Source organism: Arachis stenosperma, chromosome 6 (assembly GCF_014773155.1).
Source record: "Arachis stenosperma cultivar V10309 chromosome 6, arast.V10309.gnm1.PFL2, whole genome shotgun sequence".
Lineage (NCBI taxonomy): Eukaryota > Viridiplantae > Streptophyta > Magnoliopsida > Fabales > Fabaceae > Arachis > Arachis stenosperma.
Genome location: NC_080382.1, coordinates 206252 through 278340, shown reverse-complemented (window position 1 = coordinate 278340; position 72089 = coordinate 206252). Strand labels below are relative to the sequence as shown.

Here is a 72089-nt window from a genome sequence, read left to right as displayed (position 1 = left end):
TTATTGATATGATCCATGAATTGCGGAAATGGAAATTTTCACTCTCAACCGCGCTTCTAGGCATAGTACGTGGACTTACCAACGACACCTGTAACGCTATAACACTAACATTACTGTCAGCTTTATGAGAAGGTGAGTCGTCCTCATTGGCCATTGTCCACTTGATATGGATAGGACATCCAAAATTAAATACGATGTCTACCACTTATCAAAATGGTTGATGGTTTTTGAGAATCGGACTGAATTGGTCAGCTCGATCTAATTAATTAAAAATTGTTCACTAAATCGATTTGATTTAAGATAAAAATTGTTTAATAAATTAGTAAAAAATTTTAAAAGTTACTCAAACTAATTAATCGGTCAAATTGATGCGATTTTTTACTGACTAACTGAATTAAAATAAAAAATAATAAAAAAATTTAATTTTTTTAAAAAATATAAGTAAATAATTTTTAACTAATAAATAATTTTAAATAAATATAATTAATAATCATTAATTTTATATTTTAAAAAATAATTTATTTAAAATTAAAAATAAAACTTATAATTAATTTTTTTAAAATTAAAAATAAAACTTAAATTTATAATTTTTAAATAAATATAAAAAGATGATATTATTTGAATTATAATTCATTCACACAATTCGATAGTCAAAACCGAAAAAGAGTAATCATCTAATGGATGATTGCAAATTTTTCCTGTTTTTGAACCCATACGAGATTTTCGTTGATTATGGAATGGAATATAGTTTTAGTTTGATCAAAAGTGCTTATTGTGCGTATTGCACACTCTTCTGGTAGGAATGGAATATTACAGTTTCAGTTTTATCAAAAGTGCTTATTGTGCGTAGTGCATACTCTTTTGAAATTAGAAGTTTAAAAAATGCCCGTCCAATTAAATTCAAGTACTGTGATATTGCCATGAACAAGTGCTTAAAAGTAATTTGACTGTGATTTTTGTGTATAATAAATTTGGGTAATGCTGTGACAACACTATCAACAGCTGCTTCCACTAATGATTTCGGGCTTTTGGCTCATTCATGCATATGCTATATAAGTATATATAGACAAGCAAATAGCCTAACACATATTTGTTAGGAATAAGGAGTATGACCACAATTCAATTAATTATATGTTAAATAATTTATTATTGTTATTATATTAAAATATTAATATAATAAAGTCTTTGATTAAATTTAGAAATTTATCATTGTGATAGTAATCATAATAGTGAGAAATAAATTTTTTATAATTTAATTTAAATTATTCTTTATTATAGAATTATTAAAAAGGACATTAATAATTCGAAAAGATCGATATATATATATATATATATATATATATATATATATATATATATATATATATTGATATTCATTGGATAAAAATTAATAGATCTCATTTATTAAATTATATATATAGATGGTATATATAGAGATATGACCATTGAACTAACTCACTTTGAGAATTCCTAATGGTTATAATTACCGCATATTTGTCAATAGAATATTCTCAAGATGAATATAGTAATAGAGTTTTCTTTGACCTGCGACTGTCATAATAATTAACAATGTATTTATTATACTTTGATTCCGGACATATAATACACTATGGTGCTAGTTGAATGGATATTGGACATAATTTAAATACTTGTAGAATTAATGATTAGTCAATAAGAAATCCGTTAATTCTCGGTAAAGAGTTTGAACTTTATGATTATAATGACTGAGATGAATAAAATATTGGCCAAGGAGATTGAATGAATGAAGAAATGACTTTCTTAAGTCATTGACAGTTCATTATAATGATGGTAACAAGTTAGAGTTTGACAATTAAACCATACTCTAAGGGTTAACCAAGAGTTGGAAAGATGGAAGGAATTATACTTTGTTCTTCTAAAGTTTTTAGTGAAAATATATTACTTCATATTATCGGGTTGTTGAGGAGTGTTGCTAGACGCCAACCTTAATTAATAAATTTAGTATGATTAATTTACTACTTGCTTAGTATTGAACTTATGGAATCACACACTAACGAGTGTTTTAATCTTTGCTATAGAATTATTTAATTATTATTTTGATTTGATTAAATAAATAATTATATTAATTTAAAATAGAATATTATTATATTCTTTGCTAGCACCAAGAATATAATAATAGTATGATAATTGAGAATAATTAGTTATTCTATTTCTAAATTTGAATGAGATCCTAATTGATTCTGTTTCAAATTAAGTTATGATATGATTCATAAATTTAAAGGATTCATATTTAGAATTTCAAGATATAATTTAAATTTGAATTGAGATTCAAATTTAAAATCAGTAACAAATCTCATATTATATATATGTATGCTAAGAGTACAGAAAATAGATGAGAATAAAACAGTTTTATTTATTTATCTTTACACACATGAACGTATGTGAGCTTAATTCTTGAAAAAAAAATTTATGGCGTACAAAGAGTTGCAAGAGGTTTCTCAATTTAGATCCGATATCCATTAGTCAAGGAGTTGACAGCAAAGATTAGTCTCGGTGTGGATACGCATAGAACCTTCGTACCATCGAAGGAGAAAGTGATTTTTACTAGCGTACACAGGTATTTAGATCTGATCTATATATTATTATTGGAATAAAGTTTAAGTACAAAATAAATTTTTAGGATTATTTTTTTTCTTCCACTACCTAATATAAACACATGTAATCCTTCAATATTAAGCGTTTGATTTGGTGAGGTATAAAAATTTCGAAGACACAAAAATACACAAATGAATACAAACCCATCAAATTTATATATCATTTAAATTTTTTTTATTTTTTATTTTCTTTTTAGAATTATGAAACAAAATCAGAAAATAATTAAGAGGTAAAAAAAAATTTATTATTCTATTTTTTTTTATAAAATTTCAAAAATAAAAATATTAAAAATAAAAACACAAACTAAATACATCTTAAAATACAGACAAAAGATATACACACTTTTTTTCTACCTTTAACTCTTACTATTTTTTAAAATTTTAAATTTATTCAATCTTTTTTTTTCACTTTCTTCTATTTTATCAAACACAATATATATTAAAATATTTATGTCCATATTTCTACTATTTATATCTTAAAATTTACACCAACCAAACACAACCTTAATTAATTTCCTCAAGCACACATTTGGAGCTAAGGGCACACTCTCCATTCTACGTCAAGAAAGGCTTTAAGACTTTTATATATATATATATATATATATATACAAAAAGTTTAAGCGGATAGTGATGATTATCCCCAAAAAATTCATCGTCTTCAGATTTAATTATAGTAGTGCTTATGGCGTAAATTATTTATCAAATGAGGGCTGATCAAAGTACTGGTGCCCAACGACAGGGACAAATTTTATCTGGAGAAAACAAGGTTGACTAAGTTAACAATTAATAATTTAATCATAATGATAAAATAATAGGAACACTTTAGAAATATGACCAAAAATGAGTATTTTAAATTTTGAAGACAAAAAAATTTTAGACAAATGTTGGACACATTTATTATGTTTTTTCTTATTTAAAAACTATCATTGTGCCATCCTCAAACGACATAAATAATCGCAATTGAAGTTAATATTTTTAGGCACAATAGTAATCACTAACTTATAATTTAGTTGTTAAAATTCCTGTATCTCATTTAAGGTCATATGCTTTTAAAAAATAAAAATAAAATAAAAGCAAAATCAATGTAGGCATTTTTCTGTGTTTTATTTATTTATTTTTTTTTTAGTAATCGAAACTAAAGTGATCTTGGTGGATGATCATGAACAAATTCTATTAAAAAAAAAACAGAAATAAGAACCAAATGCTACGACCTGACATTTATTGCAGGGAGTTCCATAACTTGTATCTGACATGTATGCCAGTGGTGCTAAACACCGAGTTGGACGTAAAACATCAGGAAGACCGCAACACACGCAAGACTCCTTGACTCAGTGGCGCTAAACGTTGAACCTGACGTTTAGCGCCGGTAGCGTGAACATGAATCCGCAAGAAAGGTTTCGTTGGATGAAGATTTTGATGATAATTAGTTTTATTTTCTCTTCTTTTGTTTTATTTTGATTACAAAACACAATCTTTTGGGCTTTGCTAGTTATTATTTTATTTTATTTTCAAATCAATTAGGTTATATATAAAAGGGGGAAGAGATTTAGCTCTTTGAGCTCCTTCTCTTTCCTCTTCCTAATTCTAGACTCTATACACCTTTGGAATCTTAGTTTTTCTCTGAGCCATGAGCAACTAAACCTCCATTGTTAAGGTTAGAAACTCTGTTTATTCTATAGATTAATACTATTGCCAGTCTACTTTTAATTAATGTATTGATTTCAATTTAAGGATAACTTTCGTTTTTCATATTATGAATTTGAGTATATTGGAAGATAGCTCTTTTTCTACATGAATTCTTGTTAATTCTTGAAAAAGTTAACTCATTTGAATAAAATCTTGAAAGTGAATCCTCATAACTCTCTAATTGCTTGAAATTAACGTGATACGTGACATATAATCACCTTATCTTTGAGTAATTAGGATTTGTGTGGCTAATAAGCTAAAATTGGGCTTAAACATTTAATCTAAATTAAATGACCGAGAAATTGGCAGTTGATCTACAAATCAAAGTTTCATTCCTGATTTGCGTTAATAGATTCATAATCTTAATGAAGAACTTTTTCAGCGTGTTACTCAACAGGCAAATGAGCATATTAGTAAGTTGTTAGATACACGCTTGACTCCTTTAGAAAAGACTCAAAAGAAGTTAGAACGGGCAATTAGAAAGACAAAGAAGAAAAAGCTGAAACAAAAGAAGGTTAGAGCGTCAAGTAGTTTCAGTGTTGTTCCACTACCACTGCCTCTGTCGCCACCCTCAATCTCTTCGGAAGAGGATTATGATGATGATGCGAATGAAGATGACACTGAGGAATATAGTTGATAGTTTTAGTATGAATAAACAATACAATGAGAATTACAGTTGATGTATCAATACACTTCGTTTATGTTTTGAATTGACTTGTTTGTTTATGGTACTTTTCTTTTAGTTTGATAATACAATGAACTTATTTATTTTTTGAAATATTATAAATGTTCGAATACAAGTTAGATGAATATTTGTCTTCATTAAATTTATATTTATTTTGTATGAAATCAGATTTATTTTGTAATGAAAAAATCTAAAACAAAAATTATGTTTTACTTTACTGACAGATTTACAAACGGAAAATTCGTATGTATTAAGAGTTGTGAATGCTTTTCTAGGCTCCAATTATCGATAGAAAATCTGTCGAAAAATTTGACTCTAACTATCAACAGAAATCTGTCGGAAAGTTTGACGCTAGTTACCAACAAAAAATTTGTCAACAAATCTGACATTTTTAGCCGAACAGAGGGATGATTACTGAAGAAAAATTTGTCAATAATAGAGAAAAATCTGTCGATAAATTACTGACGGAAAAAAATCTGTTGCTAAATAATTTTTAAAGAGACTTTTACTGATAAATAAAATTTATCGGTAACAAAAAATCGGTCTATAATAAAGACCAAATCTGTCTATAAATCTATGTGAGCTAAACTTATATTGCAGATGAATCTATAGACAGATTTAATAGTAAATCGTTGCCCCAAAAAGAGGTGTATTTATTTTAAGAGAATACTCCGAATCCAGTTGAAATATTGGACTGCAACAACTTCTTGTTCTAATAGTGTATGAAAATTAAATTTAGTTTAACCTCCACAAAACTTCAAATTCATTAAATATGTCTAATTTTCACCATGGTAAAAATTAGTGACAGACCACCCTATTACAATTTCAAACCAAACATTAATCGACTAAAAGAAAGCCTTTAGGTCACCATGTGTCAAATTTTAACGGAACGGCCTATCATAGGTTGTTGCATGGTGTAGCAGCCACACACATATTGAAGAAAATAAGAACTATTATTACTCATACAATAAAAATTAGTGTTATTATAATCGGACCAGACTAAACCAATAAGTATGATTGAAAATTCGATGACTTAATAGTCCAGACGGTTCGATTCAAAATTAGAATCTAAAATACTAATAATTCGATCACTGACGATCAAACTCGCTGAAAACATGTGTGTTTGTGCATTGATATGAGCGAGCAATTGTTGCAACGATAATGTGCTGGTCTACGATGCACATGCAGGAGCCTTTTGAAAAAAAATTTAAAAAGCGCTGCAGATGGTGAAACTCGAACTAAGCATAATTCTTTTCCTTGCTTCACTTTTCTACTGAGTTAAACCTGTATTTCTATAAATTAAGAGATGTCTAAACATGGCAAGGGGCACCAAAATGCACGTAACAAAATAAAATTTGTGAAATATCATAGCTGTTCTGGCCCAGCCCACTAAAAAGCCAGGTCCAGTTAGGACCCACCGACCCGAGCCAAGAGATGAGCCACACATCACTTCCCATTCCACAAAGAACCTAGACAGCTATCGGAATCTTCCAAAAGGATGGGCCTAACTACAAAGGGCCCACTCGGGTACAGAGTATAAAAAGGAGGGACTTACCCTTCTCCAGAGGTATGTCATTATTCCTACCCTAGTTAGCCGCCTTTGTACAGATACTGACTTAAGCTTCGGAGTACCCTACTCGCTGTCCAGCTGACGTCACAACCAGGCTCCACCATCCAAGTTCGCGCTTAGGTCCCGAGTCCCTTTCGCACCTGTTCCGTTACCATCTTAACCCGACCCATCAAGAACCCGAGCAGATGAACATTGGCGCCGTCTGTGGGAACCTAACACGAGGATGAAGCTTTTTCCCCATGGAGAAGAGGTACGAGAGAAGGGGGATGATAAACCCCATTTTTAGGGTTTATCTTGTGTTGAATTTAGAGGGATTTTATCATCTTTTCCTACATTTATTCAATGAAATAGCATGGTTTCCTAATTCTCCTTTAATTGTGTTTAAGAGTGAAAACATTCTTTTTAGGTATTAAAATAGCTAAATTTAATTCACCTTGATTCCATTCAATGCCTTGATATATTTTTTAAGTGATTTTAGGTTTAGAAGGCAAAGATTGGATTGAGGGAACGAAGAAAAAGCATGTAAAAATGGAGAACTCATGAAGAAATGAAGGAATCGCAAAGCTGTCAATCCTAACCTCTTTGCACTTAATCGATCATAACTTGAGCTATACAGGTCCAAATGAGACGGTTCTAGTTGCGTTGGAAAGCTAACATCCGGGGTTTCAAAATAATATAAAATTTGCCATAGTTACCTAGCTTTTAGGAATGCATACGCTTCGTTCCACGTGTGAGCCATTTTGAGCAACTCGTGGCCAGCGATTTCTAGCTCATTTTGGGACCAATCCAACTCATTTTTTATGCTATTGAACTCAAGGATTGAAGGGGGATGAACCAAGTAGTGATAGTTAGAGTTTTCGTCATGTTTTAGGATAGAATTCTAGAGAGAGAAGCTCTCTCTTCTCTCTAGAATTAGGATTAGTTTAGATTCAAATCTCTTCTTAGATCTAAGTTTTAATTCTTGTTTTCATCTACTTTTCCTTTCAATTTCTTGTTACTACACCCTTTCTCTTTTAGTTTTATTTGTTATTCTCATGTTCATGCACTTTTGTTTCCTTTAATTTCCATTTAATGCAATTTATATTTTATGTTTCCTCTTGTTTAATTGATTTGTTATTGTCATTTCCTTGCTTGAATAGTTAGTAGATTTATTATTCTTGCACTTTTATGATGCTTTTCTTTTATGCCTTTCAAGTGTTTGATAAAATGCTTGGTAGGATGTTAGAGTAGATTTTTGTGTTCTTGGCTTGGGATGGTAATTTAGGTGAACTTGAGTTGCTAATATCCAAGTGATTGATAATTGATGTCCGTTGACACTAGCTTTCACTAATTGAATTAGTGAGGGTTAGGACTTATGGACTAGGATTAATGTAGCTCATTTGACTTTCCTTCAATTGTTAGAGGATGACTTAATGAGATTGATCCTTGCAATTATCATGTTGTGGTTAGTGACAAGGATAAAGATCCTTAACCATCAACTCTTGCCAATACCTTTTTATCATTTGAGTTTCATTTACTTTCTTGCAATTTATTTCTCTTGTCCCTTATTCCAAAACCCCAAAAATACTTTGCCATAGCCAATAATTAAGCACACTTCCCTGCAATTTCTTGAGAAATGACCCGTGGTTTAAATACTTCGGTTTATTTTTATTGGGCTTTGTACTTGTGACAAACAAATTTTTTATTGAGGAATTGTTTGTTGGTTTAGAACTATACTTGCAACGAGATTTCCATTGAGAAATTCTATACCGACCGATAATTTTCGTTCATCAGGGGACCCCGCTTGAGAAGTTGGGTAGGCTCTGTAGCCTCTACCCAAGAACCCTCAGGACCACGATCCCGTCAGAGCGACCCTCCCTCCAGGTCTCCCGAAAGATGCCTGTTCGGCAGTACGGGCGACTATAGCTCAAAGATCATGCAGGAGCTCTGTCACCAAGTGCAAAACCTAGAAAAGGAGTTGGTGGCGAGGGACCGTTACCGCCCCGAACGTAGCAAGGACACTCGCCCCAGCCAGTCCCGCACCCGATCTCCAACGAGGAGGTCAGAAGACCGAGGAAGAAGCCCTCGAAGGAACAACTGACGAGAACGAATTGACACCTGATTTCTTTCCACCTGTGACAGGCTCTCCTTGGACTGAGAATTAAGCCACTGTTTTGCTCTGTCCCTCACAGCAAATGAAAAGAGCACGAGCTTGTAAACTTCAGGATTCACTCTATTCGTCTTTACAGTATCACAGATCTGCAGGAAATTAGAGATGAATAAATTGGGGTCCTCCTGCGGGAGTCCATGAAGCTAGCAATTTTGTTGCATAAGAGTACAGTGATCAACTGCGGCTTCAGCTCAAAATTATTAGCACCAATGGCAAGTACTGAAATATTGCACCCATAAAAATCAGGAGTGGGGGCAGTGTAAGAGATCAGAGTCCTCCTTGTATGCTCATTGGCATTCGTATTTCCTCTATTATTGTCCATAGTGAGCTCTTCAGCTTCCTTCTCAAAGGTTTCCTTGAGATCCTCTTCGGCATTGTAAGTGCTAGTTTGTTGCAAACACTGCCTCAAGGTCCTCTCAGGTTTAGAAGCAAACTCAAGAAGGGGTTCTTTGTCCCTGTTCCTGCTCATAAACAAACAAGAGATATAGAAAAAGTGAGAGTCTCTATGTCAAAGTATAGAGAGCTCCCGGTGAGATATCTTTAAAAAAAAGAAATAAAATAAATTAAAGTAAATAATTAAACTAAAAATTTTGAAAATAGGAATGGAAAAACAATTTAAAATTTTCGAAAACTACAAAGAGAAAAAGAAACCTTAAAAGTTTTTGAAAATAATGAAAAAAGGAAAATACTCTAAAAATTTCGAAATTAAAAAGAAAAGAAGAACACTAATGGGACACCAAACTTAAAATAAAAAATTAAGAGAAAATAAACAAGACAAAAAAATAAAAAATTAAGAGAAAATAAATAAAGTTAAAAGTTGAAAATTAAAAGAAAAAGAAAATAAAGAAAAACTAATAAAAATACCTAATATAAGCAACAAGACAACTGGTAGTTGTCAATCACAAACAATCCCCGGCAACGGCGCCAAAAATATGGTGCGCGAATTGAGAACTCGCATAGCTTAACCGGCAAGTGCACCGGGTCATCCAAGTAATATCTCATGTGAGTGAGGGTCGATCCCACGAGGATTGTCAGACTGAGCAAACAATGGTTGTCAGGTTGATGTAGTTAGGCGAATCAAAAAGGTGTTTGGTGAGTTACAATTCGCATAAACAATAAACAGGGAAATAAAGAAAGCAAATAATGGTTTGGTGTAAAAACAATATGAGAAAACAATTAAAGTATCAGAAATGGTTACTTTTTCGAATTAAAAGTTCTTATCAACTATTTTAACAATGCATAATTCATTCCATGGGAAAATGTAAATGTCTAAACCCTAATTTCTTAGTGATTTAGCTTCCTCTAACCTTCATTAACCGTCACTCTCGTTGTCACTTAATTCCAATTAGAGGGTTAAGTTCAAAAACTAGTTTATGGCCACAAAAACCCTAATTACCCAAAGCTAACAGGATTATGTGTCACATATCCCAATCAGTTCATGTAATTAGCAATTATTTAGGAGGAATTTGTTTTCAAGCTATAGTTCAAGCAAGATAGTTCTCTCGAGAATCATAAGAACTCATGTAGAAAAGGGTCATACTCTCGTTCCACCAAGTTCATAAGATTAAGAACGAAAATATTCCTTACAATTGAATCAAAATATTAATTAAAATAGAAGAATAATAGTTCTAATCCATAGAAATAAACAGAACTCCTAACCTTAACCAAGAGGTTTAGTTGCTCATAACTTACAGAAAAAACAGGATTCTGAAAAACGTGCGGAAGGAAGAAGATCAAAGATGCTAATCCTAAGTGATCTTTCCCCTTTTGTACTGACCTTTTTTGAAACGAAAATAAAATAAAATAATGAATCCTAAGACTAAAAGATATTGTTTGTAAATAAAAATTACAAAAAAATAAATAAAATAAAACTAATTAATGCTAAATTTACTTGGAAGCCCAATGAGAAGCTGATTCGGACTGTTGCCGGTGTTTAACGCCGGATTGTGCGTTAAACGCCCAAGGGGGAGTTGCAACATTGCTATCCATGAGTCCCTTGTTGGTGCTAAATGCTAGTTTGGGTGTTTAGCGCCCAGGGAGGGTGCTGACAGCTTTCTTCCTTTTTGCTCCAAACTCCGCTAAATTGCTCCAAATTTTACCTAAAATCATAAAAACATCAACACAACTCAAAGTAGTATCCAAAGGAGATTTTTGCACCAAAATCAAGTAAAACTAAATAAAATTTAAATAAAAACAACTAGAAAATGATAAGAAAAAGGGTATAAGATGCTCACGTATCACCATACAGTAACCCGGCGTTGCGAAACTCCTGAAGCTCCTCCTAGATTATCTTGGAGGCCGTGTCCTTGGCGTCAGATGTAACCCAGATATAACGGTCTACAAGAGCTCTCGCAACAGGACGTTGCGCCATACCTACTTTGGGGGCACCACTTAAGTTAAACTCGAGAGGTCAAAAAATCGGAGGAAACTGAAACTAAGGCTACGTTCTTCTATAACCTTGTTCTACACTAATCCAAGGATAATTGGGGGCCTAAACTCAAGTTTCAGACACCTAATGGTAACCCCTGTGAACTACTTAACAATGACGCACCCAACCCAAGCAAGAACAGCCAGAAGTAACGTATGGCGTGCAATAATGGCAGTAACAACAAAAACAAAATAACAAACCATCTATAATAATGAAGAGATGAAAGTAGTTGAGACTCGCCAGTAGTAAATTGAAGAAGGAAGTAGGATGAATCCTGGACAAACGCAGTAAAACACACAGCAGATGAATAATGGAATCAGAAATGAGGAGAGTGAAGTGGAGAAGATATGACAGAATAAGGAACGAAAGGTTTGGTTGGCAAGGTAAAAAGGGAATGCAAAATAGTAGCCGCGGAAGAAAGCGTGAAAAGTCAGGGGTAAAGTGGACTTTTTTCTTGGCTTTTAAATCAATCATAATCAGCATTAAATGCTCCACACAAAAACCAAAGCAACGCCCCAAACAACAGACAGGGCCAACTCGCCCGTTGGGAGCACGGACTCCATCGACGGACTCCCGAACCCAGGAGGATACGATCGAGGCAGATGCAAGTGAATCGAACGCGCCAACCAAAAGTTTCCATCCTCACGGTTGGCACGTTGAGGGGACTTTTCCGACCTTGTCCACTAAAAGGCTGGGTCCAGTTACGACTCACCAACTCGACGGGCCTGCCAACCCAAGCCAAGAGGTGATCCGCACGTCACTTCCCATTCCACAAAGAACCTGGACAGATTTCGGAAGCTTCTAGAAGGATGGGCCTGATTATAAAGGACCCACCCGAGTATAAAGTATAAAAAGGAGGGACCTATCCCTCTCCAGAGATACGTCACTATTCCTATTCTAATTAGTAGTTTTTGTACGAACACTGACTTAAATTTTAAAGTGTCTTGCAAATGGCTCCACCCGCCATCTAACTAACGTTACAACCAGACTCCATCATCCAAGCTCGCGCTCAAGTCTCAATTCTCTTTCGCACTTGCTCCATTGCCATCTTAACTCCCGACCTATCAAGAATCCGAGCAGGCAAACAACAGCATAACGAAAATATATGAACAAAATTATATATGTGAATAGTAGCCGTATAAAAGAATAATTACATATAGATCAATAGTATTGTATATGTAAACAATATAATACCAACAACAGTATGTAGTTATAATCCGCTAATAATTAGATATATTATATGAATGCATTGTTTAAATTATAATTTATATATAATTTAATTATTATTTAATAATACTATTGTATTATAATTTTATTATATTATATTATAAAAGTATTATTTATTTTATTATTTAAATAAATTTTTACTATAATTTATATATTTATTTAATTATTATCCGCTTAAATGATTCGATTGGTAATTCATCAGTTAAACTTTTAACCAAAGACAAAGCATAATATAAATTCTGGGTGCAATCCCTCCCCCTTCTAAATAATAATTTTATTTATATAGATTAGACAGTTTTTAATTCTAAGCATTATTCATATAATATATACCCACTCAATACATTTATACACACTACATGAATTCATTTAAAAATTTATTTTTTCTTTCATAAGATTTAAATTCGAGTACAACTTTTTGTGAAGCAGCAGATACTCTCACTAGCTCCAAACCTCACCTGCAAACACTTAAGTTCATATTGTGAACTTTTTTATAATATTGGGCTTTTAGTAGTGTATATCATCAAAATGAGCCAATTGACGTGTTTAACACCGTTATGAAAAGTGGCTACTACGGCACTAAAAACGCCGACGCCGATAGCTAAAAAATGTCGATAATATTTTGTTCTGTATGGACGGTACGTGACAACTCTCTCTCTTTTCCCACACGTGAACCTGGAGGCAGCAGCATTCTCTTCCTCATTCCTTCTTCCTTGGTCCCCGTTCTGTTGAAGAACATCACTTTCAAGTTTCCTCCTCACTCCACAACTTGGAACAAAATGGCAGGGAGCAGTCATATACAGGTAAGTATTTTATGTGTTGTATATTATTATTAGTAGTAGTTAATTAGTTATTACTATTATTTTGTTTAAGCTGAAAATAATATAAAAAAAATAATTTGTAATTTTTAAATATTATTTTGTTGTTGAGTAGCACTAAATAAATTAGTTGTTAGTTGATTAGGAATAGTTAAAGAATATGATTTTGTTGTTGTAGCTGTAATAATAATATTAGTATTAGTGTTAGTTAATTGTTGTTAGTGTATATTATAATTAGTTATTAGTATATATTTTTAGTAATTTTAGTTTTATTTTAAATATTTTTTTCAAAAATAAAAATATTTATTTGAAAGTTGTTAGTATATATTTTTTAGAGATTTACGTTTTTGCGTTAAAATTTTACTAAAATATATTATCCTTGATTATTATTTGACGATTAGGGTTTATTTTTAAAATTTTTTATTTTTACATAAAATATTAGATGACTATTGTTTTGAGATTTTACTCGTGAATATTTTTTTGATATTGTGCATGTTAGTGACACTAACGTATTGACTTAAAAAAAAAGATTTTGTGTCTGTACTTTCTATTTATAATCTCTAAATTGAAATTATTCGAAATTATGGGTATAATGGTGTTAGTAATATGTGAGATAAATGGAATAGTTTACAAGTTTTATTTTTCAATGATTGTCGACAAACATATTATATTTATTATTTTGCTCATAAATTGTTAGCACTAGTGGTTATTTTAAGAAAAGTACTTCAAGTTCATGAATATTTTATACAATTGACTACTTTTATCAATATTGTTGATGTATTTTACAAACAACATGATCAACTATAAAAAGTTCAAGAAATTGAAAATATAAAGTTGATTGTTAATAATGAGCTCCAAAATAGTCAAGTTAAGGTTCAAACCAATTGTGCATTTTGTAAAGAACTAGAGATACAAGATGCAGTTTTCACTTTCACACTATTTTTAATAACATTGATGAAGATGCAACATTTGCTCAAAGAGGTAAGACTTATGGTATTATCAAAGTTCTATTTTCGTTTGAATTTATTTTTCCAACATTTGATAAAAAAAATTATGAGGATTATAAATATTTTGTGTCAAGTAATACAATAAAAATTCTAAGATAATTTAAATGCAATATATATTGTTTTCACATCAAAACTATTTCTTCAAAAGTTGAAGGATAATAATTAATGGTACAATTTTTTTTGAAACTGATAAAAATTTTGTGAGAAGCATAAAATTGACATCCCTCACATAAGTACACAATAAATGGTTTGAAGATGTCGATCCTGCCAACCAAAGACACAAGTTGAACACCATTATAGAATAGATGTGTTTTTGGTAACAATTGACTCTCAAATACAAGAGTTAAATAATAGATTTAATGAGAAAAATATGAAATTTTTAACTTTTAAGTATATTATTTTTTATCCTAAAGAAAATTTTAAATTATTTAATATTCAGAATATATGGAAGCTAGTTGAAAAATTTTATTCCTGTGATTTTTTTAATCATAAAAAGAGTCTTTTGAATATTCAATTGTAACATTATGAATTTAATATACCAAATCATTTAAAAGATGTTAGGATACTTTTTGAATTATGTCAAAGATAGAAAAAAATAGAAAAGTCAAAAATTTATCATTTGATTGATAGATTGATTCGCAATATTTTGACTCTTTTAGTATCTACAAACAAAAAAAAACTTTTTCAGTAATAAAAATTATTAAAATAAGACTTCAAAATAAAATGACAAATAAATTTTTCACAGGTAATTAAATAATTTACATTAAAAAAAATTATAACTACTTTTAATACATATTTAATAATAATAAATGACTTTAAATAAAAAATATCAAGTACACTTATTTATATAAGTTATAAATTTTAATTCATTTCAATTATAGTAATATTATTATTATTATTTCGTTCATAAGTTATACTTGTATTTCAAATTATTTGCATGAATCATGAATACATTTTAACATTTTCTTACTAATTTTGCAAGAAACATTTAAAAAAGAACTGACACGTATTTGTAAATTTTAAATGCAGTTACCTATCTCTATAATATATAATATTTGAGATTAGTTTTAATATATTTATGTTTGAGTATTATAATATATAATAGGTTTAATTATCTTGTAAATGAGTAAATTTTAAGTCTTAATTGTAATTTTTTTAATTAAGTTTTTTTTATATATAATATTTTTTAATTAAAGCCCTTTTTAAGTAAAAGACCTAAAAAGTTTTATTATTAATTAACCCCAGTAAATGTAGTTTAACTTCTTCCTGTCTGACCCTAATAATTTAGTTGGAATAATTACGGATTCAATTCTAATAATTAAGATAAAAAATAATGAAAAGACTATTTATGAATCCTAGAGAGAGACATACAAATGAGGTCGTATATAAATAGGTCTCTAATATTTTAATTTGGAGATAAATAAATTTTAGACTAATTAAAAATATAAAATCGTCTTTCACTCTTTAAAATGTGAAATATTTAAATATTTTTTAAAAATCTATTTATTCTTATATATTTTAAATAAAAAATATAAATATTTTGTATTTTAAAAATAATGGATATTTTTTATTAATTGAAAATATAAAAACATCTTTCACTTTTTAAAGCACGAGACATTTAAGTTATGAAGCACGGATACTTCGTTGAGTTGTTGTGTCCGGGTATCAGACACATTTGAGACATGATACTCACTGATACTCGTTCAACACGTGTGTCTGCCGTGTCCAACTGTGTTTTAATAAAAAATAAAAAATTCTTTTCCGAACACACCTGAATACACCTAAATACCATCACATATCAGCATGTCCAGTCTTATTCTTAACATATATTATTAAAATAAATTTAGATATAGTATATATTATTAATTATTAAAACAAAAAATATTTTAAATACTTCATATAATTAAAATAAAATATTAAAAATAATTAAAAAATTAAATTTATATTTTAATATCAATAAAATATCAATTCTCATTACGATTTATAAAAATTTTTTTATATTTTATATGTATGTATGCGTATTCTGTGTTATGTAAGATTTTAAAATTCACGTATCAATATATCTCGTGTCAGTGTACATACATCATAGCATTTAAGTATCTTTGAAATATATATTTTTTATATATCCTCATATATTTTTAATATGTAATATTTTAAAAATGATGGACATTTTTATATTTTTAATTATTTAAAAATTTATTTATTTTTGAGTTTATAAAGTTGAGGAACTATTCGTTTTTTTATCTATTAAATATATGTATTGGTACATATAAATTTCTTGGAGTGTCGTCAGCCTCCGAAGCCCCTCCACTATAAAAAGCCGTTCCCATCCCATAGACTTGAACAAATGAAACTTAAGATGGCTAACATCACTACCATCAAAACCTCTTCCGATGGAGCGTGGCAGGGTGATAACCCTCTCAACTACGCTATTCCGTTGTTGATCATTCAAACCATCTTAGTCCTTTCCGTTAGCCGTAGCTTGACCTTCCTTCTCAAACCTCTTCGTCAACCCAAAGTTGTTGCAGAGATTCTCGTAAGTTTACTTATTTATTTGATGACTTACACTTACATATGTACGCATACAGTTCAAGTGCATGCCACTTAAAGACTTCAATAGGGTAAATGAAAATACTGTCGAGCTTTACATTTTTTTTAATAAATCTTAAGTATAACATCTTTCTTTTTACAATCATGCTGCAGGATATAAAATTATACATTAAAAATAAACTAAGCAACACATGTATTTATACATAAATATATATTTATTAATTTAGTAATTGATTTAATTTTTGTGTGCAGATATTTTAGATTTGTATATAGAAACATCCAATTATATATGTACAACGAGGTTAGAATAATTATAGAAAAGAAAAAAAATATTATATATGTATATCAAAATTAATTACTATATATTTATATAAAATATGTTAGATGTATACTTAATATGGCTAAAAAAATAATAATTTTGATTAAATGATTTAAATTGCAGAAAATACTAATGAATGAAGACGTAAATTAAATGTCAGGGTGGAATTTTGCTTGGACCATCTGGAATTGGACGTAACAAACAATTTACGAAGTTGGTGTTCCCTTCATGGAGCACTCCCATACTGGAATCAGTGGCCAGCATTGGCCTCCTTTTCTTCCTCTTTCTTGTAGGCATTGAGCTTGATATTCGAACCATTCGCCGCAGCGGCAAGAGAGCTTTTAGCATTGCCGTTGCCGGAATATCCCTGCCGTTCCTCTTCGCCATGGGATTAACCTTCCTCCTCCAGAAAGCCATCCACTTCGGAACCGGCCATAACTACCTCCAGCTCCTCATGTTCATGGGAGTATCCCTCTCCATCACCGCCTTTCCTGTGCTCGCCCGCATCTTAGCAGAGCTCAAGCTCCTCACCACACAAGTAGGAGAAACTGCCATGGCCGCCGCCGCCTTCAATGATGTTGCGGCCTGGGTTCTCTTGGCCTTGGCAATCGCCTTGGCCGATGGACAACACAAAAGCTCACCCCTCACATCTATTTGGGTTCTCATTTCAGGTGATCCAACTTATATTTTTATTATATAAATTATTATTACTTTCATTATTAAAATTTTCTAATCACTCATTTCTTTTTTGATAATGCTTCGGACTCAAATTAAGTTGTGGAATTCCTAAGTATATATTTTAGAATTTAATTTTCATGCATAATAAATTTAAAAGAATTTTACACAAATAAATCATATATTACTAGTTAGTATAAAAAAATTATTTTTAAATTCATTATTTTACAAGGGCATACATTAATTTAAGGACTGTATAATTTTTTTAAACTATGTTACATGTATACTAAAATCTACTAAAATTAGTTATCAGCATAAAATATATGTTAAAATATAAATACATATTAAAAATAAATTAAATCACATATGTATTTATACACAGATATATTGATGGCTAATTTTAATAGTTGATTTTAGTGTACAAATAATATTTTTTAATTTTTTTCTACAGATGAGTATTAAGACGTCAACAAATTTTATAATTTATAACTATCAGTTAATAATCATTAATATTTTTAATAGTTTAAAATTACTCATGTTTTTTTATTAGTTAAATGTGACAAGATTTTAATAAAAATGCTTAACTCTTAAATTTTCTTTTTTTATATTATTAGTGTTTACTTTATATTATGTAAATTTATGTGAGATATTTTATTACATACTATTTTTATTTTATTTTACTATTAAAATTTTATCAACCAGCAGCTGTATTAGTCAAAATATCTGAAATCCAAAACAAATATATGTTGGTTTCAGGGGTGGCGTTTGTTGTATTCGTATTGGTCCTTGTTAGACCCTTTATGAACTGGGTAGCACGCCAGTGGTCACGTCAACGCCAAGTCTTTGACGAAGCGACCATATGTTTAACCCTCGCGGGGGTTATGATAGCAGGCTTTGTCACTGACCTCATAGGGATACACTCAATCTTTGGAGCCTTTGTTTTCGGGATCACGATCCCAAAGAAGGGCGAGTTTGCGAGCAGCGTCGCAAAGAGGATCGAGGACTTTGTCACGGTGCTGTTGCTTCCGTTGTACTTCGCCTCGAGCGGGTTGAAAACCGACGTTGCTAAGTTGCATGGAATGGAAGAGTGGGGGCTTTTGGTGCTGGTCATAGTGATGGCGTGCGTCGGAAAAATCTTGGGGACATTTACGGTAGCCATGATGAGCATGATACCTGTGAGGGAATCTCTTACTCTTGGATTCTTGATGAACACCAAAGGGTTGGTGGAGCTTATTGTTCTCAACATTGGCAAAGAGAAAAAGGTTAGCGCATGCATGCCTTGTGATAATTTTGGCATTAGTATTTGAGCCTGAAATATATATAAAATAAAATTTAATTTTTTCTAAAACTTCTTATAATATAATATTATAACTTTTATAATTTAAAGATAAAATCTAAAAGATCAGTATTTTTATTAAAATTTGATTAATATTTAACTAATAAAAAAATAAATAATTTTATATCATTAAATGCATACTATTAAAAATATTAATAAAAATTAATAAAAAAACCTAAAAAATTAGTATTTTTATTAAAAATTTGATCAATATTTAATTAATAAAAAATAAATAATTTTATATTATTAAATAAAATCTCATACTATCAAAAATATTAATAATAATTAATTAATGACTATAAATTATAAAATTTATTAACCCTCTAATATTCTTCATAACTAATTAATTATTACAAATTATAAAATCTGATTTCTTATAGCACTCCTCATCATCAAAATACTTAAATTCATTATCCTTGTCCCACTTCATAAAAAATCGAATTGAATTTGTGTTGGGCATAGGATTCTGGATCATATTAGTGTTGGTGACACCATTAGTGATTGGTGTTCCTATGCTGTCATTGTCATCTTTATAATTAAATTATGGAATAGATACTTAGGTAGCTAAACATGGACTATTAAGCCTATTCCAAATTAATTGCCGCATTATGAGAAATCTGGGGAGTGAATAATGTCACTTCTATCTTGATTAACAATGCCATTTTAATGAGTTGGACTTGGACTCTTAGCTCTGTGTTAATGGCTGGTAAAGTAAACCACTAATTATTTTTTAAAATATATTTAAATAAAAGAATAAGGATTACTGAAAGCAATTTTGGAAGAGGATAACGTTTTTTTAATAGAATGGTATTATCAATCAAAAGAAGTGGGCATTATCCAGTCCTCTTATTCTGGTGCTTCATGATTCTCATTCCTAATTGAATTGTTTTACTAACATTCATAAAAATAAAAATTTTAATGTAATGTAAGTATTTTCGTATTACGAATTTCCATAATATATAAATATATAAAATTAATATTAAATTTTTTATTTTTATTAAGTATCAACTTTGTTATCTTAGTTTAAAAATTATTAAAAAAACTTTATCAAGCGCATAACAAAAGTAGGATCCTTAACAATTATCGAATCTCATCCTCCGACTATCAGGACATCAAAATAAATATTTTCAATAAGATTTACAGAGAATTTTATTTCTTTAACTGAATTAGGGAATCACAAGGAATATTATTCAATAAGATTTCCAGAACATTAATGTGATATGATTCTTGTGCACATTTTAGAAAGGATTCTTTGTTAAAGTATACCGCATTTTGGCATCAAATAACTTCAATGCATGAGTAGTTGTCTAATGTCATATCTATGGTACCACACTAGTACCACCTTTATAAATCGAATTATACCAAATTTAAGTTTTACTCACTAAAATTGAATTTGATTTATACAATTAAATTTATTTATAAAATTAAATTTTATCTATTAAAAACTTATATAAAACTTGACTCAACTCAAATAATAAAAAAATAATTTATAATTTTATATAAATAAATTATAATTTATTTATAATAAAAAATATCAATTATATTTATTAATATCTATCGATTACAGTTAATAATGCTACCCTCTTTATCAAAATCACATATAATATATGACTTTAAAAATTTATAGCAACAGATGATATATATATAAAAGAGAAAATTTAAAATTCTGCTCTCTTCTCCTCAGAAATGTTAAAATAATATTCTCATTCTCTCTACTGATAAAATGTACATTCATCTTCTCCCTTATAATTTTTAAGAAACTTTTTCTGTAATCTATTTTAAATTTTTTGTATTAACTAACGTTAAACTTTTTCATTTTTTTAAATAAATTATTTTTTTACAGGAAAAAATTTATTTTTTTGTGATGAAATTTTATTTATTAAAAATACTCTTTAACAAATTATTTTTTTATTGATTAAATTGTATTTTTTTCCAAAATATTTTTCAAAAAAATTTTAATGATTAAATTATTTTTTTTAAGATACCCTTCAATATTTTTTTAATTATTAAAGAACTTACTTTTTAAAGATGCGAATGAATGAGATGTTAATTTTTTAAATTTGAGATTTATTCATCTTGACTTGTTTTTAAGTTTTGATAAAGTTGTTAATAATTTTCAATAGTTCTATAAAACAACTTATTTATTAATAGTAGTTGTTATACATATTAACAATGATAAGATTTTTTTAATTTAATGTTAAAATAATAACATTGATATCGAAAAATTAATAGTAAAGTACAAAAATAATTGTTAATGAAAATTTTGGTAAAATCAAAATTTAATAATTAAAAAAATTATTGATGAGTATGTTAGGAAAAAATAATTTAATCATTAAAAATTTTTTAAAAGAATATTTTGGTAAAAATACAACTCAATCAATAGAAAAATAATTTGTTAAAGGTTATTTTGGTAAATAAAATTTAATCACAAAAGATAAAATTTTTACTAAAGGGTATTTTTGTAAAAAATAATTTATTTTTTTAAATAATGGATAAAGTTAAGGTTAGTTAATACAAAAAATTTAAAATAAATTAAATTTTTTTTTTAAAATTATAAGAAAAGAGAACGTATATTTTACAAATAGAGATGAAGAAAGTATTATTTTAGTATCTTTAAAAAAAAGTGAAAATTTCTCAAATAAAAAACAATACACATTCACATATTTAACAAATAATAATATTATTGTTGTGTCTAAAATCATATATTATTATTATTATTATTATTATTATTATTATTATTATTATTATTGTAAATTAAAAGTATATAATACATAATATATGTATTAATATAAATAATTATAATATCTAATATACAATTATAACTATATACATAACGTCAAATTCAAATTTGATTCATTCCATATATAAATTCAAAGCTTATGAGCTTAGCATATTGAGTTGTTAATACATCAAGTTCGCTTTTGAGTTTATTGTTTTCAATCCAATTTTTGTGTACATGTTTTTTTCTTTGATATTAGAAGTAGTTGATAAAAAAAAGTTAGGGATCATAATTTTTTTATATAAAAAAAAGTTAAAATCTAAACAAAAGATGGTACAAATATTAGTTCTCTTAACAAATTAAAAAACTACTCCGTCATCAAGAACGTCAAAAAAAGAACTCAAATACAAAAGTGAAACTATAGATTTTATAAAATCATATTTATTTTTATAAGAATTTTCTATTTTTATATTTTTTACAAGATACTTATCAACTAAAATCTAAGCAAATATCTATTAAACTAAAATTATACCGTTAAATTTTTTTATCAAAATCTATTTTTTATGAAATTTGCTGTTGGATTAGGAGCTTATATAGTATACATTATTTATATAGAATTTCATGTGAATTGAAAATGATTTGAATGATATTGAAATTTGACAAGAAAAAGTAGCTGGAATTTTTGCATGCAGGTACTTAACGATGAGGTGTTTGCCATCCTAGTGCTAATGGCTCTCTTCACCACCTTCATCACAACGCCAATAGTCTTAGCAATATACCCACCCTCGCGTCCCAGCAAACAAAACCGGGCAGGACCGCGAGACGACCTTAGCATCCTTGCATGCGTCCACGACCACCACACTTGCAACATACCCTCTCTAATAAGCTTCATTGAATCCATTCGACCAAGCACCACCACCACCACCAATCTCAAATTGTACGTTATGAAACTCGTCGAGCTCACAGACCGATCCACCTCCATCTTGACCGTTCAACGCAGCCGCAGGAACGGCTTCCCCGAAGGATCAGAAAGTTCCATGCACGACCAAGTTGTGGCCGCTTTCAAAGCTTACCACGGTGTAGGCCAAGTGAGATTGCGCCATTTGAGGTCAGTGTCGGCGCTGTCAACGATGCACGAGGACATATGCCATGTTGCGGAGAAGCATGGAGTGGGAATGATCATAATTCCATTCCATAAAAGGTGGAAGAGAGGGGAACAAGATGAAGACGATGAAGAAGCAATTGAGATAGGCCAAGGGTGGAGGGAAGTCAACCAAACGGTGCTTCAAACCGCACCATGCGCCGTGGCGGTGCTTGTCAACCGTGGAGTTGGTACATGGCTTCAACCAGGTGCAACCGATGCAACCATGAGGGTTTGCATAGTTTTCATAGGTGGATTGGATGATCGTATGGCTTTAGATTTGGGTGCAAGAATGGCACAACATCCAGCAATAACGTTGTCTCTGGTGAGATTCATGTCAACAGAGGATTGGGAAACAGACAAGGTATGTTACTATGTTTAATTACTGAGACTCAATGTACCTCAATTAGTGTTCCAAAAAAAAAAAACGAGTTGTTGAATGCCCTATGCAGGAGCTAGACGAGGTGGCAGTGAATGAGTTCAAAGCAAAGTTGGAGTCGTCAGTGACGTACATTGAAAAGGACGCAAGCAGCATAACAGAGGAGGTCTTAAGAATTGGAAAATCTAAGGAGTATGAGCTACTGATAGTGGGGAAAGGAAATCAGCTTCCCGAGTCATCCATGGAAGATTCTCGACTCGAGCATGCTGAGCTGGGGCACATGGGAAATCTCTTAACCTCCTCAGCAATGGGTATTACAAGTTCTGTGCTCGTTATACAAGACCAGCAATTGGTAACTTCTAATGAAACTGAACTCAGAAAGATGGCTAGCGTCTTGTGATCCACAGAAGGATCGAATCATTCCTATAAATATGTATAAAAAATAAGCCCCTTGTACTTGGATATGTTTGAGTAATGAAGTATGGTCCATCAGTGTATACCGAGTATGAACCCCTATTTTACAATGCGGATGTGAATTAAATTCTCTCATTCTTGATAATAAATCAGGAGTAAAGGACAGTGAAACAGTGCTCAACATGGAGCTAGTAACTAGTAAGACTGCAAAAATTGAGACAAATTCAAAACAATATGAAATTTTTCATGTCACGGTTATGCTTCATCACACTTCAAGGAAAGTAGTTCCCTTAAATTTGGGCAATTCACCCCTTCTTTTGGAAACTTTTACATGTACTTCCATTCCAATCATACAAATGTTCCCAAAAAGGTACACAGAAAATGGAAATTGCAAAAAAAAAAAAAAAAAATTGAAGACTTGCTTGACAGTGTACTAACTTTAATTAAAAAAAGAAAAATCTTGCTGCACATCAAAGGCCTTGTAGTGACCCAAAAAATCATAGATGACAGAGTCTGGTCACATTCATCATGTTCAGTAACACCCCTGCTTGGGCTGCTTGGCTTCAGTGCAAAGAGTAAGCTATAACATTTTTGTCACTTGCGACAAAATTTAGAAACTGATAAAGATAGGATCAAACCTGGTCCAGAATGAGTAACATAACTACATAAGTCACAATTTATAGTTCAACCTTTTAGGATATGTTCTTGAAAACATAGCTAGAACCTAACAGATATCAAAATAATAAGACAATGATTTCCAATATAATCATGTTCTTCATGCAACCCATTCTGGTTTCCCAAAGTAAAAAACAAGAACCACCCCCATTACAACTTCAATTATTTCTCCGGTCTTGCAGGTTAAAATAACAAATGAAGGCTTGCATAGAAGTTTAGGCCCTTCAAAATTTGTGATTCTAGGTTTTGGTTTGGTAAACTACAAATTGTTTGGTCTGGGTTCCTACCGTCAATAAATCGTCAGGATGACAATTTAAATATTGACGTGAAAAGACAAGACACATCAACATTTAACAGGGACAAACTATTGGCAGATAGCAAAGCCAAACAGTTTTAATTCTAAAGGGACCAAAAAATAAATCATGAAATTTACAAAGATTAAAAACTTTAACCTTATCATAAATGAATAAATAAAAGAGCCCAATTATAGGTGGATGCAATCATGCAATTGTTATCTAATGGCCCACCAAGAGAATTATGAGATTTTGTTCAAGTTAATAGTAGTTCTAGGATAAAAGTAATCCCAAAAGCAAATGAATCCAAATAAAACGTCAAGACCTCACTTGTTCCTTTCAATTAAGCAGGTTCATTTTATCCCTTACATGTCCAAGGAAATATTGCATAATTTTACCCACCTCAGAGAAAGCCTCCTCCCGTCCAGGCTGAATCTGCCTTTCCATTATGACCAGCAGCTTTATTATTAGCTGAACTCCCATAGAAATTATCAAATCCATCATCTTTAGAATCATCCCAGCCAGCCCAACCATCACTTTTCTGAGGAGTTGATCCTTTAGCTGGTTCTTCCTTCCTAGTATCTTTTTGGTCCCAATCATCCCAGGAGCTGGTGTAGGTGTTTTGAGTACCTCCATACTGTCCAACTGATGCCGGAGAAGCAGATACTTTAGCTGGTTCTTGCTTCCTAGTATCTTTTTGGTCCCAATCATCCCAAGAGCTTGTGTTGTGAGTACCAACATACTGTGCAACTGGTGATGGAGAAGCTGATACCTTAGCTGGTCCCTGCTTCCTAGTATCATTTTGGTCCCAATCATCCCAAGAGCTTGTGTTTTTGGTACCACCATATTGTTCACGTGAAGATGGACGAGCTGGTACTTGCTTCCTAGAATCTTGCTCATCCCAATCATCCCAAGAACTAGACTTATTAGATTGACTACCCGATGATGGTTGTCCTCCCCTGGTAGAAGAAGAATTCCAGCCTCTATTCTCTTGATTGTACTCTTGATAGGAACCATTTCTATCAATATCATTTGCTTGCCAATTTTCAGGCTTCCAATTTGGGTTATCTCTAGCGAACTCCTCCACCTTCTGTGTAGCCAATGCCATGACACCTTTCATAATGCCCCATGTCCTTTGGCCAATCTCAGATGTCTTCTGAGTAACAACATTGACAGTTTCATTGACCTTGTGATCATACCCACCATCCTTTACCTGAACGGAAAGATGAATGTATTTAATCAAGCAAAGAAAAACTAAGCTGCCAAGTGCCAACAAAATTGCTCAAGAGTATGATAAGCAATGAAGATTTGGCATTTTCCACATTTCCATGAAAGCACATAATTAAAGAAATAAACGACAAAATGAGATTTCATATATCCACATTTCCTTCCTTAAAAGTTGTGCCTGAAAAACCAAACCTTCATAAATCCAACGCACAGAAAGATTAATGAATGTCTGTGAAAGCCTTATAACATACGATTTCAGATTCCTTGCAAAGCATAAAAAGTTATCTACCATTTCACAAAATGTCAATCTACTCAACTTAAGTAAATATACTTATATCACAAACAAGAGTAATAGATATAGACATAAAATTCATTGAAAATAGCATTTCTTACTTGAAGCACTTATGGTATGATATTTCAACACTCTAATCCGTTTTAGATACCGCAAGTCAATATTCACTAATAAACTTATGTCATCACTCGATGTCATCTCAAGCACGTTACTTATACAATAAAACCAGACAAAACCCATCATCAGGCAACAAGCATAAGAGAATTTTACCGACACAAGCCATTGATCAATTTTATTCATAAGATGCCACCGGATCAGTAACGCAGGTGTAAATGCATCACAAGTCTCTCTTTCCAAACTGGGAACTAAATGACCTTAACCATCAAATTGAATCAAATTATTGATCCAATTGAACGAACACAAAACATAAATTATTATATATAAACCCAGATAGCAATTAACACCGAAACATCAGAATCAAATTACCTTAGCAGTGATTTCCTTGGTGCTTGCCTGAACAACACTAGCAGCAGATTGAGCGGCAGATGCAGCAACCAGTGATAATTTACCAATCCCCTAATCACAAAGAGAAACACATCTCCATTCAAATATAAACAAATTAAAAAACAACACACTCAATTCACTGCAATCGAGAACCACCTGCGAAACGACAGAGAGATAGTCGTTTTGGGGGTTCATGTTCCTCTGGGAAGGGGCAGGGCTCGATCCGAACCCGACGTACTTTCCGCCCTGCGACGGCGGGAGCCCCTCAGGCCTCGTGTCATTCTCCGCCATCTTCCGAGCAAAGAAGCTCTCCTTGTTCGCGGCGGAGGCCTCCAATTCCGACTGCGTGTACATATTCTCCGTCGATTTCGACCTCGCCGGCACACCACCTACACCGGCGCCGCCACCAGAGAACCGTCTAACATCTCCAGTCGACTGATTCCGCCGGATATCATTGCGAGATCCAAAACCGTCATCGTTATCCCAGCTATCCCAACCTCCACCACCACCGCCACCGCCGGTGTGCGACAAGGGAGGTTTCCCGGCAGAGGAGCGGAGATCCTCCTTAACAACGGGAGGATCGCGCCAGGGACGGCCTTCGGCGAGGGCCTGGATGCGGTCGCGGTAGATTTTGGCAGCGTTGGTGTTGTACTTTGTGACAATATCAGTTTCCTTTGGAATACCGTACTGAGAGAGGAAGGCGTTGAGGACGTCGTTGCCGCCAGCCTCCATCTTCTTGATCTGGATTTCGGACCAGGAGTCCATGGTGACGGATCTGACGAAGGAGATGTGGACGCCGAGGCCGCGGTGCTTGCCGGAGCACTCGAGGCACATGAATACGCCGTAGGAGACGGAGGCCCACTGTGGGTTCTTCTGAGAGCAGTCGACGCAGATCTTGTTCGCCGCCTGGGATTGCAGTTCCCGCAACCGCCGCGATGCCGCCATGTCTTTTATGTATCCGATCCGGAAAGCACGATAGAAATGGGAATTGGAAATGAACGAGAGCGGGGAAAAGGAAAAAGGGGAAAACGGAGATTCAGAAGAGTTTTGAGTTTTGAAGACACATATTTTGGGATTGAGTGGCCTGGGTCGTGAATCACCGACACCGTTAACTTTGGATGCTGACTCACTTCCCTCCTATTAGCATTATTAATTTAGGTTAATCTTATTTTATCTCCTTTAATTAATACTTTTGGGATATGTATGGTTTCTCTATTTTTTTTCTTTTTTGTGAGGGAAAAAAATAAAAAATTATTCAAATAAAAATACAAATTAAACAGGTTCTTAGTTTCTTCCATTTTCGTTTTCATTAATTGGTTAATAATTTTTTATTCAAGTGCTAATGACTAGAGCAATGTTAATTAAAAGTGGCAAAATGCTGCCTTTCCATATCTTTAGGTGAAGGTGAATAACCCCTTCTCGTTTTCAATTATTAATTCAAAGTGCAGCAAACTGACCGCATTCTTTTCACATGTCTCTTGTTGTAATTGACTAATTGTAATATGAACTAAGACAATTGCTATGGTGCAAAAATAAAATCCTTCTAGAAATTTTGTTGGGTTTAAAAAATTTTGTTTACCTACCAAATATTGGAGAGTTTGGCATATCTAGTTGCGTATGGGAAATCTGGGCTTAGAAAAGAAAATTCGTGACGGGCCCAAAATCTCCGGGAATTCCAATGGTGGAATTTTGTTGGGCCTTTGAACAGGAAACGTGACTATTCAGCTTAGATGAAACAGCAGAGCAAGTCCAAAAAAAAAAAAACAGCAGAGTCTTTTGGTGTCCAACCAAAAAACAATTACAAAATAAAAATTAGCAGTGGTAATTAACTTTGGTTGATTAAGTGATAAATTAATTAGTTCATTTAAAAAAATATTAGGAATTTCAAATTCAATAAAATATATTTCCAGTAGGTTAGGTTTCCTCTATAAAACTACTAAAAAATAAATTGAAAAGTTTATTTTAAGAAAAATATATTTTGTGTAAAAAAATCAGAACATTTCAAACAACCTAAAATTATCATTAAAAAAAAGCCTAAAATCATTGATACATTTGTGTGTCTTTTTTATTTTTCCCTATTATTTTGACTGACAATAACTCTTTCGTATTCTTATATAGTTAATTCCGAATACATTATCAAATCCCACATCGTTATTAAATTATTGATAGAGTCGGTTGCAACATTTTAATCTGGAATTTATTTCAACCAATGAAACTTATTCAGTTGACTCAAATACATGTCAGGGAAATAGGGAAACAAAAACATAGAATACAAAAATGTTGAAAATTTTTAAAACCCTGATAAAAATCTGTCTAATGGTAAAAGTATCAAAAATAATTTTTTTATAATTTAAACAATTAAATAGATAACATTAAAAATACTCTAAATAATAAATATAATAATAGAAATTAAAACACTTGACACTAGAATTTTTATCATGGAAAAACTTTTAAAAGAGGAATAAAAATCTTACGAGAACTAGCCGAGTAAAATTTTTACTTTCAAAATAATAAGTATATAATTAATTTTTTTAATAATATTAAAAAATTTCAACAATCAACATAATATATTATTAAAATCGATAAAATTAATATAAATCTTTTATTAAGTGAATATTTTAAATTAGACAAAAAAAAAGACAATACAGATTTATCCTGGTTTAACTATCCAATGTAATGTAACTTATATTTATTCTCCATTACAACTATGATAGAATTTTACTATCTTTTCAACAGATTACAACCACCAGTTCTCCTTAAGATTTATCTAATCTTATCTAGGACAAGTTTAGATTCTAACCCAACCTGAACTTGATTAGGACTCACCTTAACTTTCAACTGCAAAGTGCTAACTCAACTTGCACTACGAGAAAAATCACTTTTAGCGGTCATTTATTTTGTTTTTAGCGGCAATAAAAATAATCACTAATACATTTACCGGTAATTATACATTAGCCGTCTTATACTTTGTCGCTAAAAGGTTCTAACAGCAATTATAATATTTGCCAGTAAAGACCGCTTTAATGGCCGCAAAAAATATATAACTTTTAGCGTCCATTTTCTTGGCAATTTAAATGACCACCAAAAGTAATTCTAAAATTGCAATGTTATTCACTTTTAGTAGTCATTATTATTGCCGCCAAGGCGCCAAAATTCATTTTTATTGCCAATTTATATGGCCACTAAAAATAATTCTAAAATTGTAATATTATTCACTTTTAGGCACCATTACTATTACCGATAAAATCTTATAACTTTTTTTAATTATATTATACTCATTTTCTTAAAAGCAACGAACTATATTTTTTCTAGAATTAAGTATATATTTTTGCCAACAATAGTTATTATGCATAATATAAATATACTGAAATTAATTACTACAAAATAAACTCAAAATATTGATACACAAATTTCTCTTAAAAGTAATAAACCATGTTACAAATCTAAACAACAAAAAATACTACAAATCTATAATGATATTACATCAATCTAGCAATACAAGTATTAGCAATGATCTAAAATTATACATTTAAAAATAGTCTATTAACTTTTATTTTCAGTAATTAATCTAAAAATTTAAAAATAAATAAGAAAAAAAATCATGAATCATAAATATACTAAAGAATCCAAAACTATAAACCCTTGGCCGCTCTTCAAGGAATTTATAGTTTGTCAATGTTTTTCACTTTGACACCAATAACAAGGAATCAGTAGCTCCTCCTTTCGCTTTCTACTTTCTTCTTCCTATCAAAACAAAATGGCCTTCAAAGTTCAAACAACAATAACAGGAACTTGAACAAGTAATGAAGTTCCACTTAGAAGAGTTAAAGTTACCTCTGCAGATTTGTTTTTAGTAGTTGTCATTTTGCTTCCAGGGGATGCTCAGATTTTTGAGCTTATATTTGATTTGCTCCTTCTATTAAGTTCATTTACTGGCCTATCCTTTGCTGCTTTACCTGAAACTTTTCCATTTCTTGCTCCGGGAGCTTTAGTATTAGTTCTCTCGCCATTCGATGACTTCTTTTTGTCTAATTGAACCATACAGCATAATCTTCTATACTTTTGTGATCTCGGAACCAGTCTTGTTGTCTTTAATAAGGCCAATGCTATGGTTTAGATTTCAAATTTTATCTACACATGTAGAAAGACAGGTGTCAAGCAGAAAAAAAAAAGAAGTAAAAAACTTACAAAGATAAACGCAACAAAACTTGAAGAGTCGAGCCCACAAAAACTGAAAAAAGCTTGTAATAATGAACCCACGTGTTTTGGATTTGTTGCTAATGATTCTCATCACATTTTTTAATGAAATTTATTTGCAATCATATTAAAAAAATTAAATTACAATAACAATATAAATTAGACCAATCTACAATATATTATACTTAAAATATTATTGTCTCCTGCTCATATTACTTTATTTATTTATCACAACCTAATCGAATAAATTATTTAATTAAGATTAAAATCTACTTATAAATATATTGAAATATTATTATTTTTCTTTTGCTAACAACACAATAATAGTAGAAAACTATTAAATAATTAATTCATATTGAAAAACACTAATGTATAGATATTTAATACTTAATTTTTCACTAACAATATCATCTGATTTTGTATAAGGTACAAATCTAACACTCGCTAATAATAAAACTCTAAACACAAAATTAATATAACAAACGGCAAATGACTTCAGTATATCACTAAAATTAAACATTGTAGTGCATCGATTTTTTTACATACAATTGAAGCGAAGTGTTTTTTATATAAAAAAAATTCGTATCCACTTGATCTATTTTTAATATGACTACAAATAAATCTCATTAGAAAACGGTGATGAGAATCATTAGAAATAAATCTAAAAACACGTGGGTCCATTACTAGTTTATTACAATTTACAAACTTGTTCAGTGTTTGTGGGTCTCAACTCTTCAGGCTTTATTACGTCTATCTTTGTAGGTTTTTGAGTTCTTCTTTTTTGATACATGTCCATCTAAAGTTGCATGTCAAGACTCAATTTCGTCTTTCTGGCACATTTTTTTCAGTTGGCGTTACCAGAAAGTTGATTTGGAGAACTGTGTGACACGCTGGCAACACTAAAACGACGTAATATTGTTGGTGGCGCGTAAATGTCCTAAAACGACGTCGTTTCACTCTAAAATTGCTTTTGAAAAATCATCCCTCAAATGTTAACGTAACGTATTGTCTCCCCTATACTCATCAATGACAGTGGTGTGAAGGCTATAACTACAGCAATTACGTTGGAAGACGACTGCTCTAAAGGATCGGTTTCGTCATCTGCATCAGACAAAGACTGTACTGAAGGCTGGTTTCTCTGAAAGAGGTAAGGAAAAAAGAAAAAAATATATGTGATAATAGGAGTGCTCTGTTTTTTGGTATTGTTGTTAGTTTAATATCTTCAGTAGTTAGAAACAATTTTTTGGAATGTAATGTGTGGGTATGCATGTTTGTGTTTCGCAATGTTTACTAGGGTTTGATCGCAACTAGCTTTCTGAGTTATTAGGCTAATGAAACTGTTGACTGGATAAAGGTTGTTTGTCATGGTGGAAACTTGTTTCTTATCTGTTAAGATTTACTACATTTACAGTTGAAAACATGATTTATGTTTTAGTTGTAAAGTTTCTAATTTGCTAATATGGTTGAAGACAGGGACAGATCCACTCATGTGGGTGTGGGAGCAAGCGCCCCACTACAATTTAGAATTTTATTGAGTAGTATATAATAATAATATTTATTTGTTCCTACTAAATTATTAAATTTGACCCCATAATAATTTTTTATTCAACTTTCGACACTTGATAGCCAATTTGAGAACTTCATATCAGATGTCCATTATAATGATCAATTTTCAAATTTAAATAAGATTAGTGTTCTTTGTTAGAACTCGACTCGAAAGAATTAGCTTTAGTTTTTTTCATAAAAACTACATTAATTGAATGAACTTTTTCAACTATGGATATCATCAAGAGCTAATTTGTATGAAAGTTGAGTTTTAAATGATTGTTTAACGACATATAAAAAAAAGACATTTTAATTATATTGTCAAGATTTTAAAATATGAAATATAAAAAATTAAATTTTAAATTATATGTTATTATTTAAATTATTTGAGTATTTTAATTTGTAATTTGATATTTTAAAACCTAATCATATTTTACAATAACAAAATATAATTATAATAATAATTATGCTACGTATACATAAAATAATCACTTGTACAGAATAAATCTTAAAATATAAATTTGAAATACAAAATACATATTAAAAATAAGTTAAATAATATAGGTATTTATAAATAAATTTATAATAGATAATTTAACAGCTAATTTTTTATGTAAACATAATATTTTTATTATAAAAATTATTATAATGTTATATATATTTCGCCCCCACTATCAAAATTTTCTAGATCCGTCACTGGTTGAAGATGATGAGTTCGATCATGAAATTTTCTTTTTAAATTTCTGATCGATGATCCTTTGATTACCATCATATTTCACCATGAAGGGTCATTTATCACAGAGCGTGATGGAAGTGTGAATTACAATGGTGGACATATTTTTGAGTTGTCGAGATTTAACATAGACACACTGGATATTTTTTGTCTCAGACTACTACAAGAAGATTGGGTATGACAATGTGACTCACTGTTGGTGGCTGGTGCCTAATAGGTCATTGCAAACTGGTCTTAGAGCTATGACACATGACAAAGAGCTCATGGAGATGTGTTACCTTACTCAAAATAACAAGAGAGTTAGCCATGTGTATTATGAACATGGAGTCTCTAAACTTGTGTTTAATGAGGAAGCAGAACCAGCATCATCCAAAGGCAAGGAGCTAATGGTGCTACAAGAGCTTATTCCACATCCATACCCCACCATCAATGTCACAACCAATACAATTTTCACCACATCACCATCAGCTCCAATTTCAAAGCCAACTCACACCCTAGTCTCAAAACAATTCCCACGACATCACCATTAATTCCAATTTCAGACCCAACACACACCACTATTTCTACTCCAACAACAATCCCCATAACTAAGCCTGCTGGTAAAAGTATATCAGGACCAAAATATAAGACTCAATCTACTGCAACTTCTATTAGTAATTCCAAATCACTACAAAAAAGAATGGCATCACCCACTGCTGCTCCTACTACTAAGCCCATGGCACACCCCACAGTTGCTCCTAGTACTAAGCCCAACCCACCACAAAAAACAATAGCCAATCCACTGCTGCTCCTAGTACCAAACCTAACCCACCACCAAAATCAACAGCCCAGCCCACTTCAAAACCTCTAACTAGATCCAAATTTAAATTTAAAAAAATCAAAAGGTCTGATCTACTAAAGAAAGGTCCTCAAAAAAGTCAAAAATACAGCATCACATGCAAGGAGGCTTTTGACAAGATCAGCTGCAACTGAAACTTTTAGAAGAGCATCTGTTAAGGAAAATGAGTCCCAAGAGGAATCCTCAGATAGCCATGACAATTATGACAGCGTAGAGGACGAACCATATAGGCCTGCTGGTGATGAAGTCTTTAGTGAGGAAGAAGAAGTGATTGTGAAGAGATTAGTTGGAAAGAAGAGTGATGTTAAAAAGAGGACTACAATAGATAAGAAATAAGTTAAAAAAAAGAGAGATGTTATGCTTGAGGATGATGGTCTTGTGTGTGTAGACTTAGGGTCTAAAGATGATGAATTATTTTTTAGATCGATTTCTAAGGTTGGTGAAATGGCACCATATTATGATGCTCAAGATGGAGGTTATGATGATTTTGATGGTGGAGAGTCTTGGCACTCTGAAGAAATGAAGACTCCTCCGAACACTGGATGCTACATAGTTGAATGTTGCTATATAAGGGTAGTATCTGTTTACTCTATCAAGGGGCCAATTTTTTGATGTCACTTACACAACTTTAGGGACCAGTCTGAGTTCATTAATACAATATGAGGGACCTTTTTGAGGCTTGATTATAAACTTTTTTACTGGCTTTTTGGTTATGCAGGGACTTATCCATGCAGTTCAGGATGTGTTCCCAAATGTCCGAATTCCATAATTGTACTGGCTTTTTATGCGTATTTTTTTATTATTTTATTCATGATTTACAGTTGAAATTTTGTTTATGTATGGCTGTGAATTTATATGTAGGGATGCCATGTGTGCATGCATATGTCGCATTGACCAGGGCTGATAAAAAGCCAGATGAATTTTGTCATCACTTATTGACCATGGAAGCATACAACAACACCTATGCCTTCAATATAAATCCACTTCTTGGTCAGGCACTGTGGGAGAAATCACCACATAACTGACTTCAAGCACCAAAGTTCAAGAAGAAGCCAAGGCCAATTAAGAAGAAAAGAAGAAAGGATGTTGAATAGGAGCCAAGTAGAGGCAAGAAGCATAATACCTCCATGAAAAGAGTTTATAAAATAGGACATTGACACTATTGTGGTGAAATAGGTCACACCAAGAGAAATTGTCGTAAGAGAGCTGTTGACGAAGAAGCAGCTGCTGATACTGATGCTAATGGAGGTGAGGTCAACAATTCTGCTCCAACTGTTGCTATAAATGGTGGTGATGCCCCACTTGTGCCACAGGCTCAGGTCGAGATTTAGCTTGATCTTAGTCAGCCTGTTTTGGCAGAAATTGATGACTCTCAACAGGTTCATATTATTACTTACCCATATATATATAATTTACTCTTTTAAATTTTCTTAGTCACTTCAAATGTTTCATGTTTCATACATAGGTGCAACCCTTTTCTGTTCGGCCAACCAAACTTGCTCCTAAGAGAAAGTTGTCCACACCCAAAAAGAATACTCCATCAACAAGCACACCAGCTGCTACCACCCAACCAACCAGCACCCTACCTACAAGCACTCTATCTGTAATTATTCCATCTACAAGCACTCTACCAGCAAGCACTCAACCTGCAAGCACTCCATCTGCAAGCACTCTACCAGCAAGCATAATGAGATTTGTGCCTAATCCTGGATTCAAGCTACCCAAAACCAAGAATTAATGACTTAGATTATTATCTTTAGGGACAGATGGTGTCTTTGTTTGTCTGTTTTGGTGAAATAATTTACTCTGTGTGCTTTCTTGATTAGGATCCCAGTGTGAGGAATTTTAGTGTTGGAAACTCATGAGACTTATGTTTTGACAACTCTGATATACTTGGTGACTATTGTTTTGGTTTTATAATGCCTTATTTTGGATGTATTTTTTACATTATGAAACATGAATTATAACTTTCTTGAATTGATCTGTCAGATTTTTATTGTCCTCTTATATGCAATTAAGATGCATTCCAAACACTGTCCATTTTCATTTTGTTTACAAGAATTATATTTTGGATGAATATATTAGTAGTTCATATTGTTTCTCCAATTTCCAAAATATGCAAACAGTAGTGTCAAACACTTTAATTTGTATTTTTTTCAAACAAACTGACAAGTACAACTACAGAAATAACATATGTATGTCATTTGTTTTTGGCCAGATACAATTGGCCAAATTGCCTATCTAACTTTAAGAGAAGAACAGCTGCTGTAATCAGCAACATAAATACAAACACCAAAACTCCACCTACTTTTAGAACCCTAACTTCAGACTCTAATCTTCCAAATTTCCTAGCAATCTTCATCTTTCATTCTTCATTGTCAATTGAAGGGCTTGTTCTACCATCACATGTTATCACATCTTCTTCAAGAGTTTTATCTACCAACAGAAATAACTCACACCACCTCTTACCTACACTCTGCACCTAAGAAAGTGAATCAACCAAGTTTATATCTAGAATTACAGTAAACAACAACAACAACCACTTACATTGTAGTTTGGGCAACCCACGAATGGTCTCCCTGGATTAGAATCCGTCGCTGACCATCGCAGCACTGGTCTCGACCCGCACCCACACTATTGTGGCAAACACGAATCCCTGTTTCTGTTTATTCTCCTCATAATGCTTCCAAACAATAGTGGGTTGTTGGAGCTCCCAGTTGCGTTGCTCGTGCTAGCCATTGTTGTCTGGCTATGAAGATGCTGAAGATAATCCAAGGGAAGAGACTAGAAGAGAATAGAAGGGGCACTGGAGATTGATTATCAACATTTGGGAATTAAGATTTTTAACTTCAAATTAGGGACCAAATTGACTCAACAAAGTTTATTCATCCACGTCAGCTAGCCGTTAGCGTCGCCAGTGTGTCACCCAGTTATCCAGATCAGCTTTCTGGTAACACTAGCTGGAGGAAATGTGTCGAAAGGACGAGACTGAGTTCCGGCGTGCAAATTCAAGGACAAATGTGGGTAACTATTAAATTCAGGGACTACTATGATGAACGAGTGTAACTTCAGGGACCACTCTGAGTCTTAACTCAATAAAATTTGAAATCTACACCATAACATTAGCCCCTCAATAAATATTGTCAAGTTGATCAAGCAAACGTTTAATGAAACATTAATTAATCAAACAATATGTCAAAAATTGACATCAAATTTAAGAATTTGTTAATTTGATTTGATCGAGAGATATATAGAAGGTTTTTAAGACCAAAATCTCATGTTTTCAAAATAACAAGTACATATCAGCAAATCAATTTATGACTAAATTAGTGACTGTGGTCAGTCAGCCAAACACTTTCATTTTATTTTTTAACAAGCAGCGAGTCAAGGTCCATGAAAAAAATTAAACAATAAAACATATCATTAAAAGAATAACGACAACAATGGTTGAGTCACTAACTTGAAACGGTGTCTCAATGAATTTATTTAGAATGGCCAGCTACCATAGGACGTGAATTGTAACCAATTTGTGTTTAAATAATGAACTGCTAAGAAGTGTGGAAGCCACCTCCAACCATACTTACAAAGTAGAGCCACAGAAAAGTGCCTTTCCTTTTAGAATTTCACTACCCTTCTCAACAAGAGACAAAAAACCTGGGATCAAATTTTTGTCCTCTGCAAGAGGTATGAGATATCTTCTAATATTTGTCAACACGTGACTTCCAATCATTGACATGTTAAGGAGATTTAGGTTGACTTGCTGCTCTCTTGGATAACCTTGACAAGGGATGAAGCAAGGTCCTTGAAAGACAGTTTTCCCCAACCAACTGAATGCTAGGAGGGTTAAACCGAACTAAGCGCACTAAGCATCATCCTACAGTAAGCTTCATGCTCTCTTATTTCCTTGCTGCCCTATAGATATAGTAGAGATTGCTAATGACATATTGACTGCTCAAACGTCCCACCCACAACCCTATAGATATAGCATGATTTAAAGGACTAATTGAGTATGAATAGTTTGTAAGGGCAACAGAGGAATTATACACAGTTCATAGTATTTTATAGAAAGGTGTTGAATATAGAGAAAGTAAGAAACGCTACTTGTGCTTACTTACCTTGCCAATTAAAACAAATTTGGCTTTCTTGAAGCTGGAACCGAGCTTTTCATATTCAGGGGCAAGCTTTTTACAGTGCCCACACCTATGGTAACAAAAAAATGGTATGAGAAACACAGATCGAGAATTAGAAAAAAAAAGTGCATCTTATCTTTTTTGGATCGCCATGATGAATCACCCGACAGAGTGAAAACCTGGCATATATACATACATATCTATATATAATGAACTCATAACCTTCAGTTGGCACAAAAAAAGTCTCGTTGGTACCCTCACTCTCTCTAGTGTCAATTATACAGAGATCTTATCATCTAATAACTTATATTAAAGGAATCAAATCAAAGAATATAAAGTTAAACATCTATTAATCTACAAAATCAAAGAGATAAAGGACAATAACACATTCTATTCAAACTGTATGCTTAACTAAACCCTAGATAATGTAAAAATTGAATCAGCAAAGGAACCAAAAATGAATTGGTGATTATTTTATTTTATTACCAAGGAGCATAGAACTCAATAAGTGCTCCTCTGTCCTAACCAACCTCCTTCTCAAAATTATCTTCGGTGAGCACAACAACATCGTCTGCAGAGGCAAATATGACGGCAAGAGCAAACACCAACACTTCCAACACTAAACCCCTGATCCAGATCTGTGCATGCGTCAAAGTGTTAGAGGTGTTCGGGGTTAATTAATGGTCTAATTGTTTTACCTATTTACAAAGATTGAAGCATAAAAGTGGAACCAGATATTGCCAAGCTCAATTTTGTATTCTAATAATCCTAATTCATCCTATCAAATAAATATTTCAGAATAACAGTGACAATTAAATTTCAGCAATGTATATTGAATAAAAAAGAATTGGGAAAAAGTACTAGGTTACGATAGAACACAAATTGGGAGCACAAGAATCAGAATTAAGAGGGAGATTAAGAAACTCGTACCTGATGACTAGAGTGCAATTCAGATTTCAATCAAAATCAGCATTAGTTTGTCCGAGAAAATAATTTAGATCGCGATTAACAATGAGATGAAAACTTGGAAGAGATTCGAGCGATAAAAAAGATGGAATGATGAAGAAGAAGAACGGTGTGTGGTTCTCAGAGGGAATGAAGCACTGAGAGTAGTTTATGTGAGGTTGAGTGGCGAGGCACCAGAGTGTAGATATTTTTGGTTTAGCAGTTTAAGTGCTTGTTTGGGTGTCATTATCTTGATAAAAAAATCTTTTTTCATTTTTATTTTTTAGTGTGCTTGGTAAATTTCTAGTAGTAAAAATAAAAGCACTAGAAAAATAAAAGAAACATCTTTCTTAAGAAGCTGTAATTTACATCTTTTTTTAAAAGATTTTTTTCTTTAAAAAAATATGTTTAAATCGAGAAAAAGAATTACAAAATAAAAACCATGAATGAGAAGAACAAGAATATCTTAGGGAGCTATGAGGACCGAAACTAGTGCTCTTTCTTTCTTATTTCAATCATTGGTCGTTCACCCTTATTATAGAAGAGTGAAGCTTCTTAGGGTTGAAACCTTGCTTCAACATATGTTGATTTTTCTTCTCCCAAGGTCAGACTCAGAAGCGGTGTTCATGGAGAATAGAGAGAAGGCAGAAGCAGTAACATGCAAACATACTTTTTTCTTTCATCCTTTTTCTTCAAACTTCTTAAATCTGGACCGTGCTTTCTTTCTTTGACCCCAAGTTTGTTTGTTGACCGTTGATAAACCTCTAAGCACCTTTGACTTCACAACTTTTATAGTTTCTTGAATGATACTTGAGACACAGAGGATTCTTCACAGTTTCTCATTGAAGCACAAATGAGGAAGTCACCTTTTTGTGATCCTCTGTTCGAATGATATCTTCCCTTTTGTTGTAACCCATAAATTTTTTTCTTCTCACTTGAATTTGAAAACTACTATTTTATTCTTCTTTTTGTCCTAGCTCCAGAACTTTTCTCTTCCTTTCTTCTTGTTTCAAGATTGATGTGATAAGAAAGAAAAGATAAGAGATAGAAGAGATAGTTTGTTGGTTTGGTGGATGTGAGAAAAGATTCAAATGAAATAAAATTTCATGTGATGGTGCCAAGTTAATAAAGTGAATGGATTTGAGTGTTGGACCATCGAATGGGTTTAAGATGGATATGGTCTCAGTTTGGGCTAATTTGTTTCTTTCTTTCACATGGTTCAGCACTTGGCCTTTGGATTAAGACTTATAGCATAATATCTTTATTGAATCCATATTAGGCCTTGTTTATGTTTTTTGGGCCTGAATCAGTTTAATTTAATTTCTGCATACTTAAACAAATTCATCATACAAACAATTTAATAATAATCCTAATAATGTTTAGTCTTTATCTTTATTATAGTTTAGTTCGCTAAACTCAACATATTGGTCCCTCTATCATTTTTAATAAATTTTTTAGAGTAATTACCCAAATCAATTCTTGAGATTTTTAAAATTGATCATTTTAATCCTTTAGGTTTTAAAATACAAAAATTAGTCCTCAACATTTACTTCCGTTAGATAATACAATTTCTTCTATTAGTCGCTAATGGTGACTACTAATGTAGAATGTTAACTTGCACATGTAGAAGTTAAGTGTCCATGTGTATAATTTGGACAATTCAGTTCCGAAATAAAGTACAAAATAGTTTCTGAAAAATTTTAAAAGTCAATAAAATAGTCCCTAAAAATTTTAAAAATTCCAAAACAATCCTTTGAATATTTTTAATTTTTTTCAAAAATCAACATCTTATAATATTTTTATTAATTAAAATAATAAAATATTATTGAAAATATATAATGAATAAAGAATTCAAAAAATAATAAAATATATACTAAAAATAATTTTATTAATTAATATTAAAATATCATATAAAATTATATTATTTAATCATCAATCTATGATACCTACACCAAGATGATATAGAAACCATAATATAACAACTAAATTAAGATATCATTGAATTATGAAGGTCATTATTTATATATCTAAACTCCTAAGATATTGATATCAAATAAACTTAGAAAAATATTCCTAAATAAAAAATATATATTTTTGTTCGTGGCATAATTGCTAACTGTAGTCTGTAGTAGCACAAACAACTTTAACTGTATATCTATTTTGTACAACATTATAACTAATTAATCTCAAAAAATTTTAAGAAATATGAACAGAACATTTGGATTTGCAAAGACATTTATTCTTTAAGTATTGCAAATTATTAAAAGCTTTACATTGAAATTTTATAAATCATCCATGTTGACCTTGTTGTTGACTAAAATTTACAAACTTAACTTCATAGATGACTTGGTTCCCATTTTATGCAATTCCTAAAGTGACAACTTCGTAAATATTTTCATAAATATTCCAATTGTTTATGTAAAAAAGTTTATGTTAAATGAGAGTTCACTTATTTTTTTAAATAATACTAGCTCATTCTCTTCTTCATCATTAAAAAATGATCATAGAATATGGTACCTATATATTAAATTAAATTAATATTTTGCATGGTCAAAAATAAATATAGGTTTATTTATTTCATGTTTATTTAAAATAGTGTCTTTTCAAAATTAATTTATAATTTATTTTAAAATATATAAAAGTTTTTGTATATAAATAATCAAATTTAAAATAAATAGACTAAAAATTTAAAATTTAAAATTTATTAATTTAAAAATAATTATATATAAATCATTCGAAAAGGATTATTTTGAATTTTTAAAATTTTTCAGGAATTGTTTTAAGATTTTTTTTTACTTTTTGGAAACTTTTTTATAATACATCTTAGGGATTGATTTGTCTAAATAACATCTGTGAACACTTAACGATCACGTGTACGAGTTAATATTTCACGTTATTAGTTACCGTTAGTGACTAACAAAAGGATTGTAGCATGTAACAGAAGTAAACGTTGGGAGACTATTTTGTGTATTTTAAAACCTGAGAATCAAAAGTAAAGTGTCTAATTTTAAAAATCTTAAGGACCAATTTGAGTAATTACTCAAATTTTTAATATACATATTAAACAAATAAGTTTCTAATAAATTTTATTATAAGACAATTAACTCCCTAACAAATACATTTATAAAGATAAATTAGTCCTGAGAGACCAATTTGTCTCGAGGATCTCTATAGTAACAAAAATTTGAATAAATAATTATGTTGTCTTTATAGAATTTTTTATATCAACTATTTTAGTCCCAACAAATTTTTATTTTCTAAAAGTCTTTGAAAATTACTATTATTGGATAGATTGGTTCTCAAGACATTTAATTTTAAATCAATTATTCTATATGTGTGTTGGACAAATAAGTTTTTAATCAATTTGATTCTCAAAAAATTCTTTGCAGATCAATTTTAGTATTTATTCTAAAAAAAAATTAAAATTAAAGTTTTCAATTTAAAATTTTTTAAAGACTAATTTAAATATTTACTCTTAATTTTAATATGTTGGTTTTTTTCCTTTTTGTCTATATATTATTTTCTTTTGTTTCTTATTATTTCTTTTTGTGTTTCTTTTGTTTTCTTTTAATTTTCCAAGTGGTCTTATTTTGGTTATGTTCATTGGTTATGAAAGCTGACTGATCTTCAAAATTGTCATTGGCTACCATGACTACTGTGACGAATTCATAGCTGAAAGCACTCCATAAGCTTGTGGGGAAAAATTGATGATGATGTTGATTGATTATGATATCGTGATGGTTGTTCTGAACATGCTCATATCATATTATTGGAGAAATGACATAATTAAGTGTGCTCAAATTTCGAGATATGTTTTTTTCTCTCTCAAAATTGGTGAAACAATTTGTTCATCGTAGTTAATTAGCTGCGATCGTGGATCTGCATAGTAGTGGTCCTGTAAGGGCTATGAAACCAAACTCCCCATTCCACTGTGTCGTAATCTGAAAATTCTCTGTGTTCCTATTTTTTAGAGGTACTGAAATATTGAAATTTTAAAAATAAAGACAGAAAATTTAGTATCAATCTCTGAACTAACAAATATAATATTGAGTCTCAATTTCTCAATTTCTGTCTCAATACCTGAAAACAAACACTATCTTATCATTTGGTTGAGGGGGTTACTAGTGTACAGATGCAATTCTGTACAGATTTACAGATTTTTATCTTTTAGTGGCTTTAAAGCGTGTCATAAAAAAGTGTTGTTTAAATAGAAAATGTTGCTTTTGAATCGTTACTTTGGCTCTGATACCAATTTTTGTAATTATGCTCAAAAAATTAAATGTTGTATTTAAAAATTTTGATTTGTTCATAAATTTTTGCAATTTTTGAAATATCTTTCCTTGGTTGGGTTTGTATTATTATATTCTTCTATTTCTTCTAGCAATTTTTCTATTTCTCTTGTTATGCAATCTATACAATTTTTACAGAATTGTTCTACTTCTTCTCTATTTCTTGTGTAAATATTACTATTCTGTAATCTTACTTCATAATATCTCTTTTGATTTTTCTGAAAATCTAAATCATTTTTTAAATCTTGTAATGTTTGATTTGCTATACCAGGCATTTAGAATATAGGATTTTGTATAGGTGATAAAGGCTCTTGTAAATTTTGTTCGGATTCAATTTGAACAGTTTGTAAAGATTCAGGTTGTATTACTTGAATATTTTGAACATGTATTCTTGATTCTAAAGCTTGTAATGCAACCATGCTTTGAATATGAAGATAATGTAGTCTTCGACTATGAAAAATATGTTTATTCTTAATACTTTCTTTTAGATTTTTAACTGTTTTCTTGGTCTTTATATGTTGTAAAAGTTTTCTTGTTTTAATTATTTTCTTAGTTATCTTTTTAATTTCTACTTCCAAATCTGAAGATTCAATTGTTAGTTTTCTTATTTTCATGGCTATGGCCAAAAATCTTGTTTTCATATTTCTTTTAGTAGTTTTTAAGGAAATAAGTCTTTTTTGGAAATCTTTCATATTGAAATTTCAGCATCTTCTGCCATAGATTCATGATTATTTTCTAAAGATTCTATTATTTTTTCTAATTCTTCGACTTCTTTTTTCAGATTATTATAAGATAATACTAAAGCTTCGAAAGCTCTTTGATTTATTTCAGAAAACCTTAAGTATTTCAAGTGATTTTCTCTTTCAACGAGTTCTTGTTTCTTATTTTGATAAGATACATATATTTCTTCTTTATTTATCGTCATAACTTATTATTCAGAGTTTCATTCAACTTTTCAATTCTTTTTGTTAACTCTTTTATTTCAGAATCTTTTTCTTCAGTTTTTAAATGAGATAAACTTAGAGGACTATTGATTTTAGATTCTCTTATTCGAAAACTAGAAGAACATGATTTTCTTGATGGATCCCTTAATAATAAAACTGGTTTTTCAATAGGTTTGCGACTTGGTGTTTCAGTTTTGACAACCTTTTGGAATAAATCATCAATATAAATTCCTTCTTTGTTTTTAAATTCTATACTATGATGACTATTGGTTAATGCATAGTTTATTGCATATGTAATTGAAAAAGGTTCGTCGTTTTGTTCCATCAAACTTTGTCTATGAAATTTATAAGCTAAGCTTATGGATCTATCAAAATTCTTTGTTGATAAGGGGATAGCATATCCAATATGGGTATTAAATTTAACATTTACATTTGCCAAATTTCCATGAATAATTCCAATTATTTGATCTGTGGGATCAATAATTCTTTTATCACAGATTGCTAAACTTATTGGTGAATTAATTCCTTTCATATATGTTGATTTTACTAAAACTTGAATAGTACTAATATGAATCCATCCGATTTTAGATCTTTTCTGTTGATCTTTAATTTTTTTTATTTGTTCATTTATTTGTTCTTCATCTATTAGAGCTATTTCAAGTTCTCCATTAGCAGATTCTATTTTTACAGGTGCTTCGAACTGCATTTTTCCATAATATATTATGTTCTTTCTATTAAAAATTTCTTTTAACAAACTTTGTTTAAAATTTTCATTTGCTTTGAGATCTAGTTCTGATTTTAAAATAACTTGTTTTTCATTATCAAGTAAAGCAGTTATTTTATAATAATCAGATTCTTCAGTTATTTCCAAATTTTCTAAGTAATTCATAATATAAAAAGATTGAGATGAAGATGTACCTTTCTGGAGAATAACCTTTCTTTATTTATTGCTATTTTTACAATATGTGTTTTGTTCTCCAGATGGGAGATTTACAATTTAACTCCAGAGGGGAGTTTAAACTAATTTTTCTAATGACTTTGGTGGTCAGACTTCAGAATCGCCTTGGCTTCTTCCTCTTTGCCCTCCTGGCTTGTGAGTACTTCTAGCCTCCTGCTCTCTGATTTCTGATGCTCTATCAAATAACTTAGCACTCTATTTATAATGGTTGGGTTTGATGGACAAATCCCATCCTTACCCTTCTTATGACGTCATTGCTTACGTCATTGAGCAATAATTCGCACCAACTACATTATTGGTGCTTTTGTGACTTAAGCTCTTACGTCATTCAACAATAATGTTGATGGATGACTCAGATGTCTCATCCTCTTCTTTTCCCACGTGGGTGGGGTCTTCAGCATTGTTGCTTTCTTCAGACATTTCTGAGGTGCATAGCTGGCACCTATGGTCTTCTTTGTCTTTTAGTAAATGGCATAGATTCCTTCTTATCCCGTCAGGGAGCTTTTCCAGTAATCCAGAAAAGTTGTAAAATGCTGATTCGAAATCTACTAGGAGTCTCATTTCTCTTGATTCAATTTGGTTTTTCTTACTAGAAACAATTAGAGTGTTTCTGCTTTTATAGTTTATTCTTGTTCTGGATTCTTTGTTTATTTTTTGGGCTCTCTCGAAGACTCTTGCCAATGTACTGGCCAATCTTCCTTCGTCACTATAAATTGATAGATCTTGAACTTGTTCTATTGGTTGAAAGTCTCCGGGGAAGACTGACATGAAAACTACTTGAAATGCTGGGATTAGACATTCTCCTTCTTCATTGAAGATTGGTTGACTACTTGTGAATTTTAGGGATATATCCCTTGGTTCTCTTGCATCAATCATACTTTTAAACTTTTTCACTGCATCTATGAAACCTGCAGGAAATTCTTTAATGATATTTAAATTGTCAAAAATTAGGATTGTATCAATTAATCCGTATTGAAAAAACTGATATGTATCAAAGGGTGAAGCCTCTGGAAAGATTACCAGCTTTGTTAGCTGTTCTTTGTTTATGGAATAATATCCCAATGTTGCTCTTTTTTCTAGAGTCCAGTTTAGAATCAGATTAAGGGTTTCTCTACAGTTTGATCTGCAGACCCTTTTCTTGTCATTTATTTCGGCCTTTGTGGGAATATTTTTTAGCATTCCTGTTCGAACTTGGACTGGAGTCCTTTGGGCTTGGACTGGAGCTTTGTCAGCTCTTTTTAGAATTTGCTCTGGGTGGAGCACTTCATATTCTCTGAGGGATTCTTTTGCTTCGTCTATTGTCAAGAATCCTCCTTTGTGAATAGTTTTGGGCTGATGGGTGAATGGGGCTGCTTTTGCCCAATCATCATAAACTCCTTTCATTGGGCCATTGTAAATAACATAATATTTTTTGTCCTGAGTCGATTTTTTAATTATTTCTGCCAAAGTTTTATTTTCAGAAATTTTTTCAATTTTTGGTTGGTCCACCACGCTTAGCTGGCTGAACTCTGATGGTGTTGTCAGCATTGGTATTGGAGCAGGTAATGTTGACTGCTGGGTTACCTTCATGGCTTCCATGGCCTTCTTAATGGATTGAATTTGAGCTCTTAGCTGCTGACAGTGATTGCATCTTTCAAGCTCTTGTTCAAGCTTCTGGATTTCTTGATTCATTGTGTTGACAATGAACTCCATTCTCTTGTCAATGTATCTGCAATAATATTTTTATTTCCCTTAATGTACTCGATTTTTATCGGATATTGTAATAAGAACATTTGCCATCTTACCAGACGACCCTGATTATAATCAGATTGTAAATTATATCTAATAAAACCTGTTAAATAACTTGAGTCTGTTCGTAATGTAAATTCCTTTGGAAGTAGATCAATTCTCCATTTCTTAATAGTTTTTATTGCTGCTAGAGTTTCTTTTTCATGGGTAGTATACCTCTGTTCTGTTGGTGTAAACGTTCCAGAAATATATCTGCATAGTAGTTCCTTTGAGGAATGTTTAGAATCTAGTGATTCTTTTTCTTTGTTCAAGCTTTTTTCAGCTTTTTTAGCTTTTAGACAGCCTGACCAGGTTTTGTCTGAAGCATCTGTTTCTACTATTAAATAGTCATCTTCTTCTGGAATATAAAGTTCTGGAAGATTTTTACAAAGTTCTTTAATTTTTTGAATCTGCAGGCTATCTTTTTCTTCCCATTTCCAAATCTTTTTTATACTTATTTTTGAAAATAAGTTTTTAGTATAATCTGTTATATTTTTTAAAAATTCTTGTTCAGAAATATAATTTATGCATCCTAAAAATCTTTGTAATTGTTTTCTATCTTCCATTTTATCAGGAAATAAATCTACTTTCTCTAATACATTTGGTTGAAGTTTTAACTTCCCTTCAGTAGATAGAATTAATCCAAGAAATTCTATTTCTTGTTTTGCTATCTTAGCTTTCTTTTTACTAAGGACTAAACCTTTTTCCTTACATCTTTCTAAAACAATTAGTAATTTTTGAAGATGATCTTCTTTATCTTGTTTTGTAAAAATTAGTATATCATCAATGTAAACTAGAACAAAATCATTTAAATCTTTTAAATTTTCTTCCATAAACCTCTGATAAATACCTGGAGCTTGTTTTAGTCCAAATGGTAAGACATTCCATTCGTAGAGTAATACTCCTGTTGATTCTTTTGTTGGACAAGTAAAAGCAGTTAATTTCTTTGTTTCTTCGTCTAAACGAAGTTGCCAATATCCTGATTTTGCATCGAGCGATGAAAACCAAGTTGCTCCTTTGATTTTTTCTAGAATAGAATCCTTTCTTGGGAGCTTATGAGCATCACCTATAGTTGCTTCATTCATTTTTTTGTAATTAATAACCATTCTTCGTTTTCCTCTTTTAATTTCGTTATTGTTTTCAACATAGAAAGCTGGGGCCGCATGAGGGCTTTTACTTAGTCTTATAATTCCTTTATCCAAAAGATCCTTACATTCAGATGAAAATTCTTCCTTGTCTCTAGCTGAATAGGGAATTCTATTTGGAACATTTATTTCTCTTGTAGGATCCTTTAATTTAATACTTATTAATTCTTTGTTTGTATTTTTAATATCTAAAGGATTTTCAGCACATACTTCATTTAAAAGTTCTTCTATTTTACTTTCAAGGTCATTTTTTGGAATTTTTATCTGGAAGTATAAGTTCAAATAGCATTCTTCTAAAATTGAAAATATTTTAAATTTTAAAATTTCATTTATAGTAGTAGTCGGGATTTTTATTAGTTTTGCCTTTTGATTTAGAGAAGAATCATATGGGGCTTTTAGAACTATATATGTTAATTCTTGGATAAAAGGGTGATATAGTTTTAGGAAATTATTCCCTATAATAAAATCTATTCCAGATTCTAATTTATATAGATGGAATAATGAATCTGTAGTTCTGAATGAAGATTTCAACCATTTCTGCTTTTAAATTGACTTTGTGTATGGATTTATCGGCTATTCTAATTCTTAGTGGATTTTCTAACTTTTTCCAGTTAAGTTTTATATTTGAACTTGCAAAACATTTTGTTGCCCCTGTATCTATGAAGGCATTAATAAACTTTTCTGTAATTTTTACAGTAATAAATGTAGCGCTATTACTCACTTCCTGAGTTTGTTTCTGAGTCTGTTTCTGAGACATATTTAAAAATATATTTTAGTTCATTATCAGATTCTTCTAAAGGTTCCATAAAACAAGTTTTTGCAACTTCCAGTTGTTTAGTTAGGTCTTTTTTATCCTTCTTTTTTGGACATTCATTTGCATAATGTCCTTCTTCTTGACAATACCAACATTTGCAGTTTTCTTTTTTATTTGGGCAATAGTTCTTTTGTTTTTTATTGATACTTCTTTCCCTAAAATATCTTTTTTTTCTCCAATTTGGATAATATTTTCTTTTTCTAAAGTAATATTTTCTTTTTCTTTGAATATTTTTGTAAGGATGGTATTTTCGAATATTTTTATTAGAACCATATTTTTGAGGAATTTCCTCATTGTCTTGACAACAAATTCTAATTATATTATTAAATCTTTTCTGAGTAGCTTCTTGCATACAGCGTTCTTTTATTTCCTCTCTTATAGCAAATGTTGCTCCACCGAAATTATTTTCAATTGTTTTATTATTTATTTCTCTTATAAATCTTCCCATAATAATTTCATTAACAGGATATGGAAGTTTTGTAATATACATGCTAAGATAATGTTTTTTATCTTCTTCTTTTAGTTTATAATAATATATTCTGTATTCACAAATATAGGATTCTATATAACAAAGATCGAATATCTGAATATTGGCCAAATGATTTTTTGCTTCTAAATACTCTTTTTCAGAAATTTCATTTCTATGATCTATGACATTTTTTCCAAAGAATTCTTTATATAAAATTCTCATTATGTGTGCTATTTTATCATAAGCTGTTGTCTTTTCATCTAATTCTTCTATTATTTTATTATCTACTGATAACATATAATTTCTTATAGTTCCTTTTGTGTGGAAACCTATGAAATTCCAGATATCTAATCCAGATAATTCATTTAATTTTGGGTTTGTATAAGCTTCTAATAAAAAGGAGTTCATCCAATCTTCGAAAATTTCTTTTTCGTTCCTTTTGCAATCTAGATCAAGCATTCTTTCCCCTTCTAGTTCTTGAATTTTTGGAATATATTTAGATGGTATTTTAGTATATTTTGAATTTTTGCTTATAAACCCTTTTTTGAAAGCATAATTTTCAAAACCTGTTTCCCATTTAAATTGGGTTTGATTACTATTCCCAGATGTTCCAGCTTCATCCTTTACTTGTACTGGATGTACTGGTTCTTCATCACTTGAATAGTCTAAAACATATTCTTCTCTTTCAGAAATTTCTGGCTCTTCTTTAATCTGAAAACCTTGTTCCATAAGATTGTCTTCTTGAGCCATTTTTAATTGTTTAAAAAGCATTGTAACTTCTTCTAATTTTTCATCAATATTCATAATTTTAGAGGTGGTCTAATCTTTAGATTTGTTGTATCGATTTTATTTTGGACTTCTTCTTTCTTAGGAATTTCTTTATGGAAATGTTTATCAAGTATCTGTTCAATTTTATTTATTATATTAGGCTCTTCTTTTTCTTTATTTTTCTGAAATTTTATAGAAACTAATATCTCTTCAAGCATATCTATTATAGAATTTAATTGTGGATTAAAAGTATGATGAAGATGGGGATAATTATCTCCATGATAACATTTTTTAGAAACTCCGTGTGAAATATAAGTTTTTTCAGGTTTTTGAATTCCTTCAATAAAACTTAAAGTAAAATTAAGATTTTGAGAAAAATCATTTTGTATTGATTTTAAAAATTCAGTATCATTACAATTAACATTAGTTAAAATCATTAGCTTTTGATCTATTAATTGTGATAAATTAGATATTTCTTTTCTTAAATCTTCTAATCTACTAAGATTTTCCATTAGATGACGCTTTTCTTTGTTACACTTTTAAAAATGTGGCTTTATGATAAAAAGTGTGGTTTAAGCAAAAATCTTTAAAATCTGTATGGTTTTTGTCTTCTAGTGATCTGTACCTTAAAATTCTCCTTTGGTTGATTGGTTTGTTCCAATATGTGGTGAACTGTTGACTTAGAAACTAGAAAGATATATATTTCTTGACAAAGATTAAAATTTCTTCAATGATGAGGTAATAAATTAGAATCAAATCAATCAATAGAACCGAAAAAAAAGTTATTTTCTTAATAACAAAAATATAGAGATAAATACGATTCTTTTAGTCTCTACAATTCGGAATTAAAATTAAAAACGTCTCAAATTTTGTTTTTTTTTTGGTTCAAAATGATCTAAACGTTATATTTAATGTTAAAAGCTTCAAATCATCCTTTTAATAATTTTATTTTTTATAAAATTTGATAAATAAAAAAATTCTTCCTTCTATCTTTCATCATTCTCCATCATCTATCATTCTATCATCTTCTAAAATCACCACATTCCCACCATATTTTCACATTTTCGATCCTTTCAAATCACCATATTGCCGCCCGAGCTATCTCCACCGCGTCACCAAACCCTTTGCAATTTCTTTCTCCCTCTCTTTTGCCAGCTCTCTCCATGCAGTTTGGCTCGAGTTAAACCCTAAAATGATCTCTAAGATTGACGTTGTGCATTAAAATCGTCTATAAGATTCTAATTGTACTAATTATGTCCCTGAAATTTACAAAAATATACCACATTAGTCCCTGACCCATTTTCCATTAACAATGTGATGACATTACTTGATGACGTGAGCTGTTAGTGACACGTGTCACTCTATTATTTGGTCACGTGTAATGGTACGATAATGTGTTGACTAGTAACACGTGGCATGCTGATGTGGATGGTTGTGTTACGTGTTGCAATAGTATTCGTCCATGTGTCATCCATTATGTTATCATTGTAGATGCACCAAATTAGTCCCTCACTTTACATTAAGTGACTCATTTTAGTCCCTAAAATTGAATGTCGTGCACCAAACTAGTCCATTCACCAATTTTTTCTCATTGTGACACAACCATCCACATCAGGATGCCACGTGTCACTCGTCAACGCATCATTATACCATTACACGTGGCTAAATCATGGAGTGACACATGTCACTAACAGCCTACGTCATCAAGTCATATCATCATGTCGTTAATAAAAAATGGGTCAGGGACTAACGTAGTACATTTTTGTCAATCTCAAGGACGTAATTGGTGCAATTGGAATCTCAAGGACGATTTTAGTGCACGATGTCAATCTCAATGACCATTTTAGGTTTTAACTCGGTTTGGCTCCCTCTTATCCTCTATCACACCACTAGAAACCTCTCTTTGCATTTTTGGCAGCACCGCCCATGCCTCCCTTCCCTTTTCATTGTGACGCCACCGCTATGTTGTCCTTTATTGCTGTAGCTTTTTCATATTATTGTGCCACCACTTTTGTGTTGTTCCCTATCACTGCAACTTTCTATGTAATGCTGCTGTTGCTGTGCTGTGCTGTTCAATTCTTTCACAACCCGTCAATGTTCGCTGCCACCAACACCAAGCAAATTCATTGTCGCCGTCTCCACTAGCAAATTAGGATTTAGACTTCTAATTTTCTAAAGTTAGAGTTCAATAATTTTAAATTAGGATCTTCAATGATTCCTGAAATTAGAGTTCAATAAAGTTAGAGTTTAAAGATTTTAATTTTTACGAAAGCATATTTTTTTCTCTCTTAAAAAAAACAAACTCAAAGGAGTATTTTTGTTATTTAAAAAATTATTATATTTAAAAAGATGATTTTAACATTAAATGTAACATTGAGAATTATTTTAGACTAAAAAAAAATTGATGATTTTAATTTTGACTTTAAATTTTAGAAATTAAAACAGTATTTATCCTAAAATATTAAGTGTACACCAAAAATAACTACTAAAATTAACAAATCATATATTTTTATATAAATATATGTATAATTATATAATTTAATTTATTTTTAATATATATTGTGTCTTTTAATATATATTTTGTATTAGTAGTCAATTTTAGTAGGGAAAGTATGAGGAGACAATAGAGGTATTGTACAATCCATACAATGAGGTTAATTTAAAATTTAAAATATTTGATAGGAAATTAATTAATTCTAAATTATAGGCAACTAATTAATTTTAAATGGTTTCCAATTTGAAATTTAAATCAAATATTAGGATTACCGTCGGTTTTGAAAACAAATAAACAACCTCCGTTTCTCATTTCTCTCTCTCAATACGGTTTGTCAACATTCTATACCTTTCTCATGGAGTCTCGCCGGTACACTAACGCCACGGTCACCAGCCGCCATCGAAAATCGCGCCAACACTGTTCCGACTGGCGCCGTTGCCGCACAGGCCACCGCCAAGGGAGAGCACACATATTGTGTGGGTCGAACTAACGGCACCGCAGCAACCCGGACGTCCAGCGCCTCTGTCACAGCCGGTGTGTGCCTTCTTCCTGACACCGTCCTCACCTCCTCCGATGCGCCTTCGCTTTCTCCCATTCCTTCAAGTCTCTTCTCACCGATGATACCACCATGCTCTTCTTCTTCGGATCCAAGCATGGTTAGCTTCTTTCATGATTTGAGCCCTATGCTTTACAACAGTGCCACTTTTGTCATGACTAGTCCTTCAAAATTATGTTTCACCACAATAATAGTTTCTTCTGTTTATTCATCTTCTTCTATTTTAATGGTCAATTTATAGGATGGTCATTTTAGTAGGTATACGGATGGTTATTTTATTTTTATGTAGATGATTATTTTGATTGGATTGAGTTTAGTTATATATAATTAAAATATGTTAGATGTTCAATTCATTAGGTATGCAGATGATTATTTTTAGCCTTAAGTGGATGGTTGTTTATATTAAGGGTGAGTGGCATGTGGCAAGCCAAGTAGCGACGGTGAAATGGGATGATTATTGATGAAGGTGGAGTGGCCGCCGGTTGAAAAAGAAGAGAGTATTAGAGAATTTCATATAGTTATTTTTTTGAAATAATTAATGAGATTTTTTTAAAAATTTGAAATTCGAAATTTGATGTGAAATAACTGAATAAAAAATTTTAAATTTATTATTTCGTGAGTAATTTTTATTTTTAATTCATATTGGGTTAAATAAACAGTCTATTGTACACATTATATAAATATCTCATTGACTCCATAGTGAGACTCATTTTAGTATGTACCACATAATTATTTTAAAAAATTTCAGTTTGAATTTTTTTTTATCATTTTAAAGGTTCTTTTAGTAAGCGATTTATAAATTTCTATAAAGGCTCTAGATCTTTAGAATATACTCTAATTTAATAAAATAAAATAAATTCAATAAAAAAATACAAGTGCATATATGTCCACAAGAAGACAAAGAAGAAAATATAAGAAAGGAAGTTAACCCCGAAAGTATAACGGGGTATTAATATCCCTCAATGTTAATAAATAATAGATGTGTGTAAAATGTAAGTAATGATGGTGTGTGAACAGTGTAGAAATGGGAAGCCCCATAAATATGTAGTCATAATATATGTAGCACAGTAACAGACTAACAGTTGGTAATTTATTGATTGATAATAAATGAATTGAAGAATAACCCAGTGGAGTACCCTAAAGTAGTTGAAGCTATTAACACCTTTCACTGGTATTGGTAGGATTGGAAAAGCAAGCTAGGTGTTATAATTTAATTCGCTACTCTTTTCGTTCATAATTTCGTTGGGAAGTTTAATTTTAGTCATGCATCACATTTTAAATGGCTATGGAAATAACCTTAATTAATTGACCTAATTTTATGGGGTTGGAAGAATTTTAGGTATTTTATAAATATTGATTTTAAAGTATTTTTAAATTTTAACTGTTTAATTTTAAATAAATTTTATAATTAAAATTAACACTTAAAATTATTAAAATATTAATATTTTTAAATAGAACAATTTACATAAATAAAAGGAGTAAAACTCAAATTACGTGATTATAACCATTAAAAATACTTTATATACATGTGTAAATTTATATTTATGTAAATCGTTACACTCTATAATAAATTACATATTTACACATAAACAACTACACCCTATAGTAATTTATGTTTAACGAAATTAATGCATAATCTGCTATATTCTATCGCAGATTATGAAGACAAAAAATTATATTCTATTGTATATCTATTGCGGATTATAAATAAACTAGATGTTGGAAGTTGCGCCGATTTATAAACAGATGAGGCCACTACATAGAGTGACAAATTCACAATGTCAAACCAACAAAATTAACAAAAAAAAATCTAAAGATGGAAATTTTCCATGATTATTTTTTATTTTTTCTATTAATTTTTTGGTGACATTGTTTAATTTTATAATTATTTTTCTTGTATATCATGTCTATTGTTATTATCTTTTTATTATATGAATTATTGATTTGTGAGGTAGAGTAAATTAAATAAAAAAAAACTATAAATAATAATAGTAAAAAAAATTATAACATACTAAAAAATAATACTAAGACTGCTAAAAAAATATTATATAAAAAAATATTTGAAAAAAAATTAAAAAATACAATTATATATAAATTATACAATATCATAAAAAGACTAACAAAAAAAATAATTGACATAATTTTTTTGTTAATTTTTTCATTTGACATTGTGAATTTGACAATCTATTTATTAGTCTAATTTACTTATAAACTGCCATAACTAATAGCAGATCTCAATATTTAATTTGTTTATAATTCACAGTAGAGGTACAACGAATTATGTATAATTTTTCATTTTCATAATTAACGACAGAATATAACTGATTATGTATTAATTTTATTGAACGTAAATGGCCGTAGAATATAATAGTTTACATATAAATGTGTAATCTACAATAAAGTACAATAGTTTATATAAATATAAATTTTTGCACACACGTGTAAAATATTTTCAATTGTTATAATCAAATAAATTTGACCTCCACTCATTTTATTATGTAAATTGCCTTTTTAAATACTTAAAATTTTTTCTATGAATGTATCTCAACTAACAACATGCTAAATTATCATATTAGATTGTCCTATGTTCATTTTCTATATGACCAAGACTTGGTGAAGCTATTAAAAAATTTGACTGTCACTATATATTTGACATGCTCAAAATGACAATAACAAATTTCAGAAGGGTTCTTATAATAAGGAAGACAAATTTGGGTTTAAATCATTTTTATCGTAATGAGATAGAGTTAAATTAATTCAATATAAAAATTTAACTATGTCGGATAATTATTGAAATTTTTTATTATGTCACTTTTGTCATTGTCTAACTACGTAAGTATACATTTAATATCAAACTAACGAAGATAAAACCAACTACTACAAAGAGTCACAAATAAAAATTTGGTAATTTAAATTGAATTAATTAAAATCTTAGAAACCATTTTAAATCCAATAGTTTTAGGTGCCAATTTTAGATATTTGCTCACTCCTTTTTACTTATTCCTTTTTACTTCTTTTTTTTTTGCATAACTTAGAGTTTGAGTAATAAAGTAATTGAAGACTAAATTTAACAAATTAATAACTATATATAAAAATATCATTTATTCATTAACTTGTAATTTATTTTCAAATAGTATTCTAATTCTTGAATTAGAAATAATAAAAATAAATTTTTTTATAATTTAAAATAAAGTTAAAAATCTAATTTATTCAACTCAAAGCATATAAAATCTTTATTATTGTTCAATTACTAAAATTTAAATCATAAATAAGAAATTATTTAATTTATATATATAAAATCTCTTAAAATATGATATTAATTAAATATAATAAATCATAAATAAATTTATTATTTAATTTTTAAAAACCCAGAGTCTTACATCCTACCTCACTTATAAAAATTTTTGTCCTTAAAAATTTAATTAATACATAAGATATTACATAGTTTTGATACTTTACTTTTGAATACCTTGGAAAAACAAGAAGTCTTGGCACATATATAAATTTTTAAATCCCGGATAAGCCATAAGACTTAGATATAAGGGAAAAAAAAAGAGTGTGGTATAAAACAGAAGTTAAAAGATAGGCTCAAAACAAATAATTACATGGTGTCAAGATTAAGGGCTTTAACATAGCTCACCATCACAACTTTCAACTACCGGTCACAAGTCTAATATCAATAAAATTCTTTCGTGTAAAACAAAACTCCATAAGATCTCGTGATATCGCACACTTACAAGCTTCATCTTTCATATCTTCTTATCGTTTTCTAAGAACTAACGTAGTGCTTGCTATATCCAAAGGTCGCATGTGACACAAACAAATCTCGAATTTATTCAGAAAGACACAAGATTTTAGAAAAGAATGACAAGTGACAAGGACAGTACTCAGGAACTTGAAAGAATGAATGAAATTGCAGGTAAATAAGGGTGCACAAGCAATCAGGGGCGGAGCTAGATAAAATATTAGAGGGGGCCAAAAATATTTATACAATAAACTAAGACTAAAATAAAATTTTAAAGGGGGCTAAACTAAAATTTACATATGATTTACATATAAAAAATTAAAATTAGGGGAGGCCATCGCCCCCCTTTCCCACCACCTAGCTCCGCCCCTGCAAGCAGTGAAGTTTGTCGGAAAGGAATCATTTGGCAAATTCGAGGATAACTTTTGAATCAACGAAATTTGATAGGATCAATAAGAAGAAAAACAATGCATTAATTTGAAACAGATTCAAGCTGAGTCGAAGAAGTATGAGATTTTACAGAAGAGAAATGATAAAAACCAATAGTAACGGATCGTAGCGGACCAACTTCAAATTATCACAAGGGTTCATAGTTTGTGGAGGAACATAAGATCAACAATCGTGTTGCAAGAGTTTTAACATAATCGAAAATGTAAAAAGATCAAGATATGCATAAGGTATAGATTGTGAAGCAAAGAAATATAAATTACATCTCAAGAAAAGAAAAAGGACAAATGACACGTCAAATTACACAACACGATTATAACACATAAACCTATCCTGTCTAACTAGAAGGAGCACTTGACATTTTCAAAGATTTAAGGACCGTGTCGTACCAAAACAATTTTCAAAGAGATAAGCTTGAGTATGTTCAAAGAGATACAAATCTCAGTAAGAGAAGAATAAGCAATAAAGATAAGATTCACATGAATTGGGAAGGAGGCGTAGAATTACAACTAAGGAATAATCTACAGGCACGAGAAAACGTTTCAAAAAGAGTTATTTCGCATCTTAACAAAAAATATTGAATTTAGGAACTCCAAAGGAAACAAGAAAAAGGTAGTGGTAAATTAGATCAAAATAAGCTATAACCAAATCAAAAGAGCACATAGTTCACAAGAATATGAAAGAATGGTTCACGTCACCAACAAACAAGAATGGTCAGAAGTCATGAAGTATGCCGGAAGGAAGAATCGAAATACAAATAGGAAAGAATTTTGATTTCAAAGAACTCCAATAGAAACCATAGAGGAGAACAGGGCAATTGTTTACAAAATTCAAGAGAGTCAATAAAAACGTAAATATTGCGTCATGTCAAAACAAATTCAAGTCAAACTAGATTATGCAACATTTTGTAAAATGAAAATTAGTTAGGTTAAGGATAAAATATTTCATCGAAAATCTTGAAAGATATTTCATATAATCAAATAAGAATTTGCATCAAAATAATCGAAATTAAAATAAAATATGCAAAGTTTGTAAAATAAAATTTAATTGGGCTATGAGCAAAAATAATTTTTCAAGAGTCTTGGAAAATACTCAGGTGCAAAATCACATAAGCATACATATAAAAATTGTAATAAGGTTGGAAGTAAATCAAGTTGTAGTCAAAGAAGAAAGTCCAAGGTAAAAATTATTTTCACATATCTATAAAAGAATAGGTGAAGTATTGCAGATAAATAGATTTAAATCATATAAAGAAATTTTTGAATCCATGTAGGAAAATATATGCTAAATTAAAAGTGGTCTCATAAAAAATTCAAAAGATGATTGTGGAATAGAATTAAGTAGAAAAATAGTCAATTCTAAACTTTTTCAATCCAAAACAAGAATTCTAGAAATAGACTATAAGAAATGATGCATCATACCAAAACAAATTTCAGATTAGATCAATGAGCTCAAGATTCATGAAGAAGAGTATAATTAATAATAAAGACGGATATTTTTTGAAAAACGTAAGCAAACTCTCAAGAATACAATCAAGTAAGGTTATGGACGAATAATAAAATATGGTCAGAGAATGGTCAAATCATGGTTCAAGAAAGAAATCCGAGTCAAGGAACTTCAATAAGAGTAGTAAAGAAGAAACGATATGCCAATTTAAGCGACACAAATAAAAATCAAAAGTCGAAGTCAAGCATGAAAATTGAACTCCAGCATTCCCGAACCACGTGACTCACATTACTCATTACTTATCAATTCCAATTCGTCTTTAATAACCTATTAACTTTCTCCGTACACATAAACCATCAACGTTAAGTTGGCCAGACTTAACATCAGCAGTTATGCAATGGTAAGCTAACAGCGTTAATCAATAGACAGTCATGTGCATAAAACTCTAATTCTTGTCATCCATACAAGACTTATAACATGATAAACACCCAGAGAATGCAATGTAACATAGTCAGTCTATTCCCAAGGCTCTAATCAGGATGAACTGCTCTAATACCATAATGTAACACCCTTACTTTTAATGCCTCATAATCGTACTAAAAGTTCAGGCGTTACTTACCTCTATTCCTTTAATTTCATACTATATTCATTTAATATTGAGCCTTCGTGAATATAAATCGAATCCTTACTTACGAAATCGAAAAGTCTTATGTTAATTCACTTAATCACATAATTATATTTATATAATAATAAATACATAAACTAAAACTAAAACTCCTTAAATACAAATCTTGCCTCTCTAAAATCTCAAAATGACATTTGACGAGGGGTAATTTCTCAATTAAACCAACAAACAGAAAGTACAAAAAATATGTAAAGTTTGTAGATCGGTCGCGGCTTCGCGCCAAAGTTTCCTGAACCTGTCACTAAAAAAGAAATTCTGTAGGGGAGTGAAAACATCATCCTCGAAAGGGTTCTCAGTAGAGGGTTTAAGAATTGTTATAAGAAGATACGTTTTTCAAGGTGGTGATTATCGTTCGTCTTATGAATCTTTTAAAAAATCAAAGGCTAATCATTCAAACCTTTTCAAAGAAACAATATTTAATTTTTCGAAAAATCCAAAACCTTTCTTTTTTTATAAGAAAATCTTAATCAATTTCCTAGACGGTATGAATAACCAACCTGTTCCAAGCATATGTTCATTAAGTCTATGCTGAACCAGCTTGATTTTTCATACTTTACTAATACCTCAATCAAAAACCAATCACGGCTTTCAGCCCATCACATAATCAATCAACACAATCATCATCTCATCATCAATACTCAATCTCAAAAGTACTACATCAGGAACAAACATATAATGTAACACCCGTACTCCCATCCCCCGTCCCCTGTAAGAACCAAAAATAATTAACGTAAAATAATAATAAATTAATTATCTAAAAATAGGTTGAAAATTTAGAAGTCTTAATTTTAAAATTTGGAGGTAAGATTTGAATTCAGTAGAATTTTTCGAGCTGGAAAATATAATTTTCTGCGAAAAATTGCATAAAAATACATACCGTTAAATTAACCAGCAGTACCGGCTAATGTCTGTCCGGTACTATGTGAGAGTAATAAAAACTGTAAAAACACTTAGGAAAATAATTAAAGTTAAAAATTGGGCGCTAATTTTAAAGAAAACGGACCAAAAATACTAACGGGTTGGACCGTACCCAAGTTGGGCCCAAACCTAACATATAATACCCACAAGAGAAGGTCGTTTAGCTCATTCACTACTCATAAACACAAAACCTAGCTGAAGTGAGTTGAGAGTGAAGGGGAGGAAGAAACACTATTCACTTTCTCACTATTTCGCTTATAACTTGAGTTACGGTGCTCCGATTTGCGTTCTATTTATGACTACGCGAAGCTCTCGCCGAGCTCGTCAATTCTAACTAATTTTTGCTTGTAAGTTTTGAGTTTCATTCTCCCTTTTTTGTCCTTATGAATTTCAAAATTTAGGTTTATTTTTGAGTGAAATTTTGTGATTTGGTTGTTTAGGTGTCAACCAATAGTGAGAAATCATTGGATTTCATCCCTAATTTTAGTGATTTAGATAAGATTTCTCGAAAACTCTTATATTTTTTGGTATATTGTGAATTTTGGATATTGATATTAGTGATATTGGTATGTATAGCTTGATATTTGGTGACTTTAGAAGTGGTGTTGGTGATTGAAGGCTTGTTGGAATCAAATTTAGTGATTTTGTGTATATTGAAAATTGGCCAAAGTATGATTTCGGTTTTCTCTATGTAATATGTAATGTTTTGTGATACTTAGGCTAGTTGACCTTAAGATATGATTGAATTGAACAAATAGTTTATTGGATTATGTATGTGATATGTAAGTTATGATAAGGTTGTATGAGTTGCATGTGGTTGAATGTGATAATGATAATTATGATATAATGATTGTGATATTATGGTAGTGATGTGATGATGTTGTATGTTGATGAAGGATGTATATGAAGGATTAAATTATGCAAATTGTTGATATTAAAATATTGATTTGGAATTATTGATTTTGTTGGATTATGATAGAAAAATTGAGTGAAACAGGTGTTGAAGTGATTGAGTTACAATGGAATTGTAAAGTATAGTGTGTGGTAGTATTTTGTGTTAAAATTGAGTAAGTTTTGATTTGGTTTGGCTTTGAAATTCGGAAACTAGAGAACTTTGATTATTTTGTGTAAAATCTTATTTTTAACGAACTTTAGCGAGGCATAATTTAGCCTCCAGACCTTTATTTTTTATGAAAAATAGATTTTTATGAAAGTTGGGTCCAAGAGTTTTAAGACGTTCGAAGAGAAAATGAAAAATTTTTTAAAACGAGAAAGTTATGCGTGTTTCAAGTTTGGTGCAAAAATCTGAAATTCTACAGCTTTAAAATTTTTTCAAATTTGATACAACATGCGTACGCGAACCTGTGCATGCAACGCGGGCATTCTCCTCTGTCTGTGGGTCTCGTGTATGTGGGCACTACCATGCGTACGCGAGAAGGGGTACCCATTTATATTCGTGACTGAAAAGCAACATTCCCATGAGAATGTGTCGGGTTGGCAGTTGAATCGACAATGTGATATTACAGCCAATAGGACAGGCATTCATCATGTACATTTTCTATGTCGTTGCTTGCTTTGTCCATTTGCCTATATTGCCTAAGTGTATAACATGTTTACTTGTTTTCTGATTTACTTGCTATATATGAACATTAATTATGTATTACTTGTATGCCATTACTTGTGTTTACTACTGGGATTGAGGATGCTCGGTATGCAGTGGCGATGGGATCGCAAGGAGGTTAAGTTGGCAGAGGCTGTGGGACAACGATGTTATCAATAGTTTAGAATTTTTCTTAAGTTAGATGACCTGTTTAAGGACTTTATTAAATTGTTTTATAAGTTTGAATCTATGCTTGATGGGAAGTTCTAGGATTGCCTTTGGTATCCCAAAATCTGATATCTTACATTACTGGTACTATTACTATATTGAGAACCTCCGATTCTCATTCCATATATTGTTGTTGTTTTTCAAATGCAGGTCGTAACCCACCTCGGTAAGTTGCGAGATGGTGACAGAGCGGAGATCTTTTATCATCTTTTGTATTTTGGACTACTTTGTCATAGATATACTCTCACTTTTGTATCTTTCTTGTCTTAGAGGATTTATTTGAGAGATAAGTTCGATATGCTGTTTTAACTCAAAAACTCTGTATTGTCTGTATGTAACTAGTCGGCCTAAACTCCACAGGCTACGGGTAGAGCTCTTTTGACTATCATACTTAAATATCTATCTTGATTACTATTGTATTATGTTGTATCTTGTGCCTTTACACTTATAGTTATCGAGTGAATGCTTCGCACCTTTCTGTTTCTATTTTGAGCTGTAATTCTTCATCGAATTTCCAGTATCACTATTTCTTTCTATATATATTATCGTACAAGCTTTAGAACTGTCATCTGACTTTGTTATATTTTTTTTACGGCATGAAGTAAGGTTTAGGATAATAGGGTGTTACATCCCCGCGGGCACAAAATCACCCCCATATCTGCCCTCCGACGGGTAAATCTCCGTAGATATCCGTCCTGTCGGGAGTTTTTGCCATCCCTAGGGGCAACTTTGTAGTGCCCCTTGACGAACCTTGTTAAATTCATAAAGTTTGTCGTGTTCCTCAACGAACTTCAAATCAGAACTGCTTCGTTCTTAGTGTTGGGTAGCACCATTCCTACTCAGGAACGGACTTAGAGGGGGGCGAGTAGTGGCTTCGCCCCCCTCTCCCCAAATTTTTAGAAACTATATTTATATATGAGATATGTATTTAAAAAATAAAAAATATTATATAATTTAGTATTTTTATATGTGTTATTTTTATTATGTGATAGATTTATGTTTTAATTGTTTAATTCACTAATATTTTTCACTTAACTAATTTAATATCATACCCTCAAGTCTTTCCTCAAGTCTTTGTAACTTTTAAATTAGTTTTTATATAATAATCTCTATATTTATTTAAAAAAATCATTTGTTTATTTTATATTAACATATTTAAAATTTATATTATTATATTAATAATAACTTACGTAGTTATATTTTGGTAATCACATTATGTACTTTAGATATTCTTTTCTTATAAAAAATACTTATTTTTCTTCTAAATTTATGTTGTTGAAAGAAAAACTTTTATAAAAATATCTTATATCTTGTATGTATTCTATAAAAGTATTGTGTCTTTCAAATAATTAATAATTTATCATTTATTTGTAAATTTTTAAATTTTTTTGAAAGAATTAATTTTAATTAATAAGATATGTGATCATTTTTAACTAAACACGCAATAAATTATTGGTACTTTATAATTTTATAATGTACTATTGATATTGTTATATTTTTTTATGTAACTATCGTATTAAAAATAAAATTGTGAAAAAAATTTATAATTATATATATATATATATATATATATATATATTGATAAATTTTTTGAAAAATTAACTCTAATAACTATATATTAATTATTTTTACGAAATAAAAAAATATTTAAAATTCGATCCCTCTATACTAAATTTTCTAGATCCGTCCCTGTTCCTACTACATCGTTATTCCCTGCATGCATGCATGCGCTTTACACAATTAAACAAATAATAACTTTAACATATAATTTTATCTTATTTTTTAAAGAGTTTTCAAGAATACGTATTTCTGAGAACTCCTCAAATGGAGATGATGAATTATTGTTGCCAGTGGTGTTGAAAATGCTATACCCACAAATTATTTTAGAAATCATATTTGTCTACTATCTAATATTTAACTCTCCAACTTCTCCTTCTCATCCAAACTAAAGTATATTTTTTTTAGAATTAAGCGTTTTGGTCCTAGTATATGTTCTTCCCAAATTAGAGATATAGAGATCTTGAAATTCAAATGTATATTTTTGTGTGGCACAACAAACTTGTCCCCTAATAAAAAAAAAATTGAATTCCATAATATAATTCCAGAATAATTTTTTTTAGAAATAGTTTTTTTATTATTTTATTTAAAAAATATTATAAATAATCTATAAATTACACATATTAATAATAAAACATTTATTTTATTTATATAAAAAAAAGGGCCCATCAAACTACCATAAAGGAGCAACAATTAATATGAAATTGATAAGTGCACAACTTCAATTCCGAGAGTCCAAATAAGGGAAAAATTCACATCACAATCAAAATAAAGCTGTCAACCTACAACCTAAGAACCTCTCCCTTAATAAGAAGGAAACCATAGGCATCATATATTATACTAACTTTACTACTGTACTATTGCTTCCATGTATAGACCATACCTTCTCCACTTGTAAATTGGTCCAATCTTGCTTTCTACTTTGGTTGGTATATTATAAATTAAATTAGTTTCCTCTCTCTCTCTCTCTCTCTCTCTCTCTCTCTCTCTCTCTCTCTCTCTCTCTCTCTCTCTCTCTCTCTCTCTCTCTCTCTCTCTCTCTCTCTCTCTCTCTATATATATATATATATATATATATATAGTAGGAGATTGCTTTGGATCACTCATCAACCATAAAGGTTTGAGAATGGTGGGAGTTATATCGTTGCTTACAGGGAGGGCTGGTCCAAGTGGCTTTGGATCAGCTTCAACTGCAGAGGAGGTTACTCATGGAATTGATGCCTCCAACCTCACTGCTATTATCACTGGTCAGTTATTAATTAAAATGGTTGTGGTATTCATGTTCTTCCATATTAATATTATATAATAATTTTATGTTATATCAACTTCTCTATCTTCATATTCTTACTTACAAAATTAAACCCTTAGTATGATATTAATCCGTTAATATGTGCATTTTAGATTTTGCCTCCAACCTCACTGCTATATTCGGGTAAAACCCAATTAGATTCATTTTCATTTGGCCTGGATATCTGGTTCAGTATTACGGAAAGCGATCCACCAACTTGAAATATCTAATTATTCTATATATTTATAAAAAAAATTGTAGTATTGACCTGTGATATTAATTTATAGTTTTAATCCATTATAATGTTAATTTATTATAGTGTTAATAAATATCAAAATATGTGACGATGATTTGTAGTTTAATCTCTTTTTTATTTTATTTTTAAATATTTACTACCTTTTCTGTATTTTTCTTTAATTTTTAATTTTTTTTGTCATTTTTTTATATATTTTTTTTTATTTTCTACATCCTTTTCCTTCTAGTTATGGTGGCAACACTGTTTTATTATTTATGAAATTTCAGTTTTTCTTTCTAGAGTTACTGTATATATATAAATGGAACTTTGAGAAGGAATAGAAAGAATGTGATTCTGATGTGTGGTGTTATAAACTTATAATGCAGGAGGAGCAAGTGGCATTGGATTGGAGACAGCGAGAGTGCTGGCTCTGAGGAATGTACACGTCATCATTGGTGTACGGAATACAGTTAGTGCGAAGAAGGCGAAGGAAGAGATTGTTGAGCAGAAGCCGTCCGCCCGTGTTGACATTCTGAAGCTCGATTTGTGCTCTCTCACATCTGTTGCTTCTTTTGTCCACAACTTCCTTGCTCTTCATCTTCCTCTCAATATCTTAATGTTCCACTTCCCTTTCTCTTTCTCTTTCTCTTTTCTTTTTTAGTCTCTTAAATATGTTATTATGAGAATATCCAACACCCTTATCCATTCATTCATTACAGAAACAATGCTGGAGTCATGTTCTGCCCTTTCAAGCTGTCAGAGAATGGGGTTGAAACACAGTTTCATACTAACCATCTTGGTAATAATTTACCATGTAAATAATTTTGTTAATTAATATATTCAGTTCAAAATATCAAAAGCTATATATTTATTATTGATATTCATTTTAGATAAAATTTGATATAATTTTTTTATCATATATAAATTTATAATTCAATTACTAAAACGCTATACATTTTATAAAAAAATATAAATAATCTAATTTTACTTAAATTATCTGTGATGTCATCTTATTTTAACTCATCTAGCTAATAGTATAGATCTCATTAATAAGTAGTCTGGTGTTTTGGATAAGACTCGCTGCAAAGTAATTAAAAATTAAATCAATATTTATTATTATCTGTACTAAGCAAGTTAACTCACTCAGCAACAAGTTTTCTCCTAAACGTATGTCGTTATTTTCAGTATTAATTGTAGTATTATAATAATAGACTCCACTATGATTTTTGTTTTTTCCTTCTTTCAGGACATTTCTTGTTGACAAACCTGCTCCTCGAGAAAATGAAACAAACTGCGGAAGCCACAGGAATTGAAGGGAGGATAATAAATTTGTCATCAATTGCCCACAACTACACTTACAGAAAGGGGATTAGATTTCAAAAGCTGAATGAACGAAAAGGGTATGCATGTAACTTAAGGAATTTGATATGATATGATTCGCAAGATCATTTACAAAACAAACGGTTACAACATTTCAGTTATGATAACAAGAAGGCGTACGGCCAGTCCAAGTTATGCAACATACTGCACTCAAATGAGCTTTCTCGTCGCCTACAGGTCACTAGTCCACTAATTCTTCACCTTTATATATTAACATATATATCTATAAGAAAAAGTCAACTTTTGTGTTTTTTCATCAGCACTTAATCATAAAAAAAAATGAATGATTTCTTATCATTTGATATAATCTCACACTATTAAAAATATTATTGATAGCTAATTGATGATTACAAAATATCAAAGTTGTTGGCCCCTAGCATTGCTCAATCCATAAATACTTGCGTGATTAATAGTTAAATTAGTCTCTAAAAAAATTTTGATTTTTAAATTTATTCTTTGACAAATTTTATCAATTAAATTAGTTTTTTAAAAATTATAAATTAATTATTTTTATTTTTCGTTAAATTAATAGGTTTTGCCAACTATTAATGATATGAAACGTTAACTTACATCATACATAACACCTAATATATCTAATTAGATGTTGAATAAATATATTTATAAAAATTTATCAATTTAATGTGGTTAGGTTATATTAGAATTATGATTTATATAATTGAAAAAAATAGACTAAATTCATAGATTTTTATTAACATATTTATTTAACGTCTAATTAAACATGTTAAATATCATGCTTGCTATCGATTAACATTATATATCGTCAGTCATCGATGAAAATTATTTATTGGGTGATAGAAAGACAAAAATAATTAATTTATTATTTTTAAAGGACTAATTTAATTGATAAAAATTTTCAATAACAAATTTAAAAATACCCATCTTTCACTAATTTAACCATTATAAAAATAATAAAAATTAAAATAGTTAAAATAATAATTGATTTATAATTTAATTAAAAATTTTAGGTTCAAATTTTAAAAATAACTTTTTATAAATTATATATAAAAAAAATTTTATAAAAAAAAGTTAAATGCCCGTCTTTCTAATATCTCCATTATATATATATATATATATATATATATATATATAAGATTTATAGTTTTATTTTTTATTTTCTTAAATATATAATAAATATATTAATAACTTAAAGTTTATATGGTTTCTGTAAAAAAAAATGTTTCAATTGATAACCCTGAAGAAAAGAAATGTTATATGCACATTGTTTATAATTTTTGTACACGTGTTTCTTTTATTAAAAATACTAATCACAAGTAAAAAGAACTTAAAAAAATTGTCTTTTATATCATAAAATAAAAATTTTGAAAGGTAATGCAAATGTTGTTTTTATAAATAAAAATATGACACGTGTGATATGAAGTTATGAACATCGACGATCACTTTTAAGATTTTAAAATAGATAAAGAAATATATTTTGATTTATTTCATCCCTCATTCACATAATATTTAAAAAGGTGTGCAACAATAGCCCCAAAAAAATATTTTTTTTTTTATTTGCGATCTAACCTAAAAAGGTGAATTGAACCACAGAGATAATCACCACAATGGAAAGATCTTTATCTTGATTTTACATATTGTTTTTCATTTTTGCAGCTAATGTAAGAAAAATTGAAAAAATGTATTTTCTACTTTAATTTCATAGTCATTGTCAATAAAATTGAAAAAAAAAAGATTTTTCGTCAGTAAAATTAGAAAAAAAAAAATATCAGCTACTTTACGCAATTTTTACTATATAACTTATTGACCTTTTTAATAAAGAAATACTCCTTGCATGAATTTAAATAAAATATAAAAAAATTAAAATAAATAAGAATATAAATATAAATTATGTTCTATGAATCACATATATTTTGATAAATTATCGTGTTTGTATGTTGAACACATTTTGAAAATGACACTCGTTTAATACGTATGTCTTTTATGTTTAACTGTATTTTAACAAAAAATAAAAAATTCTTAACATTATATATTAGTATCTAACCTTATTCTTAACATATATTCTTGAAATGAGTTTAAAAATAATATATTATTATTTATTAAAATAAAAATATTTTAAATATTTTATAATTAAAAAATATTAAAAATAGCCAAAAAATTATTATTCCCAATATTTTCGTCTTATTTAAGTTCTCAAATTTTAAATTATCTCAATATTATTGTTCTGCCGTTAATTCTGTTAATTGAATTACTAACGATGGATTAACATTAAAATAATTTTGAAATGTTAGAAATTTAAATAAGATAATTTAAATGTTAGAGACAATTTTAGAACTTATCCCAAACATTAATAACAAAATAATACTTTACTCAAAGATTAAATTGGACTAAAATTTTAAATGAGACTAAAATCTAATAAAATACAGACAATTTTTTTCATATATTTATTAAAAATATTTGGTATATTAGTAGTAAATAATAAGGTTTTTAAATTAAAGGGTTAGAGTTCAAATCTCACTTATTAGTTATTACACTTTTAGAAAATAACATATATGTATAATAATATTAAATAGAATTCAAGCCAATCTGACAGTTCTTGCAGGCTTTTCAGTAAGTCTAAGTCTAATTTTTAAAGATGAAAAGGCTATATTATAAGCCTCTTGTTGATATTTTTTTTATTAGACAGATCAATCGCAAGTTAGGCCCAAAATTTCTGATAAACCGTTTGACATAATTTATTAATTTTATCACTACTTCTAATTCTGGAAGACTTTATGTTTTAACTTCTATATTATTTTTTATGGTTATACTTTATATTAATTTTTTTTACATTAAAAATCTTAGAAATAATTTTATAAATACAAATGAATTAAAAGATATTTTTTAATAAATTTTAAAAAATCGTTAATCTTTCTGTTTTAAATTTATAATTTGTAAAAATATATATTTTGCAAAATTTAAATTAAAACGCAAAATTTAATTTTTTATTTATATATATTTTTATTTTTTTATATTTTATTTGAATTTAAATAAAAAATATTTTTATTAATATTTATGCAAAAAAGTTAATGGAGAGTAAATAAATTATTAACTTAGGTCAAAGAGCGATTGAAAATAATAAAAATTGCGTAGAATAGCTTATCGTTTTTTTTTAATATCGTTAGCAGTGACTATAAAATTAAAGTAGGAAATTCACATTTTCAATTTCTCTTATACTGCTTTCGAAAATAAGAAATAATATGTAAAATGATAAATAATTATATTTTTGTATAAAATAGTAAATATATATTTTTTATTTTAAAAAAACCATTTTAAGCTAATAAACGTATTTTTATTTGACATGTGTACTATAAGAGATCACATCTTACAAAATTAACTGAGAGAAAATTTGAGAAGATTTATTTTTATATATAAGTAGCTAAACGATGAAAGCAATTCAACAATCCTAGTTATGAGTTTTGTCTTTTTTTTTGGTATTGAGTTTTGACTTGATTGGCATTTTTGGTTTCTACAGGAAGAGGGTGTGAACATCACTGTTAACTCGGTCCACCCAGGAATCATAATGACTCCTCTTATGAGACACTCTTCTTACCTAATGCGTCCGTTAATTCTTTCTCCTTAAACCACATAAAAACAAACTAGTTCTCATTTTTTGTACTATTTATTTCATCTCTAAGACCATAATATGATTTATTTCATTTCATGTAGATTTCCTAAAGATCTTCACCTTTTACATATGGAAGAACGTTCCACAGGTATTTTATTTCACTTCCTTCCCCTAGTATTACATAACACGTGCACAGTGCTACTTTTCCAAGGACACAAAAATCAAAAGAAATACCAAGCCACTTCACTTTTCTTCGTATTGGACAATCCAATTGCCGAGGAAAGTAAACTAGCTCAATGTCCTGAAAAATTTAAGTATATGCAGGGACAGAGTTATGTATTAGGGTGTGGGGACAAGTATTTTTACTGTAATTTAAAATTTTTTTGAGTAGTATATAATAATAATAATAATAATAATAATAATAATAATAATAATAATAATTTGTTTTTATTAAATTAATTAATTTGATTTTATTATAATTTTTATTTAATTTTTAATATTTGACAATCAACTTGAAAATTTTATTTTACATATGTATTTTTGTAATCAATTCTTAAACTTAAATAAAATTAGTGTTATTTATTAGAAATTGGTTGAGACTTGAAAAAATATTGTTTATCCATAATTTTTTTTTTTAAAGTTAGCAACTACATCAATTAAAAGAATTTTTTAAATTATGAATATTATAAAGAGTGAATTTCATAATTGTAAGGGAGATGAATTTTTAAATAATTGTTTGATAATATATTATAAAAAGACATTGATTATATTGACAAAAAAATTATTCAATTTATTTTAAATATGAAACTTAGAATAATCAAATTCTAAAGAATATGTTATTATTTAAATTACTATTTTAATATTTTAATTTGTTAGTTAGATAATTTGAAAACTAATTATATTTTATAATAGTAAAATATAATTATAAAAATTAGGTTTAACTACTCTATAAATTTTTATAACTTTATCAAATTTTTATTTAGATCCTTGTATTTAAAAGTTTGTAATTATGTTGAGTCCCTATATTAGATACCATTAGATTTTTTTTTTTAACTTTTTTGTTTTAACATTTATCTTTTTGTTTAATGTAGGATGAATTATAAAATAAAATATTTTAGGATTAGTATTTGTTTTCTAAAAGAGAGTTACAAGGATCTAATAAATTTTTTTTACCTAATATAATGATTTAATTATAAACTCTTAGACTATAAGAACTTAACTAAAAAATTGGTAAAGTATAAGAACTAATAAAATACTTAAACTAAAATATTATTATTATTTTATATATATTTTATTTTCATTATCAAAATTTTTTGGATCTGACTGAAGACATGTAACAATAAATGTGATGAATTATAATTTGTTGTTTATAATGTAACAGGGAGCAGCCACGACATGCTATGTTGCTCTGCACCCAAGCGTGAAAGGTGAAACTGGCAAGTACTTTGTGGATTGCAATAAGGTTAAACCAAGCAAATTTGCCTCAAATGAACAGCTTGGAAGGAAACTCTGGGATTTCAGTGAAAGACTCATCAATTCAATTTCTAAAGCTTAAGTAACCTTTTGCTGTTTGTTTGGGACAGAATCCTAGTCAAGTTCTCAAGTCTATCCATCAAAACCCATTACTAGTTGTTATCATAATTTCTCGTTTTATACGATGT

At 30.0% G+C, this 72089-nt stretch overlaps 4 protein-coding genes across 5 annotated transcripts in view; 3 read left to right on the top strand and 1 right to left on the bottom strand.

The window, feature by feature from the left end:
* The first annotated feature begins 16559 nt into the window (after positions 1-16559).
* LOC130936191 (cation/H(+) antiporter 20-like) lies at positions 16560-24161 on the top strand. The gene is made up of 5 exons (XM_057866227.1): positions 16560-16736; positions 17230-17740; positions 18501-19006; positions 22492-23304; positions 23393-24161. The coding sequence occupies exons 1-5, from the start codon at positions 16560-16562 to the stop codon at positions 23717-23719; spliced, it is 2334 nt and encodes a 777-aa protein (XP_057722210.1). The 3' UTR covers positions 23720-24161.
* LOC130936192 (probable ADP-ribosylation factor GTPase-activating protein AGD6) lies at positions 24049-27840 on the bottom strand. 2 transcript variants are annotated; one of them, XM_057866228.1, is made up of 4 exons: positions 26881-27839; positions 26707-26796; positions 25104-25914; positions 24049-24371 (listed from the first exon to the last, which is right to left on the bottom strand). In XM_057866228.1, the coding sequence occupies exons 1-3, from the start codon at positions 27667-27669 to the stop codon at positions 25105-25107; spliced, it is 1689 nt and encodes a 562-aa protein (XP_057722211.1). In that variant the 5' UTR covers positions 27670-27839; the 3' UTR covers positions 24049-24371; position 25104. The 2 variants fall into 2 exon arrangements, with proteins under 2 accessions (XP_057722211.1, XP_057722212.1); XM_057866229.1 differs by lacking the exon at positions 24049-24371 and having other exon boundaries at positions 24847-25914; positions 26881-27840.
* Positions 27841-65068: 37228 nt separating this feature from the next.
* LOC130936431 (short-chain dehydrogenase TIC 32 B, chloroplastic-like) lies at positions 65069-66126 on the top strand. The gene is made up of 2 exons (XM_057866498.1): positions 65069-65189; positions 65852-66126. The coding sequence occupies exons 1-2, from the start codon at positions 65069-65071 to the stop codon at positions 66124-66126; spliced, it is 396 nt and encodes a 131-aa protein (XP_057722481.1).
* The window catches only part of LOC130936302 (short-chain dehydrogenase TIC 32 B, chloroplastic-like), a 6228-nt gene continuing 15 nt past the window's right edge, over positions 65877-72089 (top strand). Inside the window, exons 1-7 of the mRNA XM_057866349.1 lie at positions 65877-66083; positions 66185-66264; positions 66712-66865; positions 66944-67022; positions 70336-70420; positions 70530-70576; positions 71810-72089. The exon at positions 71810-72089 is cut by the window's right edge and continues 15 nt beyond it. Of these exons, the coding sequence (XP_057722332.1) occupies positions 66201-66264; positions 66712-66865; positions 66944-67022; positions 70336-70420; positions 70530-70576; positions 71810-71983 (603 nt within the window). The 5' untranslated portion in view covers positions 65877-66083; positions 66185-66200 and the 3' untranslated portion in view covers positions 71984-72089. The remainder of the gene's footprint in view (positions 66084-66184; positions 66265-66711; positions 66866-66943; positions 67023-70335; positions 70421-70529; positions 70577-71809) is intronic.

Coding starts and splice junctions, on each gene's coding strand:
- LOC130936191 (XM_057866227.1), top strand. CDS start 16,560: ATGGCTAACATCACTACCATCAAAACCTCTTCCGATGGAGCGTGGCAG. Junction 16,737..17,229: donor AAGTTGTTGCAGAGATTCTC/GTAAGTTTACTT, acceptor ATTAAATGTCAG/GGTGGAATTTTGCTTGGACC. Junction 19,007..22,491: donor ACATTGGCAAAGAGAAAAAG/GTTAGCGCATGC, acceptor TTTTGCATGCAG/GTACTTAACGATGAGGTGTT.
- LOC130936192 (XM_057866229.1), bottom strand. CDS start 27,669: ATGGCGGCATCGCGGCGGTTGCGGGAACTGCAATCCCAGGCGGCGAAC. Junction 26,797..26,880: donor ATCTCTCTGTCGTTTCGCAG/GTGGTTCTCGAT, acceptor CTTTGTGATTAG/GGGATTGGTAAATTATCACT. Junction 25,915..26,706: donor CCAAGGAAATCACTGCTAAG/GTAATTTGATTC, acceptor CTTTCCGTTCAG/GTAAAGGATGGTGGGTATGA.
- LOC130936431 (XM_057866498.1), top strand. CDS start 65,069: ATGGTGGGAGTTATATCGTTGCTTACAGGGAGGGCTGGTCCAAGTGGC. Junction 65,190..65,851: donor CCTCACTGCTATTATCACTG/GTCAGTTATTAA, acceptor CTTATAATGCAG/GAGGAGCAAGTGGCATTGGA.